The sequence below is a fragment of the Nerophis lumbriciformis genome, linkage group LG03 (assembly GCF_033978685.3).
Source record: "Nerophis lumbriciformis linkage group LG03, RoL_Nlum_v2.1, whole genome shotgun sequence".
In the NCBI taxonomy this organism is placed as follows: domain Eukaryota; kingdom Metazoa; phylum Chordata; class Actinopteri; order Syngnathiformes; family Syngnathidae; genus Nerophis; species Nerophis lumbriciformis.
In genome coordinates, this window is record NC_084550.2 from 21,022,749 (window position 1) to 21,094,837 (window position 72,089).

The 72,089-nt window shown below is 38.5% G+C and overlaps 1 protein-coding gene across 1 annotated transcript; it reads left to right on the forward strand.

Moving 5' to 3' along the window:
- Window positions 1-20,778: 20,778 nt before the first annotated feature.
- On the forward strand, window positions 20,779-46,510 carry ednrba (endothelin receptor Ba). Its single transcript, XM_061928467.1, has 8 exons — window positions 20,779-20,985; window positions 26,683-27,139; window positions 38,190-38,302; window positions 41,621-41,825; window positions 42,125-42,274; window positions 44,297-44,430; window positions 44,493-44,601; window positions 45,793-46,510. Exons 2-8 carry the CDS (start codon window positions 26,726-26,728, stop codon window positions 45,928-45,930), a joined length of 1,263 nt encoding a protein of 420 aa, XP_061784451.1. The 5' UTR covers window positions 20,779-20,985; window positions 26,683-26,725; the 3' UTR covers window positions 45,931-46,510.
- The last annotated feature ends 25,579 nt before the right edge of the window (window positions 46,511-72,089 follow it).

Sequence of the window (72,089 nt, forward strand, 5' to 3'; positions counted from 1 at the left end):
AATAATCAAGACGAGTCGAGATAAAGGCGTGGATTAATTTCTCAAGATCATGTCCTGATAGAAGCGGTTTCACTTTTGCTATTTGGCGTAATTGATAAAAGCTTTTTTGAACGACGCTGCTGATTTCTTTTTCGAATTTAAAATCTGAGTCAAACTTTACCCCCAGGTTTGTGACAGAGTCGCTGAGATACGGGGTCAGAGTGCCGAGGTCAACGTTGGGGGAGGGAGAGCGACTTGGACCGAACAACATAACTTCTGTTTTGTCTTCATTTAGGCTCAGGAAGTTAGCTGAAAGCCAGACTTTGATGTCGTGCAGGCAGTCAATAAGACGTTGAACCGTGTTATTTTGTGCCATGGGAAAATAAATCTGGCAATCATCGGCATAAAAATGAAATGCAATACTGTACTTCCTAAAAATAGAACCAAGGGGGAGAAGGTAAAGCACAAATAAAATTGGGGCAAGGATTGAGCCCTGGGGGACCCCATGTGGTAAAGGAGCTGTGGACGACATAAAACTGTCTACTTTTACACAAAAACTCCTGTCGGTTAGGTACGACCGGAACCAGTTGAGGGCGGCGCCCTTAATGCCCACACAGTTCTCAGTTCTCAGATGACAGCACCGTTTTGTCCTACTAATTTCAGCGGCTCTTGAACTCGTCGAAGTTTGTGTACATGTCCGACTTTCTCCGATGCCGCCACAGAAAGACGTGTTTTTATGCCACTTCTATCCTAAGTATCTATCCTCTACAAGAGGGGACATGCCCAGACGAGGATTGTTTCTCTCGATTGATGAGTAAGGGGGGAACATGCTGGCATCTCTTTTTTAACAGTCTCTGTGTCGTTTCCAGGAAGACAAAGCCAAGTAGAATTCTGCACACATCATTGCTCGGGTTCTTCTGGACTGTGTCTGCACCTGACTCCCAATTGAAGACAGCTGAGATTCCTTCGTGTTGAGCAACTCAAGGTGCATGTCCGTCAACATCCCTTGTTCCTAGCTTTCGCAAATCCTTAATAGCCACGACATTTCACAACAATTGGCCGTTTTAAACACAGTATTGACTTTTCACTCAGACGTATTTCTTTTGAAAAAGGAATTGCAGTATTGGGAACACAAAGAAAGGAGGTTCTAACGAGGCTCTAATGACAACTATAACATCCTAAGGACCGATCATTGGGCATCAACCTTGTCATTAGGACAAGTCAAAGCATTATTTGCCATTTCAAGAGAAGGGTGATGGTTTGTGTATCAATATGTCGGCTGACACCCGCTAACACTTCACTGAACATTCATAAATTACTCCAATTTCTCAAATAGTCCGGCTCCAAATGAGCCTTGGAAACACCTTCATCCGATTGTGTTCGGTTTTTGAAAAGTCGGACTAACACTGGATTATGCGATCAGAAACCAGATCTTACGAGGGGGTTTGTGCGGCCGCAGAGGACCTTTTCGTATCGCACCGGATACAACCCGGAAGCAGACACCATTCAATGCAAACGTAGCAATAATTGCCATGAAGAGGATACTTTTTCACTTGCTTCTGAAAAAGAACAGAACATTTTGAAATGCATTGATGGTCGCAAAAACAAGAAACTGAGATTTATTTACGAAGGTAGCTAAGGAAATGATAATGATGCTGGTATTTGAAAGGGTAATAAGAAGGCGTACACAAACCTCTTACTCCAAACGGAAGACGTGTGCTTATTATCCATCCATCTTCAACCGCTTATCCGGAATCGGGTCGCGGGGACAACAGCTCCAGCAGAGACCCCCAGACTTCCCTCTCCAGAGCCACATTAGCAACTTCCTCCTGGGGAATCCCGAAGCGTCCCCAGGCCAGAGAGGAGATGTAATCCCCCCCCATCTGGTCTTTGACGATGGGACGAGGACCTCCCTAGAGAGACGCTCGTGAGGCATCCGCACGAGACGCCCGAACCACCTGAGCTGGCTCCTTTCCAAGCGAAGGAGCAGCGGCTCTACTCCGAGTCTCTCTCGGGTGACTGAACTTCTCACCCTATCTCTAAGGGAGATGCCAGCCACCCTTCCGAGGAAACTCATTTCGACCGCTTGTATCCGTGATCTTATTCTCTCGGTCATGACCCGCACTTCATGACCATAAGTGAGAGCAGGAATGTAGATAGCTCGGTAGACCGAGAGCTTTGCCTTCTGGCTCAGCTCTCGTTTCGTCACAACAGTGCGGCAGAGAGACTGCAATACTGCCCCAGCTGCTCCGATTCTCCAGCTGATTTCCTTCTCCATCTTTCCCTCACTCGTGAACAAGAACCCGAGATACTTAAACTCCTCCACCTGGGACAGAGTCTCGTCCTCTACCTGGACTGTACAAACCATCGGTTTTCCTGCTGAGAACCATGGCCTCAGATTTGGAGACGCTGATTCTCACTCCAGCCGCTGAACACTTGTGCTTATTCTACTGTCATTTAGAGAGTGAGAATGTAGATAGCTTGGTAGACCGAGAGCTTTGCCTTCTGGCTCAGCTCTCGTTTCGTCACGACACTGCGGCAGAGAGACTGCAATACTGCCACAGCTGCTCCGATTCTCCGGCTGATTTCCTTCTCCATCTTTCCCTCACTCGTGAACAAGACCCCGAGATACTTAAACTCCTCCACCTGGGACAGAGTCTCGTTCTCTACCTGGACTGTACAAACCAACGGTTTTCCTGCTGAGAACCATGGCCTCAGATTTGGAGACGCTAATCCTCACTCCAGCCGCTGAACACTTGTGCTTATTCTATTGTCATTTAGAGAGTGGGAATGTAGATAGCTCGGTAGACCGAGAGCTTTGCCTTCTGGCTCAGCTCTCGTTTCGTCACAACAGTGCGGCGGAAAGACTGCAATACTGCCCCAGCTGCTCCGATTCTCCGGCTGATTCCCTTCTCCATCTTTCCCACACTCGTGAACAAGACCCCGAGATACTTAAACTCCTCCACCTGGGACAGAGTCTCGTCCTCTACCTGGACTGTACAAACCATCGGTTTTCCTGCTGAGAACCATGGCCTCAGATTTGGAGATGATGATCCTCATTCCAGCCGCTGAACACTTGTGCTTATTCTACTGTCATTTAGAGAGTGGGAATGTAGATAGCTTGGTAGACCGAGAGCTTTGCCTTCTGGCTCAGCTCTCGTTTCGTCACAACAGTGCGGCAGAGAGACTGCAATACTGCCCCAGCTGCTCCGATTCTCCGGCTGATTCCCTTCTCCATCTTTCCCTCACTCGTGGACAAGACTCCGAGATACTTAAACTCCTCCACCTGGGACAGAGTCTCGTCCTCTACCTGGACTGTACAAACCATCGGTTTTCCTGCTGAGAACCATGGCCTCAGATTTGGAGATGATGATCCTCATTCCAACCGCTGAACACTTGTGCTTATTCTACTGTCATTTATTAAGAATGTTAATTTATGGATATTAATCATGAAATGCTGTTACTAGACTACAGAAATACTCATAAAAAGACACAGTACAGGCCAAAAGTTTGGACACACCTTATCTCATTTCAATGCGTTTTCTTTATTTTCAGGACTATTTACATTGTAGATTGTCACTGAAGGCATCAAAACTGTGACACCTGTGAAGTGAGAACCCTTCCAGGTGACTGCCTCTTGAAGCTCATGGTGTGCAAAGCAGTAATCAGAGCAAAGGGTGGCTATTTTGAAGAAACTGGAATATAAAACATGTTTTCAATTATTTCACCTTGTTTTGTTAAGTACATAACTCCACATGTGTTCATTCGTAGTTTTGATGCCTTCAGTGACAATCTACATTGTATTTATTTTCACGACTTGTAGATTCTACAATGTAAATAGTCGTGAAAATAAAGAACATGCATTGAATGAGAAGGTGTGTCCAAGCTTTTTGGCCTGTACTGTGTATTTTACAGACAGAAAGTTACAGGAATGTATACACTCTATCCCATGCTTACATCTCATTGTGCAACATGTGAATGTTTTAAGGGGATTTAATTGAGATCTCCGAAAGGGGTACAAATTCTAGGACCCCTACCCAAACACGCTGGTACATAGCTCATGGAAAACAAAGATGTTTTTCCTTATTTTCATCGGAAGTCACTTAAATTAGAAAATAGTCTCATGAAAATGACTGCTGTCATTTGATTGTCATAACAAAAGATTGAACTTGTTATTGTCATGTCTTTTGGATCATGTTTTGTTTTGTTTCGTTATGTTTGGTTTTGGGACTCTTTAGTTTCTGTTTACACTCCATTGTTTTTGTTTCCATGACTACTCATTGGTTTCACCTGTCATGCAATTGGACTCACGCACCGGACTCATTTGGACACACGCACCTGTTGTAATCAAGACACTATTATTTAAGCTTGTAGTTGCCAGGCAGTCGGTCGGGCGACATTAACTCTGTTTACTTCTGTAACTCTGCTACCTCTGATACTCATGCCTGTTCATAGTTATGTTTCATGCCATGCCACGTAAGTTTTGTTTGTTCATGTCACAGTTAGCCAGTTTTGTTTCATGTTCATAGTTTCTGCCTTTGTGCTAGTATTTTGTATCATAGTCAAGTTTGCATTTCCGCCTTGTGCGCGCTTTTTGCTTGGTCATTTTGTTAGTGTTAAAATAAATGATGTATTTACCTCCAAGCCATGTCCACTCCAACTATTCCTGCATCTCGGGAAAACAAAACCCCCATAGTTCACGTCTTGACAGTTATTAAGTCAGGTCTGGAACAGGTGTGATGCTGGAGTCTGTTCACACGCAGACCCTTTCAACCTCCAAATATTACAATTACGTTTGACAATTTTACATCCCCCTAAAAACTGTAGGCCCCCCCTGGAATGTCCTTTTCATGTCGTGACTAGCAATGTGTGTGGAGAAAAGTACGTAGAGGTTTTCTGGAACTTCTCACCCTCTAACATCCTCGCTTGCTATTACGACGAAAGTGGTGCTTTTTTTGGAAGATAACTACTGTTGTGCGGGTTTTTACTTGCACTCACTGCATCCTGTGGTCCAGACCGACAACACCCAACATGACATTAACCGTGGATTTACACTGGATGTGTAACGGCTACCTCCGCCTTTCCGATGTGCATTGTTAGTCGTTGTTAGTAGCGCTGACTTATACGTGACAAGGGAAGTTGTAGTAAAGTGAACCACAAACTATATTTTGTCTTCCAGACGAGCAGAAGCAAATAAACTTGGACTAACGACTGCCGAACGTCTTGAGCTTTGCGGTCTATCAAAATCCACAGTCTGTGACGGCACTGACTAGACCAGACTCGTGGAAAAGACGAGGGCTTTGCCTTGCGGAAAGGACCAATCCATTTTAATATTTGTGGCAAGCAACAACACAGGGCCCCAAATAGCTGTCCAGAATATGCCTGTAATATGATTATTTGATTTTGGAGCTGCAGAATCAACACGTTCCCATTTATTGGTGTCAACGAGGTGAATTTGCGTCCGAAAACATTTGACCAGTTGACTTCAGGTCCGTCCTCGCCCATTACTAATTTTAGCGTAGCATACATTTTGCTGCACTGATAGCATTGCAAACTTCTGTTGTTTTTTTGGGGTTTAGTGTGTGTCTTGTTCACTGGAAAAACTCACAATGTCACCAAGTATATATTTATAATTTCGAGTCAAAATACGCAAACAAACTGAATACGAGTCACGTAAGAACTTATTTTTAGGCAACATACAAAACCCAAAACCAGTGAAGTTGGCACGTTGTGTGAATGGTAAATAAAAACAGAATACAATGATTTGCAAATCCTTTTCAACTTATATTCAATTGAATATAACTGAGAAACTTGTTTATTTTTTTGCATATAATCATTAATTTATGTACCTTTCAGCATTAATGGTGCCTTCACAGATGTGTAAGTTACCCATGCCTTGGGCACTAATACACCCCCATACCATCACTGATGCTGGCTTTTCAACTTTGCGCCTAGAACAATCCGGATGGTTCTTTTCCTCTTTGGTCCGGAGGACACGACGTCCACAGTTTCCAAAAACTATTTGAAATGTGGACTCGTCAGACCACAGAACACTTTTCCACTTTGCATCAGTCCGTCTTAGATGAGCTCGGGGCCCAGCGAGGCCGGCGGCGTTTCTGGGTGTTGTTGATAAATGGCTTTGGCTTTGCATAGTAGAGTTTTAACTTGCACTTACAGATGTAGCGACCAACTGTAGTTACTGACAGTGGTTTTTTGAAGTGTTCCTGAGCCCATGTGGTGATATCCTTTACACACTGATGTCGCTTTTTGATGCAGTACCGCCTGAGAGATCGAAGGTCACAGACTTGCCACTTACGTGCAGTGATTTCTCCAGATTCTCTGAACCTTTTGATGATATTACAGACCATAGATGGTGAAATCCTTAAACTCCTTGCAATATCTCGTTGAGAAATGTTGTTCTTAAACTGTTCGCAGGCATTTGTTGACAAAGTGGTGACCCTCGCCTGTCCTTGTTTGTGAATGACTGAGCATTTCATGGAAGAGCTGTTTTTATACCCAATCATGGTACCCACCTTTTCCCAATTAGCCTGTTCACCTGTGGGATGTTCCAAATAAGGGTTTGATGAGCATTCCTCAACTTTCTTAGTCTTGTTTGCCACTCAAATTCCAAATGAGCTAATATTTGCAAAAAATAACAAAGTTTTCCAGTTCGAACGTTAAATATCTTGTCTTTGCAGTCTATTTAATCGAATATAAGTTGAAAAGGATTTGCAAATCATTGTTTTTTGTTTTTATTTACCATTTACACAACGTGACAAATTCACTGGTTTTGGGTTTTTTTGAGGAAAAAAATACTACTTTTGAACATCAAAATGTGTTAAAAGACACAACACTTCACAATACTAGTAAGTACAGATAATAGTAAGTTTTAATTTGTCATTTCAAGATCATGTTTAGATTTTTAATGCTTAGTCTTATTTCAAGAAATCTTACCAAGACAATTCTGACTAATACTTAACTTAAATAAACTATTTTTAATAGGGGCGTTTTCCCAGTGTTTTCATGTTTGCTGCAGCATTTAGAAACGATACAGCATTTTCCATTCGTATGTGCTTTTTGGGGTTTGTGTGTTTTTTGGTTTTTGGATCATTTTTTGTGTTTGGACGCTGTCAGCCACCACAGTTTTGTGTTTTTATGTTCCCTTTGTGTCTCAGACTACTGTGCCAAATTCGACATATTTTCCAATGCACGATCCCGTCCAAATAAACATCAACAAGAAGTGTTTCCCAATCGAAAAAAATACCTTTCCCAGATTAGGCATTTCAGCATTTCTAACGTAAACATCACTTTTATGTGCAGTTCTTGGGTTAACAATTTTAATTCAGAATCTATTCTCAATTCAAAATCAATACTATTGTTTAGTAACAATGGGTGCCAGTTCTATGATTAACTACATTCATCCTTAAAACATATAAACAGCTCTTATCAATGTCTATATTACTTAAAAGAAAACTGGTTTTGTTTAATAAAATTCTACCCAAACATTTAATAAAGTCAATTACAAATAAGGCAACTGTCACAGCCCTCATCTTTGCCCACCAGCGCTCTCTCTCCGCCTGCAGACAATCTGCAATCACCGCATGCCCGTGATGAACGAGCTGCCTTCATAAGCCTACTCAACCTGCCACCCCGCGCCGGAATATAGTCTTCTGTACCCTAAGCCGATACCCAGCTTTATGCTCTCTTTCTCTCTCTCTCTCTTTCTCTATGTTTCTCCCTCCGTGTTTCATTGTTCTTCCTTGTCATCTTCCCCAGCAATCTGCCTTCGTCCCCGCGTGATCAAGCTGTGCGCCTCGACTTCTCTTTTGGACTTTGGACTGCCACCCTCGAGCCTTGACCCCATGGACTCGGACTCTGACGCCTCTCTCTCCCCCTGGACCATCTGCCTACCCCATGGACAGCCTCGTTTCTTCGCTCTCACCAACATTTATGGTAAAACGCTCCAGTTAAGGACTACACATAGTCTTACACCATACATACTCTTGGATTTTGTCACATTCCATTTCCTTAGATATTATATTTAGTATTGTTTGATTATTATATACATATATGCTCTAGATATATAATAAATCTCAGAGCGACATACTTCTCCTGGTGTCTGTTGCCGTCATCTCCCCTCTGTAACCATAACAGCAACAAGAGAAGTATCCAACACTTCTCTTTTCTAAAGTAAATATATACATCAGATATGAGGAAATCCAGTGGGCTGAGGATAGATAAAACTCAACCCAATGGGCGTTGAGGCCATGAATGTTGTGGTTTGGCTTTCCTGCATGGACAACCCACGGGGCAAGGTGGGCGTAGAGTCCTGCCCAAGGACACAACGACACTGACTAAGATGACTGACGCTGGAACCCTCGAGTTTCTGGACGGCCGTTCTAACCTCCGACTTGATGCCACGACCGATTTAGCCTTTTTGAGGATTTGTCCCGGTTTGTTTGTGTCCTTCACTTTCAATCCAGTTCCCCGACAAAGAAGATGGCGCTGGCCGCAAAGGACTGCTATAAATTGTTGAGCATCCAATGACCTCAGCTTTCTGAGGAAATCCAGTTGGCTGAAGCCCTTAAGATAAAACTCAACCCAATGGGCGTTGAGGCCATGAATGTTGTGGTTTGGCTTTCCTGCGTGGGCAACAAACGGGGCAATATGGGTGTAGAGTCCTGCCCAAGGACCACACGACAGTGACTGAGATGACAGAAGCTGGAATCGAGCCAAGAGCCCTTGAGTTTCTGGACGGCCGTTCTAACCTCCGACCTGATGCCATGACCGATTCAGTTTTTTTGAGGATTTTTCCCGGCTTGTTTGTGTCCTTCACTTTCACTCCAGTTCCCCGACAAAGAAGATGCCGCTGGCCGCAACGGACTGCTAGAAATTGTTGAGCATCCAATGACCTCAGCCTTCTATGGAAATCCAGTGGGCTGAGGCCATTAAGAAAAAACTCAACCAAATGGGCGTTGAGATTATTAATGTTGTGGTTTGGCTTTCCTGCGTGGGCAACCCATGGGGCAATGTGGGTGTACAGTCCTGCCCAAGGACCCAACGACAGTGACTAAGATGACAGAAGCTGGAATTGAACCAGTTTGTGTCCTTCACTTTCACTCCAGTTACCCAACAAAGAAGATGGCGCTGGCCGCAACGGACTGCTAGAAAATGTTGAGCATCCAATGACCTCAGCCTTCTGAGGAAATCCAGTCGGCTGAGGTCCTTTTTGTAAAATCCTTCAGTGTTGGTCAAGCTTGCTGTCCGAGTATGATGCCAGCGATAGAGCTTGGCATCATGGGCAGGGGTGTGGCCTTGTCACGGCTGAAGTTGACGACCAACTCCTTACTTGTTTTCCACATTCAGCTGCAGATCATTCCCACCGCACCACTTTCCAAAGTCATCCCCCAGTGTGCTGTCCTCCCCTTCCTGTCCTCTCTCGACACACCCTTCTTTGCCCGTGTCGTCCGAGTGTTTTTGTAAGAGACACAACTCGGAACCGTACTTAAGATCCGCATTGTAGGTGGTCAACAGGAAGGGAGAAAGCACCTGTTCCTCAGGGGGCCTCGATGTTGCTGAAAATACGCTCTCACACACACACACAGATCTGCAGCCTCCCAAGTAGTCGGTAACCCAAGAGTAACGATGGCCAGCCGGTGTGGCTGCACCAGGTCAAGAGTTCAGTAGGAAGGGGATGCATATAGCCTCATTTGTGTCGGTTTACTTATATAGCCCTTAGTCACATATGTCTCAAAGGGTTGCACAAGAGCTCAGAGGCAAGAAAATAATGCAGCCTAATGGGAACAACGAGAAACCTTGGAAGGGACCGCTGTAGGGACTCCCCCAGCCCCGGGTGACCGGTGCAATGGATGCCGACTGGATACGGTTAATAATGTGAGAGTCCAGTCTATAGTGGGGCTAGCAGGGGATCATCTTGAATGGAGACAAGTCAGCAGCGCAGAGACGTCACCGACTGATGCACACTGGAGTCCATCCTGGGACCCGACTTTGAGCAGCTAGTGCCTCCTTCGTGGTCACCTGATAACCTCTCCATGCAGGAGAGTGGGGCAGAGCAGAAAAGAGAGACGGCAGAACAACTGGTCTAAAAAGTGGTCTATTTAAAGGCTCGAGTATACAAATGAGTTTTAAGATTGGATTTACATGCTTCTACTGAGTTAGCATCTCTAACTGTTACCGGTAGGGCATTCCAGAGTACTGGAGCCCCAATAGAAAACACTCTATAGCCCGCAGACTTTTTTTGGTCTCTGGGAACGCAGATTTCTGGTACAATACAATCAGCAAGATAGGATAGAGCTAGACCGTTTAGTATTTTATACGTAAATAGTAAAACCTTAAAGTCACATCTTAAGTGCACAGGAAGCCAGTGCAGGTGAGCCAGTATAGGTATATATATAGGTACAGTATATATGTACATAGGTATATAAAGGTATATACAGTATAGGTGTAATATGATCAAACTTCCTTGTTCTTTTCAAAAGTCTAGCAGGGAGGTTGAGGGGTGCACCAACCACTTAAGTCATCAGACGGCAGTAGGGTGTTGAATACCCTAAAATGTGTTCTGTGGCAATTCCATCTTTGACCACAACGTCATTTACTATCTAGGGTGGCACTTTCCGGCATTTTCAGCAGACTGAAAAATTATTAACCCCCCACCTTTTGCTCACGCGAGATCCACCCAGAAATGGGGGCATACTAATTCCTTCCCCCACTGTACGTTAATGTACCTCATTCCCTTTTACCCCAGTGGTCAGCACACTGTGGTCGCTTCGCACACCAACGACCAGGGTGTGGTAAAAAGGCTCGGGGCCGAACTAGCTGGGTTAGATTGGTGCCGTGACCCGGATTAGAACGCAGAGTGCTAACCACCAGGGTTCGCGTCCCTGTGCGGGATGCGGTAAAAGGGCACGGAGCTGATCCAGCTGGGCTTAGAGAGGAGATCCACGTCACTGGGCTTAGGGGGGAGATCCACGTCCCTACTCTTCAACTTCTCCCCGAGCAGCCTTGACTGGATGGTGTTGAAGGCAGACGATAAATCAAAGACTATGCAAACAGGAGTGTTTGGTCTTTAAGGAGGAGTCGGCTCTCTAATCGTGTCGTCCATCCCCACGTGGGGCTGGTATGTGAATTGTGCTGTACTCCCCCGTGTTCCTGCCTCTCCACGGCTTTCATTGAGTGGTAGGTCAGAGCTACGAGTCTGAGGTGGGCCGGTGCCACAGGTTGTCTTTTCTTTGGCACCGGGACCAGGCACAGAACTGGAACTTTGTTGTGGTGCATGCTCATGGTGACGAAACAGTGGAGACGTCTGGCTTACACAGGCCTTCAGGACATGGGAACTCATACCGTCCGGTCTTGGGGCCTTCTCAGTGTGAAGTCGCTCTTAAGCAGGCGTGTCCAGACTACGGCCCGCGGGCCAAGTGCCACCCGACAGCGTGTTCAGTTTTATACGGAATCTTGATTTGAAATATCTGACCGTATAATTGCTCCAAGTTTTCCGCCATCTTGTGGACAATGTCAGTAATTCAGATTAATTGTTAAGGTGGGGCGGTATAGCTCGGTTGGTAGAGCAGCCGTGCCAGCAACTTGAGGGTTGCAGGTTCGATCCCCGCTTCCGCCATCCTAGTCACTGCTGTTGTGTCCTTGGGCAAGACACTTTACCCACCTGCTCCCAGTGCCACCCACACTGGTTTAAATGTACGTAACTTAGATATTGGGTTTCACTATGTAAAGCGCTTTGAGTCACTAGAGAAAAGCGCTATATAAAAATAATTAACTTCACTTCACACTAATTGACCATTGCGGAGGTTTCTTTGCTCCGGGTTCCTCGGACCACCAATCACCGACATGACAGCTCCTTTTCAGGGTTTAGAACACCGTTTTATTTTTCAATAAAGTCTTTTTGTTTGGGCTTGTCAGCAAGTGTCTCTTCCTCTGTCTCTTTCTCGTTCGCGCTCCAGCTCCACCTCCCACTCCTCTCTCCTGCTGCCTTTTAACAGTGCGACAGGTGATTAGATAATTAGGCCCAGGTGGGCCATATACGCACCTATCGCTGATCTCGAAGCCGGTCCTAGCACACCCCGTTTCGCTGCAGGTCCGCAGGCCACACCCCCCTCCACAACCATGAATTGCGTTTTGAAGTGCACACAGCTCAGCAATTTTGTATATGACCCAAACCAAACAACCTCCCACTCACAACGAACAGAAAAAAAAGTCAACAACACCCATAGTCACACATAACACAACCTGCTCACTGAACTTTGTGGATATTATTTAAAAAAATGTCCAAGCACAACATATAATTCAAAATGTACACCCATTTAAATCCCCTGCAATGCATGACTGGAAAAATGCATTTTAACTGCTTGTTATATTTCTGATTGTTTTTCTTTTTGAATTTTGCCCATCATTCACAATCATTATGAGGGACAAAAAGACAAAACGTTTTTTTGTTTTTTCGGCTCGCTGACATATACAAATCGTCTCGTTCTTGGTGGCTATCATTGCAGTTAATGGGAGCAATCCATTCTACCGCTAAATCCCTTTAATAATGTATTCATTTACGTTAAATAACCCGTATAATAACCAAGCTGTAGCGACAAGCGTGTTATTGTTTGTGCTACGGCGCCATCTTTTGGACGAGTTAGTGGTGCGGGCTGAAAATGTACTTCCAGTTTCATGCCTTGAACCGGATGCAAAACAGCCCACGGCGTTTCTACTCGTTTCACTCCGAGCAACGTTTGTAAGTTTTACAATGTAACTAAAACAATTCATACTTACTAATCCGTCCCATGTGTGATGTCTGTAGGAGTGTTTTCCATGCTTATTTGGACGGGCTATCGTGACGTAGCGTCCTTAGCATTAGCTAACATGCTAACATGTTTACAAGTCTCTGTGTTAGTATCATTAACTTACAATTCTTTCTGTATTGATTGATTTTCACCAAGAAAAAATCCAGATTTTTTGACAGAAAAAATCCCGACTTTTTGACAGAAAATATCCCGACTTTTTGACAGAAAAAAAATTCCATATTTTTTGACGGAAAAAGTACCAACTTTCTGACGAAAAAAATCCCGACTTTTTGACAGAAAAAAAACAGATTTTTTGACGAAAAAGTCCCGACTTTTTGACAGAAAATATCCCGACTTTTTGACAGAAAAAAACGTGACTTTTTGACAGAAAAAAATCCCGATTTTTGGACGGAAAAAGTCCCAACTTTTTGACAGAAAATATCCCGACTTTTTGACAGAAAAAAACTTGACTTTTTGACAGAAAAAATCCCGATTTTTGGACGGAAAAAGTCTCAAATTTTTGACAGAAAAAATCCAGATTTTTTGACAGCAAAAAACCGTGACTTTTTGACAGAAAAAATCCCAACTTTTTGACAGAAAAAACCCCGATTTTTTGACAGAAAATATTCCGACTTTTTGACAGGAAAAAAATTTGATTTTTTGACAGAAAAAAAAAATCCCGATTTTTGGACGGAAAAAGTCCCAACTTTTTGACAGAAAAAATCCCGACTTTTTGACAGAAAAAACTTGATTTTTTAACAGAAAAAAACGTGATTTCTTGACAGAAAAAAAAAAATCCAGATTTTTGGACGGAAAAAGTCCCGACGTTTTGACAGAAAAAAACGTGACTTTTTGACAGAAAAAATCGTGACTTTTTGACAGAAAAAATCCCGACTTTTTGACGGAAAAAATCCCAACTTTTTGACAGAAAAAAACGTGAGTTTTTGACAGAAAAAAAATCCAGATTTTTTGACGGAAAATATCCCGACTTTTTGACAAAAAAAGATGATATTTGATTAGTATTAGAACCGGCCTGCAGGCCACAGCCGCCTGCTGCTATTTTGCACGCACCAATACTCCATCAGTGTTGACGCTAGGAATTTTCAAAATGGGGGCCCCCGGGACCCCATCAAGTCATAAAAATGTGGTGCCCCAGTAAATTTTTTGGATCCTAATTTTTTGTAAGCGTTTTGAAAACAAATGATAAATGTATGCATTATCCTGTTATATCTCACATTCTATATTGGGTTTTGGAAAAAAGTTGTCATAAACGTTAATACAAAATAATACAAAAGAAAACACATTTGTATACATATGTTAATTTATTCAGTTATAAACATTCATTCATCTAAACTTTATCACTGCCGGTATTTAAAAAAAAAATTTTTTTATTGTAATATTTTCAGAATGTGTTTGTTCTATTTTCAACCAAAGTAAGACAAAGAAACCAATCTGAAGTTTTCTTTATGTTTTAGTTTTAATGCCGTGATTTTAATAGTCGTGTGCAGATTTTCCTCTTCTGCAGTGGTGGGTCCATCACGGCGACTTCTGTTTTGTATGAGCAGGCGTTTTACTGCCTTGTTACGGAAACCGTTTAGAAACTATAAAGATATGTAAATAAACATTTACAAAATCTTACAAAGTTGTAGAAATGATTGGAAACTCAAGACAGCCTTGACATTATGTTATTTACAAGTGTATGTCAACTTTTGACCACGACTAATGTATGTAAAATATTTTTTTCTTCTAAAATTTGGTGGGTGCGGCCTAAAATATAATTTCCCTGACTGGTAGTTGGAAAAGCGTGACCTGTTATGAGACACCTTTATTGGAAGTGAGGGGTCGGGAGAAGGTGATGGAGCACTTAAAATGGATTGATGTGGAATCTCACACAGTCCATTCTTCTTTTACGGAGGCAATAACGGGGCAGCTAATTACTCTCTATGAAGACGCCACTCAGTTCTCCGGGCTGCAGTGCAAAGGCCAGGTCCTCTCTGAAAAGGACTCGATGTGTTGCTTATTAACGCCCATGGGCATAATTCTGCTGTAAATGATGTCCCGCTGCATGTTGGAGCTCCAGGGGTGAACGCTGACTAAGGCAATAAAACCAAAACAAGACCACTCTTTGTCGGCGGAGCATCTCAAAATGTACTTTAGGAGAAAAGAAAAAACTGTTCCCGGTGTTAGAGCGGGGACTTTTCCCTTTCAACTACAATATAGACGTTATAGGAGACTCTTTTTGTTTATGTGTTTAAGGTTGGTGGGTCTCAGCATGGCTCTAAAAGTTGAATAACCCGTTAAAAAAAAAGCTTTTGAGTCCCTCAGTGTGATGGATGGTGATGACATGAAGTGCTTTTTCTTTGCCAAAGAGAGCAAAGGTCCCGAGTAATGCAGCTTTAACGGCTGCTGGTCCAGAGGACCGTGCAGCAGCTCACAAGGTTCATCAACTGATATCATCACATGGCCTTCAGCGCCTTAGAAAGCCTCCATGTTGGAGCACATGCTGAAACAGGGCGGGTGTTCACAGAGGAGAGAGATTTATTTGACTGTATCGAGTGAAACTCCCAACGGTTTAAGGAGTAATGTGAAAAAAGTCTGGATTTTTTTTCCCATCAAAAGGTCAGGGTTTTTCTGTCAAAAAATCGGGATTTTTTTCTAAGTGTCAAAAAGTCCGGATTTTTTTTCCAAGTGTCAAAAAGTCAGGATTTTTTTCTAAGTGTCAAAAAGTCAGGGTTTGTTCTATCAAAAAGTCAGGATATTTTCTAAGTGTCAAAAAGTCTGGATTTTTTCCGTCAAAAAGTCTGGATTTTTTTCCGTCAAAAAGTCTGGACTTTTTCTGTCAAATAATCAGAATTTTTTTCTGTCAAAATTTGGAGATTTTTTCCGTCAAAAATTTGGGATTTTTTCTGTCAAAAAATCGGGATTTTTTTATATTAAAAAATCTGGATTTTTTATATTAAAAAATCTGGATTTTTTATATTAAAAAATCGGGTTTTTTCTGTCAAAAAGTCAAGATTTTTTCTGTCAATCGAGATTTTTTTCAGTCAAAAAGTTGGGATGTTTTCTGTTAAAAAATTTGAATTTTTTTCTGCCAAAAAATTGGGATTTTTTTTGTCAAATTCGGGATTTTTTTGTCAAAAGGTCGGGATTTTTTCTAAATGTCAAAAATTAGGGATTTTTCTGTCAAAGAGTTGGGATTTTTTCTGTCAAAAGGTCGAGATTTCTTCTGTCAAAAGGTCTACATTTTTCTGTCAAAAAGTCGGATCTTTTTGTGTCAAAAAATCGGGATTTTTGTGTTGAAAAATCGGGATTTTTGTGTCGAAAAATCGGGATTTTTGTGTCAAAAAATCGGGATTTTTTTCGTCAAAAGGTCGGAATTTTTTCTAAATGACAAAAAGTCATGATTTTTTTCCGTCAAAAAGTAGGGTCTTTTTCTGTCAAAAAAAATCCAGATTTTTTTCTGTCGAACAGTCGGGATTTTTTCTGTCAAAATATCTGGATTTTTTCCGTCAAAAAGTCGGGACTTTTTCTGTCAAATAATCAGAATTTTTTTTCTGCCAAAATTTTGGGATTTTTTTCTGTCAAAAACTCGGGATTTTTTCTGTCAAAATCAGGATTTTTTTAAATTAAAAAAATCGGGATTTTTTTCTGTCAAAAAGTTGGGATTTTTTCTGTCAATCAAGATTTTTTCTGTCAAAAAGTTGGGATATTTTCTGTTAAAAATTTTGAATTTTTTTCTGTCAAAATATTGGGATGTTTTCTGTTCAAAAATTGGAATTTTTTTCTGTCAAAAAATTGGGATTTTTTTCTGTCAAAAAATTGGGATTTTTTTTTGTCAAAGATTCGGGATTTTTTTGTCAAAAGGTCGAGATTTTTTTCTAAATGTCAAAAATTCGGGATTTTGTCCGTCAACGTGTCGGGATTTTTTCTGTCAAAAGGTCGGGATTTTTTCTGTCAAAAAGGCGGATCTTTTTGTGCCAAAAAAATCGGGATTTTTGTGTCAAAAAATCGGGATTTTTTCGTCAAAACGTCGGAATTTTTTCTAAATGACAAAAAGTCATGATTTTTTCCGTCAAAAAGTAGGGTCTTTTCCTGTCGAACAGTTGGGATTTTTTCTGTCAAAATATCTGGATTTTTTCCGTCAAAAAGTCGGGACTTTTTCTGTCATATAATCAGAATTTTTTTTCTGCCAAAATTTTGGGATTTATTTCTGTCAAAAACTCGGGATTTTTTCCGTCAAAAAATCAGGATTTTTTTAATTAAAAAAATCGGGATTTTTTTCTGTCAAAAAGTTGGGATTTTTTCTGTCAATTGAGATTTGTTCTGTCAAAAAGTTGGGATGTTTTCTGTTAAAAATTTTGAATTTTTTTCTGTCAAATTTTTGGGATGTTTTCTGTTAAAAAATTGGAATTGTTTTCTGTCAAAAAACTTGAATTTTTTTCTGTCAAAAAATTGGGATTTTTTTCTGTCAAAAATTCGGGATTTTTTTGTCAAAAGGTCGGGATTTTTTCAAAATGTCAAAAATTCGGGATTTTGTCCGTCAACGTGTCGGGATTTTTTCTGTCAAAAGGTCGGGATTTTTTCTGTCAAAAAGGCGGATCTTTTTGTGTCAAAAAAATCTGGATTTTTTTCGTCAAAACGTCGGAATTTTTTCTAAATGACAAAAAGTCATGATTTTTTTCTGTCAAAAAGTCGGGTCTTTTACTGTCAAAAAATCAAGATTTTTTTCTGTCGAAGAGTCGGGATTTTTTCTGTTAAAATATCTGGATTTTTTCTGTCAATAGGTCGGGATTTTTTCTGTCAAAAAATCGGGACTTTTTCTGTCGAAGAATCTTCATTTTTTTCTGTCAAAAAGTTGGGATATTTTTTGTCAAAAGTTGGGATTTTTTCTGTCAAAAAGTCAGATTTTTTTCTGTCAAAAAATCTGGATTTTTTTTTGTCAAAAAAATTCGGATTTCTTTTGTCAAAAAAATCTGGATTTTTTTGGTCAAAAAATCGGGATTTTTGTCTGTCAGAAAATCGGGATTTTTTTTCTGTCAAAAAGTCAGGATTTTTTTTTGTCAAAAAGTCTGAATTTTTTCTCTCAAAAAGTCAGGATTTTTTTCTAAGTGTCAAAAAGTCTGGATTTTTTTTTGTGTCAAATTCGAGATTTTTTCTATCAAAAAATTCGGATTTTTTTCGGTCAGAAAGTCGGAATTTTTTTGATGTATTTGTTATATTTACATCATCAACCGGTGAGCTTCTGCTTCCCTTCTGAGTTGGTGAAAGTAAATTTTAGATTATAAATCATGCCTCTCACTCGGATAGTAGAAGGTTTGTGGCCATAAACCAAGGGTGTGAAACTCATTTTAGCTCAGGGGCCGCATGGAAGAAAATCTGTACACACGGGGGCCGGACTATTAAAATCATGGCATGAGAACTAAAAAATAAAGTCAACTTTGGATTGTTTTATTTGTCTTACTTTGGCCAAAATAGAACAAACACATTCACTTTTTTTTTAAAACCCTTTGCAAGACTATGATTAATTCTTCATCTAAATGGAAATATATCAACATCCCATCAGTCTGCATACCAGTGAGAGAAGACATTGTACAGTAAGTGGTTGTTTTATTATGTTCTTAGTTTGTATTTTTTGCCTAGCATTTAGCTATATTGCTACTTGCTAGATTTGCTTATCACACGCTTCTAAAACTAGATCCTCCTCCTTATATTCAGGCTCAAAAATATATCCTTAAAATGAGCAAAATAAGTAAATATTACATGTTATTATGAATATGTTATAATATTATTGTATATATATTACATGTATAATTATAGTGTGTGTATAAAACATTGTTGGAGGTTTTGGGATATTTTTAGAGCACTTTTAGGCATATTTTTTATTTTTTCGGCCAAATAGCTGACTTTGATGGCGATTATTTACAAGTTAGAATGCATGAAACATGTGCTCGTCATTATAAATGTAAAAATGTTGTATTTTAAGTTCTCCACGAGATGGTCAGAGACACTTCCGCTTTCTTACAGGAAGTTGCTCTTTGCTCAAATCATGTCTCTGCGTTGTTGTTGTCGTTATTGTCGAGTCAGGTTATTCAAGGTTATCATATCCTACACTATGAGGGCCACAAAACGTGTGCCTTAGGGCCGAGTTTTTGAGATCTCTCGTCGAAATCCTTTCGTTTTCTCAAAAATAGATGGTGCGCCTTTTGTTCGTGTTGTTTCTGGTTGTGCTTACTGACCTCGAAGCAATTGTATTAACTACATGGTGTAATGGTAAGTCTGACCAATAGATGGCAGACACACATAAGAGATGACACCAAAACTTTTGGTGTTTTTCTTTCAAAAAGTCTGGATTTTTTCTGTCAAAAAATCGGGGGTTTTTTTCTGTCAAAAACTTAGAATTTGTTTGTCATAAATATTGGGAATTTTTTCTGTCAAAAATCAGGATTTTTTTCTGTCCAAAAATCAGGATTTTTTTCTGTCCAAAAATCAGGATTTTTTTTCTGTCAAAAAATCGGGATTTTCCTCCTTAAAAAAGTCAGGATGTTTTCTGTCAAAAAGTCTGAATTTTTTCTAAATGTCAAAAAGTCGGGATTTTTTTTCATCAAAAAGTCAGGACTTTTTCTGTCAAAAAGTCTGGATTTTTCTGTCGAAGTTTTGGGAATTTTTGGTCCAAAAAATTGGGATTTTTTTCTGTCAAAACATGGGGATTTTTTTCTGTCAAAGAGTTGAGATTTTTTTTGTCAAAAGGTCTCGATTTTTCTGTCAAAAAATCAGGATTTTTTTCTGTCAAAAAGTTGGGATTTGTTTGTCAAAAAAATCGGGGGGTTTTCTGTAAAAAAATCTGGATTTTTTTTCTGTCAAAATGTCGGGATTTTTTCCTTAAAAAAGTCAGGATGTTGTCTGTCAAAAATTCAGAATTTTTTCTAAATGTCAAAAACTCTGGATTTTTTCCATCAAAAAGTCAAGACTTCTGTCAAAAAATCGGGATTTTTTCCGTCAAAATTTGGGAATTTTTTTCTGTCAAAAAAATTTGATTTTTTCTGTCAAAACATTGGGATTTGTTTGTCAAACAATTTGGATTTTTTTATCAAAGGATCAGGATTTTTTGTAAATGTAAAAAATTGTGTATTTTTTTGGTCAAAAAGTCGGGACTTTTTCTTTCAAAAAGTCGGGAGTTTTTCTTTCAAAAAGTCGGGTCTTTTTCTGTCAAAAAATCTGGATTTTTTTCTTTCGAAGAAAAAGAATATCATAATAGTGCGTCTTATGTACTGGTGCGCCTTATGGGCCGGAGTTGCATAGATTATGTATAATGAATATCCATATATTATGTCAAAAAGTCTGGATTTTTTTCTGTCAAAAAATTGGGATTTTTTTTCTGTCAAAAAGTCGGGATTTTTTCCTTAAAAAAGTCAGGATGTTTCTGTCAAAAAGTCAGGATGTTTTCTGTCGAAAAGTCAGAATTTTTTCGAAATGTCAAAAAATTTTGATTTTTTTCTGTCGAAATTTTGGGATTTTTTTTGGTCAAAAAATTGGGATTTTTTTCCGTCAAAAAATTGGGATTTTTTTCTGTCAAAACATTGGGATTTTTTTCTGTCAAGAAAATCTGGATTTTTTTCTAAATGTAAAAAATTCTGGATTTTTTTCGTCAAAAAGTCGGCACTTTTTCTGTTAAATAATCTGGATTTTTTTTTTTGTCGAAGAAAAAAAATATCATAATAGTGCGCCTTATGGTCCGGAAAAAAAAAAGGTTAGTTGCATCAATTATGTATAGTGTGACAAATTAATAAAAAAAACAAGTTGTTTTGAGCTTGAAAAAGGGTTCTGGGATGATGATAGAATTAAAAAAATAATAATCTTTATAGCTGAGTTTTTTTAAGTTGCAGTTTTATGCCAAAGTAACTTGTGAGCATCCTCCAGGCCCTTCCTCCGCCCCTCCCAGAGATAAAACAAGGAGTGGTCGAGGCAGGGATCATAGCCAGCCGACTCTTGAGGCTCCACACGGAGACTAGTCCTGGACCGGAGAGGGTGAGAGTGCTTCATGGGGCCAAGACCCGGAGCTGAACTTGGATTTTCAAGCAGGCATGGCGAGGTGGTCTGTTGGGAAATGACTGTGCTGTCACTCCAACTGCAGTCTTCCTCCACTTTGGACATCTTTTCCTGTGGCTTGGAACTACTGCAACTCAGACTTTCGGAGAGTTAGGTAAGTGTTCATTAGTCGATTATTACTCACTGTGGAGGACATGTGACTAAATAAATTACATACATTACATTAAATACATGTCCCTTGGCATGTGTTCATTCATAGTTTTGATGCCTTCAGTGACAATCTACAATGTAAATAGTCGTGAAAATAAAGAAAACACATTTCAAACTTTTGGCCTGTACTGTACATTCTGTAGGTACATATGTAATGTAGTAACATTCAGAGTAAAATGTAGTATTTGTGTATTTTGCTCATTTTAAGCAGACTTTGTGAGAGACGGCAAAGACAAAAACCTTACATTTTTGAGACTGAATATAATGAGGACGATCTGCAAGTTTTAGAAGCAGATCCAGATTTTGTTAAAGCACGGCATCAAGTAAAAGTATTGATAAGTGCTAAACAACAAATACAAATGACGAACATAAAGCAACAATCACTTACTGTACATTGTCCGCTCTCACTGGGATGTTTATATCTTCCCCTTTACATGAATAATAAATCATAATTAAACGCCGGTTTAAAGACATGTTTTTTTGTGCGTCTTTCTCGCCATCTCCAGGTCCAAGTTGACCAAGGTCTCGGTTTATGTCCAAGACTACTTCTACTAGTGACAGGCATGATTTATACTGAAGAATTAACTCTCACCAACGCACAGGCCGTGCAGTAGCTCACCGGCTCAACTTGGCAATATAGCTCTCCGTGATCACTGCTCTGCTAAAATAGTTTATCTGTGTTAGCATATGTAATAACAAAATCCCTAATACTTGGTCAATATTCTGGTCACAAGGTGTAAATGGGGTGCTGTTGGTAGTTTTTGGATGTTTTTAGAGGGCTTTATAGGCGGAATAGTCTATTCCCGTTAGCTGCATTGTTAGCCACCTCGTAGTTGCTGTATTTTACGATTTAGAATGCATTAAAAAAATAATAACAAGTGTTTTCTTGTTTTGCCCTTTAATGCCTTTCTGGGAGAACCAATCATAATTGGGTTTAATTATTAAAGGATTCAATAATTCACGGAACTTCATTGTCATAATAAGACACTTGTAATACCTGAGGTCCCACATTTAGGCAAATGAGTACCACAAGAAAGATAATTAAAAATAGAATTGTGTATATAGTACAGGTAGTATTATAACTACAATAACAATCAATGGTTGTTTTTAAAGCATAGTTTTTACTTTTAAAATGCTATACTTTTAATTTTTTTGCATTCAGCTTAACTCCAATCGCTACATTTATTTACGTCATTATTGTATTTATCTATAATCTATTGATTACTGACCTACTTTTGGCTCGTTAAACTTGGGAGACAACATTTTTTTGCAGCAAACTCCTAAAAACGTTTTATTTACACTGGTGGTGTTCCTCAAGGTTCCGTCTTAGGTCCTCTCTTTTTTCGAGTTCAGTTAAAAAAACTTGAGAGAAACTCACATTTTTTGTAGCGGGTTCTTAAAAATTTAAGAGTGCTATCATAGAGATGATCTTTGACTAGCTTCTTTTTTTTTTGTTGCAGAAAATCCTTCAAAACAGCAGACAAAAGTGATTTTTCTTTCTGTCAAAAAGTTGGGATTTGTTTGTCAAAAAAATCACGTTTTTTTCTGTCAAAAATCAGAAATTTTTTTCTGTCAAAAAACGGGATTTTTTTTTTGTCAAAATGTCGGGATTTTTTCCTTAAAAAGGTCAGGATGTTTACTGTCAAAAAGTCAGAATTTTTACTGATGTGATGTCAAAAAGTCAAGACTTTTTCTGTCAAAAAATCTGGATTTTTTTTTTCTGTCAAAATTTTGGGATTTTTTTCCTTCAAAAAATCTGGATTTTTTTTGTCAAAAGATCGGGATTTTTTCTTAATGTAAGTAATTTTGGATTTTTCTTTCAAAAAGTTGGGACTTTTTCTTTACTCTGACAAAGTAAATAGATCAAAATAAAATGTCTACTGTAGAGGACGCTGGATCTCCAGCACGTGTCAAATTCAAGACCCAGAAATTTAGATAAAATAATACTCTTATAACCCAAAAAATAGATTGCTCTTCAAACAAAACCCTCCAAAATTTAACCCATAACTCGCAACCCATAAATTGGGTCATCAAAATAACCCAATTTTAACTGGTTCAGAAAAAGACAAACCCCTTATTTATTATAATTATTATTAAGACAGTATAGTTCGATTAGTAGAGTGGCCGTGCCAGCAACTTGAGGGTTCCTGGTTCGATCCCCGCTTCTGCCGTCCTAGTCACTGCCGTTGTGTCCTACTCTACAATGTTGGGTTATTCCAAACCCAACTAAAAGTACCTTTTTAATTAAAAAAAAGCCTTTTACCCAAAAATGGTTCATAGTTTTGAAAACCCAGAAATGTAGTTGAAATAATACCCTTATAACCCCAAAAAATCTATTTTTCTTCATAAAAATAACTCCAAAATGTAACCCAAAACTCGCAACCCATAAATAGGGTTATCAAAATAGCCCAGCATTTTTTAGAGTGTGCACACTAAAAAACGTTGGGTTAAAAAAATAACCCAATTTTAACCCAACTGCTTGTTCAGAAAAGGACAAACTCCTTATTTGAGTTATTTTAACTCAACATTTTGGGTTAATTTTTTCAACCCAACTTTTGGGTTGAATTATTTAACCAAAACGTTGAGTTATGATAACTTAGTGTTGGGTTATTCCCAACCAAACTATTGGGTTGAATTACTTAACCCAAAAGTCGAGTTATGCTAACTCAATTTTGGTGGGTTTATAACCCAACTATTGGGTTGAATTTATTTAACACAAAAGCTGAGTTATGCTCACTACAATGTTGGGTTATTCCAAACCCAACTAAAAGTACCTTTTTAATATATTAAAAAAAAAAAAAAAAGCCTTTTACCCAAAAATGGTTCATTGTTTTGAAAACCCAGAAATGTAGTTAAAATAATACCCTTATAACCCAAAAAATTTTATTTTTCTTCATAAAAATAACTCCAAAATTTAACCCAGAACTCACAACCCATAAATTGGGTTATCAAAATAACCCAGCATGTTTTATAGTTTTGAAAACCCAGAAATGTAGTTAAAATAATACCCTCATAACCCCCCAAAAATTGATTGATCTTCATAAAAATAACTCCAAAATGTAACCCAAAACTTGCAACCCATAAATTGGGTTATCAAAATAGCCCAGCATTTTTTAGTGTGTGCACACTAAAAAACGTTGGGTTAAAAAATAACCCAATTTTAACCCAACTGCTTGTTCAGAAAAGGACAAACTCCTTATTTGAGTTATTTTAACTCAACATTTTGGGTTAATTTTTTCAACCCAACTTTTGGGTTGAATTATTTAAACAAAACGTTGAGTTATGATAACTTAGTGTTGGGTTATTCCCAACCAAACTATTGGGTTGAATTTATTTAACACAAAAGCTGAGTTATGCTCACTACAATATTGGGTTATTCCAAACCCAACTAAAAGTACCTTTTTAATTAATAAAAAAAAGCCTTTTACTCAAAAATGTGTTACTCATTGAAAAACAACCCAAAAATGGTTCATAGTTTTGAATACCCAGAAATGTAGTTAAAATAATACCCTTATAACCCAAAAAATGGATTGCTCTTCATAAAAATAACTCAAAGATTTAACCCAAAACTCGCAACCCATAAATTGGGTTATCAAAATAGCCCAGCATTTTTTAGTGTGTGCACACTAAAAAAGGTTGGTTTAAAGAATAACCCAATTTTAACCCAACTGCTGGTTCAGATAAGGACAAACTCAACTTTTGGGGTAAATAATTCAACCCAATAGCTTGGTTGGCAATAACCCAACATTAAGTTATCATAACTTTGGTTAAATAGTTCAACCCAAAAGTTGGGTTGAAAAAATTAACCCAATATGTTTAGTTAAAATAACTCAAACAAGGGGGTTGTCCTTTTCCAAACCAGCAGTTGGGTTAAAATTGAGTTATTTCTTAACCCTAATTTTTTTAGTGTGCACACATTAAAAAATGCTGGGTTATTTTGATAACCCAATTTATAGGTTGCGAGTTATAGGTTAAATTTTGGAGTTATTTTTATGAAGAGCAATCCATTTTTTGGGTTATAAGGGTATTATTTTAACTACATTTCTGGGTTTTCAAAACAATGAACCATTTTGGGTAAAAGGCTTTTTTTATTTATTTTTTTATTAAAAAGGTACTTTTAGTTGGGTTTGGAATAACCCAGCATAACTCAGCTTTTGTGTTAAATAAATTCAACCCAATAGTTGGGTTATGAACCCACCAAAATTGAGTTAGCATAACTCGACTTTTGGGTTAAGTAATTCAACCCAATAGTTTGGTTGGGAATAACCCAACACTAAGTTATCATAACTCAACGTGTTTGTTAAATAAATTAACCCAAAATGTTGAGTTAAAATAACTCAAAAAAGGAGTTTGTCCATTTCTGAACAAGCAGTTGGGTTAAAATTGGGTTATTTTTTAACCCAACGTTTTTTAGTGTGCACACACTAAAAAATGCTGGGCTATTTTGATAACCCTATTTATGGGTTGCGAGTTTTGGGTTACATTTTGGAGTTTTTTTTATGAAGAAAAATCTATTTTTTGGGTTAAAAGGGTATTATTTTAACTACCGTACATTTCTGGGTTTTCAAAACTATGAACCATTTTTGGGTAAAATGCTTTTTTTTAATTAAAAAGGTACTTTTAGTTGGGTTTGGAATAACCCAACATTGTAGTGAGCATAACTCAGCTTTTGTGTTAAATAAATTCAACCCAATAGTTGGGTTATGAACCCACCAAAATTGAGTTAGCATACTCAACTTTTGGGTTAAATAATTCAATCCAATAGTTTGGTCTGGAATAACCCAACATTAAGTTATCATAACTCAACTTTTTGGTTAAATAATTCAACCCCAAAATTGGGTTGAATATTTTAACCAAAAAGTTGAGTTATGCTCACAACAATGTTCGGTTATTCCAACTAAAAGTACCTTTTTAATTAAAAAAAAGCCTTTTACCCAAAAATGGTTCATAGTTTTGAAAACCCAGAAATTTAGTTAAAATAATACCCTTATAACCCAAAAAAATGGATTGCTCTTCATAAAAATAACTCCAAAATTTAACCTATAACTCGCAACCCATAAATTGGGTTATCAAAATAACCCAGCTTTTTTTAATGTGTGCACACTAAAAAAAATAGGGTTAAGAAATAACCCAATTTTAACCCAACTGCTGGTTCGAAAAAGGACAACCCCCTTGTTTGAGTTATTTTAACTAAACATTTTGGGTTAATTTTTTCAACCCAACTTTTGGGTAATAGGCTTTTTTTTCTTTATTAAAAATGTACTTTTATTTGGGTTTGGAATAACCCAACATTGTTGTGAGCATAATTTAACCAAAAAGTTGAGTTATGATAACTTAATGTTGGGTTATTCCCAACCAAACTATTGGGTTGAATTATTTAACCCAAAAGTTGAGTTTGTCCTTATTTAAACCAGCAGTTGGGTTAAAATTGGGTTATTCTTTAAACCAACCTTTTTTAGTGTGCACACACTAAAAAATGCTGGGCTATTTTGATAACCCAATTTATGGGTTGCGAGTTTTGAGTTAAATTTTTGAGTTATTTTTATGAAGTTGGGTTGAATTATTTAACCAAAAAGTTGAGTTATGATAAAATCAAAAATGAAAAATAACCACCCACCGTATTGTGCTTTCTCCGTTCCAGGTATTTTCACAGGGGATCAACACATTTCCGACAAAGGGCCAGGATGAAGACGGCGTTCTACTACATGGGCTTACTCCTTCTGGGGCTCCATTTCCTGCTCGCCCGTGGCCAGCTGGGATCCCAGAGACAGACGCCCGCCGGTCCCCCGGCCGCCACGCAAAGACCCGGGCTGGTGGAGCGGGACGTGCTGGGTCCGGTAAGGCCCAACATCACCATGCCGCGCCGCAGAATGCCGCCCATGTGCAGCGCGCCCACGGAAATCCGAGACACCTTCAAGTACATCAACACGGTGGTCTCCTGCCTGGTCTTTGTGGTGGGCATCATCGGGAACTCCACACTTCTGAGGATCATCTATAAGAACAAGTGCATGCGGAACGGACCGAACATCCTCATCGCCAGCCTGGCTCTGGGCGACCTGTTGCACATCATCATCGGCATTCCCATTAACGTCTACAAGGTAACGGTTGACCTCGTCACGTGGCAAGCACACCCGTACGCAGTTCTGAAGGGGGGAGACTCTGCACACTAAAAAATGTTGGGTTAACGACCCAAAAATGGTTCATAGTTTTGAAAACCCAGAAATTTGAGTTAAAATAATACCCTTATAACCCCCAAAATTGATTGCTCTTCATAAAAATAACTCCAAAATTTAAACCAAAACTCGCATCCCATAAATTGGGTTATCAAAATAGCCCAGATTTTTTAGTGAGTGCACATTAAAAAATGTTGGGTTAAAGAATAACCCAATTTTAACCCAACTGCTGGTTCAGAAAAGGACGAACCCCTTATTTGAGTTATTTTAAACTCAACATTTTGGGTTAATTTTTTCAACCCAACTTTTGGGTTGAATTATTTAACCAAAAAGTTGAGTTATGATAACTTAATGTTGGGTTGTTCCCAACCAAACTATTGGATTGAATTATTTAACCCAAAAATTGAGTACTCAATGTTGGTTGATTCATAACCCAACTATTGGGTTGAATTTATTTAACACAAAAGCTGAATTATGCTCACAACAATTTTGGGTTATTCCAAACCCAACTAAAAGTATCTTTTTAATAATAAAAAAAAAAAAAGCCTTTTACCCATAATGCGCTACTTATTGAAAAACAACCCAAAAATGGTTCATAGTTTTGAAAACACAAAAATGTTGTTAAAATAATACCCTTATAATCCAAAAAATGGATTGCTCTTTATAAAAATAACTCCAAAATGTAACCCAAATCTCGCAAACCATAAATTGGGTTATCAAAATAGCCCAGCATTTTTTAGTGAGTGCACACTAAAAATGTTGGGTTAAAGAATATCCCAATTTTAACCCAACTGCTGGTTCAGAAAAAGACAAACCCCTTATTTGAGTTATTTTAAACTCAACATTTTGGGTCAATTTTTTCAACCCAACTTTTGAGTTGAATTATTTAACCAAAAAGTTGAGTTATGATAACTTAATGTTGGGTTGTTCCCAACTAAAACTATTGGGTTGAATTATTTAACCCAAAAGTTGAGTTAAGATCACTCAATGTTGGTTGATTCATAACCCAACTATTGGGTTGAATTTATTTAACACAAAAGCTGAATTATGCTCACAGCAATTTTGGGTTATTCCAAATCCAACATAAAGTACCTTTTTAATAAATAAAAAAAAGCCTTTTACCCATAATGCGTTACTTACTGAAAAACAACCCAAAAATGGTTCATAGTTTTGAAAACACAAAAATGTTGTTAAAATAATACCCTTATAACCCAAAAAATGGATTGCTCTTCATAAAAATAACTCCAAAATTTAACCCAAAACTCGCAACCCATAAATTGGGTTATCAAAATAGCCCAGCATTTTTTAGTGTGTGCACACTAAAAAAGGTTGGTTTAAAGAATAACCTAATTTTAACCCAACTGCTGGTTCAGATAAGGACAAACTCAACTTTTGGGTTAAATAATTCAACCCAATAGTTTGGTTGGCAATAACCCAACATTAAGTTATCATAACTCAACTTTTTGGTTAAATAATTCAACCCAAAAGTTGGGTTGAAAAATGAACCCAAAATGTTGAGTTAAAATAACTCAAACAAGGGTGTTGTCCTTTTCTGAACCAGCAGTTGGGTTAAAATTGGGTTATTTCTTAACCCCATTGTTTTTAGTGTGCACACATTAAAAAATGCTGGGTTATGTTGATAACCCAATTTATGGGTTGCGAGTTATAGGTAAAATTTTGGAGTTGTTTTTATGAAGAGCAATCCATTTTTTGGGTTATAAGGGTATTATTTTAACTACATTTCTGGGTTTTCAAAACTATGAACCATTTTTGGGTAAAATACTTTTTTTTTAATTAAAAAGGTACTTTTAGTTGGGTTTGGAATAACCCAACATTGTTGTGAGCATAACTCAACTTTTTGGTTAAATAACCCAAATATTGGGTTGCGCAATTTAAGACTCTTTGACCCAAAAGTTGGTTAAAAATGGTACATTTTACTGCTGGTTTGTCCTACTCCTTCCCAACTAAAAACAACGCAAAAATGGTTCATAGTTTTGAAAACCCAGAAATGTAGTTAAAATAGTACCCTTATAACCCCAAAAGGGATTGCTCTTCAAAAAAAAAACTCCAAAATTTAACCCAAAACTTGCAACCCATAAATTGGGTTATCTAAATAACCTAATTTTAACCCAACTGCTGGTTCAGAAAAGGACAAACCCCTTATTTGAGTTATTTTAAAGTCAACATTTTGGGTTAATTTTTTCAACCCAACTTTTGGGTTGAATTATTTAACCAAAAAGTTGAGTTATGATAACTTAATGTTGGGTTGTTCCCAACCAAACTATTGGGTTGAGTTATTTAACCCAAAAGTTGAGTTAAGATCACTCAATGTTGGTTGATTCATAACCCAACTATTGGGTTGAATTTATTTAACACAAAAGCTGAATTATGCTCACAACAATTTTGGGTTATTCCAAACCCAACTAAAAGTACCTTTTTAATAAAAAAATTTAAAAAAAGCCTTTTATCCATAATGCGTTACTTATTGAAAAACAACTCAAAAATGGTTCATAGTTTTGAAAACACAGAAATGTTGTTAAAATAATACCCTTATAACTTAAAAAATGGATTGCTCTTCATAAAAATAACTCAAAAATTTAACCCAAAACTCACAACCCATAAATTGGGTTATCAAAATAGCCCGGCATTTTTTAGTGTGTGCACACTAAAAAAGGTTGGTTTAAAGAATAACCCAATTTTAACCCAACTGCTGGTTCAGATAAGGACAAACTCAACTTTTGGGTTAAATAATTCAACCCAAAAGTTGGGTTGAAAAAATTAACCCAAAATGTTGAGTCAAAATAACTCAAACAAGGGGGTTGTCCTTTTCCGAACCAGCAGTTGGGTTAAAATTGGGTTTTTTCTTAACCCCAATGTTTTTAGTGTGCACACATTAAAAAATGCTGGGTTATTTTGATAACCCAATTTATGGGTTGCGAGTTATAGGTAAAATTTTGGAGTTATTTCTATGAAGAGCAATCCATTTTTTTTTGGTTATTAGGGTATTATTTTAACTACATTTCTGGGTTTTCAAAACTTTGAACCATTTTTGGGTAAAAGGCTTTTTTTAAATAACAAAGGTACTTTTAGTTGGGTTTGGAATAACCCAACATTGTTGTGAGCATAACTCAACTTTTTTGTTAATAACCCAAATATTGGGTTTCGCAATTTAGGACTCCTTGACCCAAAAGTTGGTTAAAAATGATACATTTTACTGCTGGTTTGTCCTACTCCTTCCCAACTAAAAACAACCCAAAAATGGTTCATAGTTTTGAAAACCCAGAAATGTAGTTAAAATAGTACCCTTATAACCCAAAAAGGGATTGCTTTTCAAAAAAAACCCTCCAAAATTTAACCCAAAACTTACAACCCATAAATTGTGTTATCAAAATAACCTAATTTTAACCCAACTGCTGGTTCAGAAAAGGACAAACCCCTTATTTGAGTTATTTTAACTCAACATTTTGGGTTAATTTTTTCAACCCAACTTTTGGGTTGAATTATTTAACCAAAAAGTTGAGTTATGATAACTTAATGTTGGGTTGTTCCCAACCAAACTATTGGGTTGAATTATTTAACCCAAAAGTTGAGTTAAGATCAATCAATGTTGGTTGATTCGTAACTCAACTATTGGGTTGAATTTATTTAACACAAAAGCTGAATTATGCTCACAACAATTTTGGGTTATTCCAAACCCAAATAAAAGTACCTTTTTAATAAAATAAAAAAAACAACCTTTTAGCCATAATGCGTTACTTATTGAAAAACAACCTAAAAATGGTTCATAGTTTTGAAAACACAGAAATGTTGTTAAAATAATACCCTTATAACCCAAAAAATGGATTGCTCTTCATAAAAATAACTCCAAAATTGAACCCAAAACTCGCAACTCATAAATTGGGTTATCAAAATAGCCCAGCATTTTTTTAGTGTGTGCACACTAAAAAAGGTTGGTTTAAAGAATAACCTAATTTTAACCCAAATGCTGGTTCAGATAAGGACAAACTCAACTTTTGGGTTAAATAATTCAACCCAATAGTTTGGTTGGCAATAACCCAACATTAAGTTATCATAACTCAACTTTTTGGTTAAATAGTTCAACCCAAAAGTTGGGTTGAAAAAATTAACCCAAAATGTTGAGTTAAAATAACTCAAACAAGGGGGTTGTCCTTTTCTGAACCAGCAGTTGGGTTAAAATTGGGTTATTTCTTAACCCCAATTTTTTTAGTGTGCACACATTAAAAAATGCTGGGTTATTTTGATAACCAAATTTATGGGTTGCGAGTTATAGGTAAAATGTTGGAGTTATTTTTATGAAGAGCAATCCATTTCTTGGGTTATAAGGGTATTATTTTAACTACATTTCTGGGTTTTCAAAACTTTGAACCATTTTTGGGTAAAAGGCTTTTTTTTTATTAAAAAGGTACTTTTAGTTGGGTTTGGAATAACCCAACATTGTTGTGAGCATAACTCAACTTTTTGGTTAAATAACCCAAATATTGGGTTGTGCAATTTAGGACTCTTTGACCCAAAAGTTGGTTAGAAATGATACATTTTACTGCTGCTTTGTCTTACTCCTTCCCAACTAAAAACAACCCAAAAATGGTTCATAGTTTTGAAAACCCAGAAATGTAGTTAAAATAATACCCTTATAACCCAAAAATGGATTGCTCTTAAAAAAAAAAAACTCCAAAATTTACCCCAAAACTTGCAACCCATAAATTGGGTTATCAAAATAACCTAATTTTAACCCAACTGCTGGTTCAGAAAAGGACAAACCCCTTATTTGAGTTATTTTAACTCAACATTTTGGGTTATTTTTTTCAACCCAACTTTTGGGTTGAATTATTTTACCAAAAAGTTGAGTTATGATAACTTAATGTTGGGTTGTTCCCAACCAAACTATTGGGTTGAATTATTTAACCCAAAAGTTGAGTTACGATCACTCAATGTTGGTTGAATCATAACCCAACTATTGGGTTGAATTTATATAACACAAAAGTTGAATTATGCTCACAACAATTTTGGGTTATTCCAAACCCAACTAAAAGTACCTTTTTAATTAAAAAAAAAAAGCTTTTTACCCATAATGCGTTACTTATTGAAAAACAACCCAAAAATGGTTAATAGTTTTGAAAACACAGAAATGTTGTTAAAATAATACCCTTATAACCCAAAAAATGGATTGCTCTTCATAAAAATAACTCCAAAATTTAACCCAAAACTCGCAACCCATAAATTGGGTTATCAAAATAGCCCAGCATTTTTTAGTGTGTGCACACTAAAAAAGGTTGGTTTAAAGAATAACCCAATTTTAACCCAACTGCTGGTTCAGATAAGGACAAACTCAACTTTTGGGTTAAATAATTCAACCCAAGTTTGGTTGGCAATAACCCAACATTAAGTTATCATAACTCAACTTTTTGGTTAAATAGTTCAACCCAAAAGTTGGGTTGAAAAAATTAACCCAAAATGTTTAGTTAAAATAACTCAAACAAGGGGGTTGTCATTTTCCGAACCAGCAGTTGGGTTAAAATTGGGTTTAAAATATTGCCAACCAAACTATTGGGTTGAATTATTGAACCCAAAAGTTGAGTTATGCTAACTCAATGTTGGTTGATTCATAACCCAACTATTGGGTTGAATTTATTTAACACAAAAGCTGAGTAATGCTCACTACAATGTTGGGTTATTCCAAATCCAACTAAAAGTACCTTTTTAACAAATTTTATAAAAGCCTTTTACCCAAAAATGCGTTATTTATTGAGAAACAACCCAAAATTGGTTCATAGTTTTGAAAACCCAGAAATTGAGTTAAAATAATACCCTTATAACCCAAAAAATGGATTGCTCTTCATAAAAATAACTCCAAATTTTAACCCAGCAATTTTTCGTGTGTGCACACTAAAACATTTTGGGTTAAGAAAAAACCCAATTTTAACCCAACTGCTGGTTCAGAAAAGGACAAACCCCTTATTTGTGTTATTTTAACTCAACATTTTGGGTTAATTTTTTCAACCCAATGTTTGGGTTGAATTACTTAAACCAAAAGTTGAGTTATGCTCACTCAATGTTGGTTGATTCGTAACCCAACTATTGGGTTGAATTATTTAACCCAAAAGTTGAGTTATGCTCACTCAATGTTGGTTGATTTGAAACCCAATTATTGGGTTGAATGTATTTAACACAAAAGCTGAATTATGCTCACAACAATGTTGGGTTATTCCAAATCCAACTAAAAGTATCTTTTTAATTAAAAAAAAAAGCCTTTTACCCAAAATTGCGTTACTTATTGAAAAATAACCAAAATATGGTTCATAATTTTGAAAACCCAGAAATTTGAGTTAAAATAATACCCTTATAACCCAAAAAATGGATTGCTCTTCATAAAAATAACTCAAGAAATGTAACCCAGAACTCGCAACCCATAAATTGGGTTATCAAAATAACCCAGCATTTTTTAGTAATGTTGGGTTAAAAAAAAAACAATTTAAACCCAATTGGTTGTTCAGTAAAGGACAAACCCCTTATTTGAGTTATTTCAACTCAACATTTTGGGTTAATTTTTACAACCCAACTTTTGGGTTGAATTATTTAACCCAAAAGCTGAGTTATGCTCACTACAATGTTGGGTTATTCCAAACCAACTATTGGGTTGAATTATTTAACCCAAAAGTTAAAAAAATAACCCCAATTTTAACCCAACTGCTGGTTCAGAAAAGGACAAACCCCTTATTTGAGTTATTTCAACTTAACATTTTGGGTTAATTTTTTCAACCCAACTTTTGGGTTGAATTATTTAACCAAAAAGTGGAGTTATGATAACTTAGTGTTGGGTTATTCCAAACTGAACTATTGGGTTGAGTTATTTAACCCAAAAGTTGAGTTATGCTAACTCAATGTTGGGTTATTCCAAACCCAACTAGAAGAACCTTTTTAATAAATAAAAAAAACCTTTTACCCAAAAATGCATTACTCATTGAAAAACAACCCAAAAATGGCTCCTCGTTTTGAAAACCCAGAAATTGAGTTAAAATAATACCCTTATAACCCAAAAAATGGATTGCTCTTCATAAATATAGCTCCAAATTTTAACCCAAAACACACAACCCATAAATTGGGTTATCAAAATATCCCAGCATTTTTTAGTGTGTGCACACTAAAAAAATGTGGGTTAAGAAATAACCCAATTTTTACCCAACTGCTGCTTCAGAAAAGGACAAACCCCTTATTTGAGTTATTTCAACTCAACATTTTGGGTTAATTTTTTCAACCCAACTTTTGGGTTGAATTATTTAACCCAAAAGTTGAGTTATGCTCACTCAAATGTTGGTTGATTCATAACCCAACTATTGGGTTGAATTTATTCAACACAACAGCTGAGTTATGCTCACTACAATGTTGGGTTATTCCAAATCCAACTAAAAGTACCTTTTTAATAAAAAAAATTTTTTTAAAAAAAGCCTTTTACCCAAAATTCCGTTACTTATTGAAAAATAACCAAAATATGGTTCATAGTTTTGAATTCCCAGAAATTTTTGTTAAAATAATACCCTTATAACCCAAAAAATGGATTGCTCTTCATAAAAATACCTTTAAAAAAATGTAACCCAAAACTCGCAACCCATAAATTGGGTTATCAAAATAACCCAGCATTTTTTAGTAATGTTGGGTTAAAAAATAACCCAATTTTAACCCAATTGCTGGTTCAGAAAAGGACGAACCCCTTATTTGAGTTATTTCAACTCAACATTTTGGGTTCATTTTTACAACCCAACTTTTGGGTTGAAATATTTACCAAAAAGTGGAGTTATGCTAACTCAATGTTGATTGATTCATTACCCAACTATTGGGTTGAATTTATTTAACACAACAGCTGAGTTATGCTCACTACAATGTTGGGTTATTCCAAACCCAACTATTGGGTTAAATTATTTAACCTAAAAATAAAAAAATAAAAAAACCAATTTTAACCCAACTGCTGGTTCAGAAAAGGACAAACCCCTTATTTGAGTTATTTCAACTCAACATTTTGGGTTAATTTTTTCAACCCAATGTTTGGGTTGAATTATTTAACCAAAACGTTGAGTTATGATAACTCAATGTTGGGTTATTCACAACCAAACTATTGGGTTGAATTATTTAACCCAAAAGTTGAGTTACGCTCACTCAATGTCGGTTGATTCGTAACTCAACAATTGGGTTGAATTTATTTAACACAAAAAACTTAGTTATGCTCACAACAATGTTGGGTTATTCCAAACCCAACTATTGGGTTGAATTATTTAACCCAAAAGTTAAAAAATAACCCCAATTTTAACCCAACTGCTGGTTCAGAAAAGGACAAACCCCTTATTTGAGTTATTTCAACTTAACATTTTGGGTTAATTTTTTCAACCCAATGTTTGGATTGAATTATTTAACCAAAAAGTGGAGTTGTGATAACTTAGTGTTGGGTTATTCCAAACCGAACTTTTGGGTTGAGTTATTTAACCCAAAAGTTGAGTTATGCTAACTCAATGTTGGTTGATTCATAACCCAATTATTGGGTTGAATGTATTTAACACAAAAGCTGAGTTATGCTCACTACAATGTTGGGTTATTCCAAATCCAACTAAAAGTACCTTCTTAATAAAAAAAACCTTTTACCCAAAAATGCATTACTCATTGAAAAACAACCCAAAAATGGCTCCTAGTTTTGAAAACCCAGAAATTGAGTTGAAATAATACCCTTATAACCCAAAAAAAATGGATTGCTCTTCATAAATATAACTCCAAATTTTAACCCAAAACACACAACCCATAAATTGGGTTATCAAAATAACCCAGCATTTTTTAGTGTGTGCACACTAAAAAAATGTGGGTTAAGAAATAACCCAATTTTAACCCAACTGCTGCTTCAGAAAAGGACAAACCCCTTATTTCAGTTGTTTCAACTCAACATTTTGGGTTAATTTTTACAACCCAACTTTTGGGTTGAATTATTTAACCTAAAAGTTGAGTTATTCTCACTCAAATGTTGGTTGATTCATAACCCAACTATTGGGTTGAATTTATTTAACACAACAGCCGAGTTATGCTCACTACAATATTGGGTTATTCCAAATCCAACAAAAAGTACCTTTTTAATAAAAATTTACCCAAAAGTGCGTTACTTATTGAAAAAGTTTTGAAAACTCAAAAATTTTAGTTAAAATAATACCCTTATAACCAAAAAAGTGGATTGCTCTTCATAAAAATACTTCAAGAAATGTAACCCAAAGCTCGCAACCCATAAAATGGGTTATCAAAATAACCCAGCATTTTTTAGTAATGTTGGGTTAAAAAATAACCCAATTTTAACCCAACTGCTGGTTCAGTAAAGGACGAACCCCTTATCTGAGTTATTTCAACTTAACATTTTGGGTTAATTTTTAACCCAAAAGTTGAGGTATGCTAACTCAATGTTGGTTGGTTCATAACCCAATTATTGGGTTGCATTTATTTAACACAACAGCTGAGTTATGCTCACTACAATTTTGGGTTATTCCAAACCCAACTATTGGGTTCAATTATTTAACCCAAAATTGAAAAATATAACCCAATTTCAACCCAACTGCTGGTTCAGGAAAGGACAAACCCCTTATTTGAGTTATTTTAACTCAACATTTTGGGTTGAAAACCCAGAAATGGAGTTAAAATAATACCCTTATAACCAAAAAAATGGATTGTGCTTCATAAAAATACCTCAAGAAATGTAACCCAAAACTCGTAACCCATAAATTGGGTTATCAAAATAACCCAGCATTTTTTTAGTAATGTTGGGTTAAAAAATAACCCAATTTTAACCCAATTGCTGGTTCAGAAAAGGACGAACCCCTTATTTGAGTTATTTCAACTCAACATTTTGGGTTCATTTTTACAACCCAACTTTTGGGTTGAAATATTTAACCCAAAAGTTGAGTTATGCTCATTCAAATGTTGGTTGATTCATAACCCAACTATTGGGTTGAATTTATTTAACACAACAGCTGAGTTATGCTCACTACAATGTTGGGTTATTCCAAATCCAACTATTGGGTTGAATTATTTAACCCAAAAATTAAAAAAACAATTTTAACCCAACTGCTGGTTCAGAAAAGGACAAACCCCTTATTTGAGTTATTTCAACTCAACATTTTGGGTTAATTTTTACAACCCAACTTTTGGGTTGAAATATTTAACCCAAAAGTTGAGTTATGCTCATTCAAATGTTGGTTGATTCATAACCCAACTATTGGGTGAATTTATTTAACACAACAGCTGAGTTATGCTCACTACAATGTTGGGTTATTCCAAACCCAACTATTGGGTTCAATTATTTAACCCAAAATTGAAAAATATAACCCAATTTCAACCCAACTGCTGGTTCGGGAAAGGACAAACCTCTTATTTGAGTTATTTTAACTCAACATTTCGGGTTGAAAACCCAGAAATTTAGTTAAAACAATACCCTTATAACCCAAAAATTGGCTCGCTTATCATAAAAATAACTCACAACCCATAAATTGGGTTATCACAATAACCCAGCATTTTTTTTAGTGTGCATACCTTTTCCTGGTGTTATTACTTCCAGAGCCCCTTCTATCCCATTGGCATGTTATTATGAGAATATTTCGTGTGTGTGTGTGTGTGTGTGTGTGTGTGTGTGTGTGTGTGTGTGTGTGTGTGTGTGTGTGTGTGTGTGTGTGTGGGTGTGTGTGTGTGTGTGTGTGTGTGTGTGTTTTTGTGTAAAGGAGGGGAAGGTGTTTAAAATAATAGCTGGTGGGTTTGTGCAAGGAACATATGATTCACATTCCAGGCACACAGTTGTGTCCGACATCCAGAGGAGCTTTGATGTCAGACAAAAACAACAGTGGGATTTCTTCAACCCCTGACCAGAGTTAGTTCCGCATAAACCAATCAGTTGCATTCTGGAACTTTCTCCCCCCCCCCCCCCCCCCCCCCCCCCCCCCAGCTCCTGGCGGAGGACTGGCCTTTTGGTGTGGCTCTGTGCAAGGTGGTGCCGTTTGTCCAGAAAGCCTCGGTGGGGATCACGGTGCTGAGTCTGTGCGCGCTCAGTATCGACAGGCAAGTCCGCCTTTTCAGCACGTTTTTGCTCACATTTGGACTTTAAAAGTCTTATATAAGTGTTATAATGAAGGCAACACATGATGTAAGTGTCTATATTAGCTATATTAGCCTACTAGCAAAATGACTTAAAAAGTCTTATATAAGTGTTATAATGAAGGCAACACATGATGTAACTGTCTAGCCTACTATCAAAAAGTATTTTATAAGTGTCATAATGAAGGCAACACATGACGTAAGTGTCTATATTAGCTTTATTAGCCTACTATCAAAATTACTTTAAAAGTGCTATAATGTCAGCAACCCATGATGTAAGTGTCTATATTAGCGAAATTAGCCGACTGTCAAAATGACTTTAAAAGTGTTATAATGAAGGCAATACATTATGAAAGTGTCTATAATAGCTATATTAGCCTACTATCAAAATTACTTTAAGAGTGTTATTTAAGTGTTATAATGAAGGCAACACATGATATAAGTGTCTATATTAGATGTATTAGCCTACTATGAAAGTGACTTTAAAAGTCTTATATAAGTGTTATAATGAAGGCAACACATGACGTAAGTGTCTATATTAGCTTTATTAGCCTACTATCAAAATGACTTTAAAAGTCTTAGATAAGTGTTATAATGAAGGCAACACATGATGTAAGTGTCTATATTAGCTATATTAGCCTACTATCAAAATGACTTTATAAAAATGTTATAATGAAGGCAACACATGATGTAAGTGTCTATATTAACTATAATAGCCTACTATCAAAAAGTCCTTTATAAGTGTTATAATGAAGACAACACATGACGTAAGTGTCTATATTAGCTATATTAGCCTACTATCAAAATGACTTAAAAAGTCTTATATAAGTGTTATAATGGAGGCAACACATGATGTAAGTGTCTATATTAGCTATATTAGCCTACTATCAAAATGACTTTAAAAGTGTTATTATGAAGGCAACACATGATGTAAGTGTCTATACTAGCTTTATTAGCCTACTATCAAAATGACTTAAAAAGTCTTATATAAGTGTTATAATGAAGGCAACACATGATGTGTTTATATTAGCTATATTAGCCTACTATCAAAATGACTTTAAAAGTGCTATAATGAAGGCAACACATAATGTAAGTGTCTATATTAGCTATATTAGCCTACTATCAAAATGAATTTAAAAGTGTTATAATGAAGGCAACACATGATGTAAGTCTCTATATTAGCTATGTTAGCCTACTATCAAAATGACTTTAAAAGTGTTATAATGACAGCAACCCATGATGTAAGTGTCTATATTAGCGACATTAGCCGACTGTCAAAATGACTTTAAAAGTGTTATAATGAAGGCAATACATTATGAAAGTGTCTATATTAGCCTACTATCAAAATGACTTTAAGAGTGTTATAATGAAGGCAACACATGATGTAAGTGTCTATATTAGCTATGTTAGCCTACTATCAAAATGACTTTAAAAGCCCTACATAAGTGTTATAATGAAGGCATATATATATATATATATATATATATATATATATATACAGGTAAAATCCAGTAAATTAGAATATTTTGAAAAACTTGATTTATTTCAGTAATTGCATTCAAAAGGTGTAACTTGTACATTATATTTATTCATTGCACACAGACTGATGCATTCAAATGTTTATTTCATTTAATTTTGATGATTTGAAGTGGCAACAAATGAAAATCCAAAATTCCGTGTGTCACAAAATTAGAATATTACTTAAGGCTAACACAAAAAAGGGATTTTTAGAAATGTTGGCCAACTGAAAAGTATGAAAATGAAAAATATGAGCATGTACAATACTCAATACTTGGTTGGAGCTCCTTTTGCCTCAATTACTGCGTTAATGCAGCGTGGCATGGAGTCGGTGAGTTTCTGGCACTGCTCAGGTGTTATGAGAGCCCAGGTTGCTCTGATAGTGGCCTTCAACTCTTCTGCGTTTTTGGGTCTGGCATTCTGCATCTTCCTTTTCACAATACCCCACAGATTTTCTATGGGGCTATGGTCAGGGGAGTTGGCGGGCCAATTTAGAACAGAAATACCATGGTCCGTAAACCAGGCACGGGTAGATTTTGCGCTGTGTGCAGGCGCCAAGTCCTGTTGGAACTTGAAATCTCCATCTCCATAGAGCAGGTCAGCAGCAGGAAGCATGAAGTGCTCTAAAACTTGCTGGTAGACGGCTGCGTTGACCCTGGATCTCAGGAAACAGAGTGGACCGACACCAGCAGATGACATGGCACCCCAAACCATCACCCAACCATGCAAATTTTGCATTTCCTTTGGAAATCGAGGTCCCAGAGTCTGGAGGAAGACAGGAGAGGCACAGGATCCACGTTGCCTGAAGTCTAGTGTAAAGTTTCCACCATCAGTGATGGTTTGGGGTGCCATGTCATCTGCTGGTGTCGGTCCACTCTGTTTCCTGAGATCCATGGTCAACGCAGCCGTCTACCAGCAAGTTTTAGAGCACTTCATGCTTCCTGCTGCTGACCTGCTCTATGGAGATGGAGATTTCAAGTTCCAACAGGACTTGGCGCCTGCACACAGCGCAAAATCTACCCGTGCCTGGTTTACGGACCATGGTATTTCTGTTCTAAATTGGCCCGCCAACTCCCCTGACCTTAGCCCCATAGAAAATCTGTGGGGTATTGTGAAAAGGAAGATGCAGAATGCCAGACCCAAAAACGCAGAAGAGTTGAAGGCCACTATCAGAGCAACCTGGGCTCTCATAACACCTGAGCAGTGCCAGAAACTCATCGACTCCATGCCACGCCGCATTAACGCAGTAATTGAGGCAAAAGGAGCTCCAACCAAGTATTGAGTATTGCACATGCTCATATTTTTCATTTTCATACTTTTCAGTTGGCCAACATTTCTAAAACTCCCTTTTTTGTATTAGCCTTAAGTAATATTCTAATTTTGTGACACACGGAATTTTGGATTTTCATTTGTTGCCACTTCAAATCATCAAAATTAAATGAAATAAACATTTGAATGCATCAGTCTGTGTGCAATGAATAAATATAATGTACAAGTTACACCTTTTGAATGCAATTACTGAAATAAATCAAGTTTTTCAAAATATTCTAATTTACTGGCTTTTACCTGTATATATATAGCCCTGGCAAAATTTTTCTAACCCAATGCGGCCCCCGGGTCAAAATGTTTGGGGACCCCTGGTTTATTGTATACGTCAAAAGCTAAACTAGGAGCCCTTTGCAACCCAGGAGGCCGAAATATACGTCGTGATGCAGATTCCAGGCCGCCGTACCGCAAGCCTAACTCACGCGATCCACCCTTCAGGTACCGGGCCGTGACCTCCTGGAGCCGGATCAAAGGGATCGGCGTCCCAAAGTGGATGGCCATCGAAATCGCGCTCATCTGGATCCTGTCCATCACCCTGGCCGCGCCCGAGGCGGTGGCCTTCGACATGATCACCATGGACTACAAGGGGGAGCAGCTGAGGATCTGCTTGTTGCACCCCATGCAGAAAACCGACTTCATGAGGGTGAGTGAGGGAGGCGGATCTGTTGAACCGGCCAGGTCTGTTGACACAGCTGGCGAAACGCACATGCACGGGGGGGCGTGGGGGGATACGTCTCACGTGGTCCGGGAGAGGTGAAACAGAGTTTACAGAGAACGAGTCCGGGGAGCAATCATTGTCTTCGCTGGCGTGAAATACCGCACCGGTGTCTGTTATCGCTTGAAATTGGACTTTTCTACCGACTTGATAAATGAGTCGTTCAATGGACCGTGTCTGTGAGACACACCCAAGTCAGAATTTATTGCCGTTTTTATTCCCTGCAGTTTTATAAGTCGGTGAAGGACTGGTGGCTGTTCAGCGCCTATTTCTGCCTGCCGTTGGTCTGCACCGCCATTTTCTACACCCTGATGACCTGTGAGATGCTGAGGAAGAAGAACGGCGTTCAGATTGCGCTCAGCGACCACCTCAAACAGGTATGTTGATGACGGCTCACACCAGGGGGCCCCAAACTTTTTGACCCGGGGGTTAAAAAAAAGAAGATATGAGATATGTAGAAATAGATATTGCGCACAGAACGGACCCCGAACAAAGCAACCAAGAAGAGCCACTACGTCGTAGGCTGCCCACTAGCTCTCAGCCAACGTCAGGTGCGCGTGGATAAGTGAGAATGCATCAGGAGGAACAGGCGCCAATTTCATTTTTTTTTTTACCTGAGTGAGGTTTATAATACATTTTTCATCTAAACTGGGAACACAAGTCTGGTGCTGAAAGATATAAACATCCCGTCAGTGAAAGCAGACGTTGTACAGTAAGTAATTGTTACGGAGCGGCCTAGTCACAGCCGTTGTGTCCTTGGGCAAGACACTTCACCCATTTGCTCCCACACTGGTTTAAAAATGTAACTTAGATAATAGGTTTCACTATGTAAAGCGCATTGAGTCACTAGAGAAAAGCGCTATATAAATATAATTCATAACTTTTATGGAGAGAATTTCTAGGCGCAGTCAAGGTGTTGAGGGGATCCGGTTTGGTGGCTGCAGGATTAGGTCTCTGCTTTTTGCAGATGATGTGGTCCTGATGGCTTCATCTGGCCAGGATCTTCAGCTTTCACTGGATCGGTTCGCAGCCGAGTGTGAGGCGACTGGGATGGGAATCAGCACCTCCAAGTCCGAGTCCATGGTTCTCGCCCGGAAAAGGGTGGAGTGCCATCTCCGGGTTGCGGAGGAGACTCTGCCCCAAGTGGAGGAGTTCAAGTACCTCGGAGTCTTGTTCACGAGTGAGGGAAGAGTGGATCGTGAGATCGACAGGCGGATCGGTGCGGCGTCTTCAGTAATGCGGACGCTGTATCGATCGTCACCGATTCTGTTCATAACTTTTATGGACAGAATTTCTAGGCGCAGTCAAAGCGTTGAGGGGATCCGGTTTGGTGGCTGCAGAATTAGGTCTCTGCTTTTTGCAGATGATGTGGTCCTGATGGCTTCATCTGGCCAGGATCTTCAGCTCTCACTGGATCGGTTCGCAGCCGAGTGTGAGGCGACTGGGATGGGAATCAGCACCTCAAAGTCCGAGTCCATGGTTCTCGCCCGGAAAAGGGTGGAGTGCCATCTCCGGGTTGCGGAGGAGACTCTGCCCCAAGTGGTGGAGTTCAAGTACCTCGGAGTCTTGTTCACGAGTGAGGGGGGAGTGGATCGTGAGATCGACAGGCGGATCGGTGAGGCGTCTTCAGTAATGCGGATGCTGTATCGATCCGTTGTGGTGAAGAAGGAGCTGAGCCGGAAGGCAAAGCTCTCAATTTACCGGTCGATCTACGTTCCCATCCTCACCTATGGTCATGAGCTTTGGGTTATGACCGAAAGGACAAGATCACGGGTACAAGCGACCGAAATGAGTTTCCTCCGCCGGGTGGCTGGACTCTCCCTTAGAGATAGGGTGAGAAGCTCTGCCATCCGGGGGGAGCTCAAAGTAAAGCCACTGCTCCTCTACATAGAGAGGAGCCAGATGAGGTGGTTCAGGCAACTGGTCAGGATGCCACCCGAACGCCTCCCTAGGGAGGTGTTTAGGGCACGTCCGACCGGTAGGAGGCCACGGGGAAGACCCAGGACACGTTGGGAAGACTATGTCTCCCGGCTGGCCTGGGAAAGCCTAGGGATCCCCCGGGAAGAGCTGGACGAAGTGGTTGGGGAGAGGAAAGTCTTGCCTACGTTGTTATTCACCCCTTGCTAGCATTTAGAATGTTACAATGCAAAAAATAAAAAATAAAGACGTGTTTTTGTCTCACATCAGGATTGTGAATGAGAGGCAAAATTCAAAAAAAAAATGTCCTCTTTAAGTCAACCCTAACATGACACTTCCACTTTTCATCAAAAAAAAAAAAAAAAAAAAAAAAAAAAGTTCAACAGAGTTCTTTGTGAAGGAGCATTCCCCATGGGTACTCCGTGTCAAAAAGGCAGCATAATCGCTCGGTCTCGTAGTGATTCATGTGTGTTTGTGCGCAGAGACGAGAGGTGGCCAAGACCGTCTTCTGCCTGGTTCTGGTCTTCGCTCTGTGCTGGCTCCCTCTCCACCTCAGCCGGATTCTGAAACTCACCATCTATGACGAGAAGGATCCCAACCGATGCGAACTGCTCAGGTATGTCACGAACCATGGTGTTTGACCAAACTGCGGGAATAACGGCCACACCTGTTTTTTAGCTTCTTTTTGGTGTTGGACTACATCGGCATCAACATGGCGTCCGTCAACTCCTGCATCAACCCCATTGCTCTCTACATGGTCAGCAAGCGCTTCAAGAGCTGCTTCAGGGTAAGCCGCGGCTGAATGGAAAGTGTTTCTGTAGGTCTGTGAGGATTTTAAGCTACACTATGTTGCCAAAAATATTTGGCCACCCATCCCAAATGATCAGAGTATCAATGTCTTGTGCCAGCTGGGATACGGACACATGAACAGAGGTGGGTAGAGTAGCCAGAAATTGTACTCAAGTCAGAGTGCTGTTACTTTAGAGATGTATTACTCAAGTAAAAGTAAGGAGTAGTCACCCAAATATTTACTTGAGTAAAAGTAAAAAGTATGTTGTGAAAAAACTTCTCAAGTACTGAGTAACCTGTTCGTTTAATGATGACGGCAACAAATAATGCACAAAAACAAAAAAATAGCAATGAGCAAATTCAGAGCCAGGAATATCTCTTAAGCAACTAAAACAATAATATATATTAAATAATAATACATTAACATAAAAAAAATTAAGGCAAATTGAGCCACAATAACTTAACAGCACCATAGGCTCAGTAGGCAGAGATTACAAAGGAAAATAACAAGTTAGCCTTTATGCAAACCATAAACTGATAGGTGTGGGCTGCACCTGGGAACACACTGTGCACTTCTGATTGGTGTTTGTATGCATGCGCCGTACATTTGACAGGGATTCATAGCCTACGGTGACAGCCAAAATAGCTACTAACGTTACTTACCGCCATGTGCTTCCTCAAATTTGACGTTGAGTTCATGTAAGCTTAAGCTTGTTGTTGTTGTCATGTGACCGCCTGGCTCTGTTTGATTGGTGAAACGGAGTCAAACGTCACCAGCGACTGCATTTGATTGGTGAAACGGAGTCAAACGTCACCAGTGACTGCATTTGACTTGTGAAACGCAGGCATGCGATAGATCCTACTTTGAAGGTCTGTCTGACAAACCAAAACAAACAAAGCGTGCATTAACAGGTCGATAAAAATCAGTAGCGAGTAGCGAGCTGAATGTAGATAAATGGAGCGGAGTAAAAGTAGCGTTTCTTCTCTATAAATATACTCAAGTAAAAGTAAAAGTATTTTGCATTAAAACTACTCTTAGAAGTACAATTTATCCCAAAAGTTACTCAAGTAGATGTAACGGAGTAAATGTAACGCGTTACTACCCACCTCTGCACATGAGAAAGGGGCTTATCTTATTTCGATTGACATTCGCTCTCAATATTTTCTCGCTCTGTCTGACTTCCCGCAGTCCTGCCTGTGTTGCTGGTGCCTACCCGCCGAGATGCTGATGATGGACGAGAAGCAGTCCTGCATGAAGCTGAAGGTGACGGAACGGGCCTCCGACCAGAGCAACTCCCGTATGACCAACAGGTCTACCACGGCCTGAGAGGACTGAAAGCCGCCAATGACCGCAAGAAGGAAACGGGAAACCCAAAGAACGAATCGAAAGAGTACTCTGTCCTGGGCTTCTGAATCCTTCGAACCGAGAACAACGTCAGCATTGTTCGAAGAATGTGAGGAATAAAAATGCGGAAATTTGATGGAGGACTCTGGAGGTGAGTGGAGTGTCCGTGCTAAAAAACGAGGCACTGGAATTGTTCGTATTATACCCTGAATGCATGGGATCCTCTGAACATCCCTCTGAACATCCGTCCAATAAAGGCATTGGATTAAGCAAAGACCGGACTTACTTAAACGCTACACGGCTGGTGTGGTCATCACCAAGTGATACCAGAATGGTCGAAGACTTTGAAGCAACTGTTTGCGGATCATCTTGAACAGTGCTTCCCTTCTTATTATTTCTCAAACGATCGTCTCTGTGTCGGTCCGAGCATTCCGAGTTCGCATCGTCCCGTTCGCCATGGAGATTGTCCTGTGTTTTGTGTCGTCCGACGGGTATGTATCTTTTTCATGGTGTATATGAAGTATATATCAAATAAATAAGCAGCGTAGCTGGTGTGCGTTCACGGCTGTTACCGCGCCCAGTGGTTTGGCGTTGCCCCGTTGTCGCGGCCGATGTGTTTGGGTGCGATTGATTAAAGTGTGAAGGCAGGCGGCATCATGGGACGGGGTAGGCGAACACAGAACGTTATTGTGATCCCTCTCACTTCTCAGTCGGACACAAACAACACACACAGGGATGCTTTGACCTGGGAATGTTTTGCCGCGGGCTAACGCAGTGTCACGCATGTCACATTAGCAGCCGGAGAAGCAAACAAGCGCTCTGTCCTGTGATCACCCCCTGGTCCTCAGCCACAAAACCTTGTTCTCACTCCCGCTTCTTTCGGGCAGCCTGTTTTACTTATTGCATCGTTAACCTTTTCCAGGTCCTCTCCCTACTTTTACCATCTCCAGCTCTTGACATTCCTCCCTCTAATCCTCTCTAGAGACCGTTTGTCCGACGACTATGTTTTGTTTGGGAGGAGGTTGAAGAAATCTAATTTGCAACATTCTGAACTAAAGGACACCTTTTAACTTGCAGGAATGGGAAAATACTAATTTTTTTGCGCCAAAATATAATGCATTTTTTTAAAATTAAATATTGTAGCGTGTTGGTCATAGCAAAAACAGTTATCAACTGTAAAATTAACGGATTCAACATTTAACATAATGTCCTGTACATTGCAATTTTTTTCACACCTGCTGGTATTTTACTGTAAATTGTGCAATTTTTTGTTTCACCACGAGGTGTACATATTTATTTAGACCGGGGATGGGCAATTAATTTTTACCGGGGGCACTGCTGGAGGGCCACATCGACAATATTTCAATTAAATTTTGCTCAAATTATTTTTGATATACCGTAAGATAAATAATAATAATTTCATTTAACCTAACTTAACTTTATACAAAAGCAGATTGCTTTTGATGGTTTTATTTTTAACACTGTCTTACACAACACTTCCTGATGTATAATACAATGCAAAAATGTCCATTTCTGTCACTTTATCCTGCATCCTCTTTAAAAGTCCAACATTTTTCCCCGTCAGATTTGGACAACCATCTGTTGTCACACCTGCCACCTTGTCCCATTTCAGTCCTAACACGCATTTACCTATGTGAACAAGTCATTACCTGTGGTTGTCTCTTTAATTGACTGCATGGCTGCCAGCTCCTCCGTACATCGCAGCTCTCATCCAAAGCCAGTGAAAAACAGTCAAAGTCGGCCGTTCTTTTCTTCAGCTGAAGCTCCAAAGTTTCCAGCGATGGTCTCAACCCGCCTCGTTACAGTGCGTCGGGAGAGTGACACGTTCTCAAATGCAACAGAGTCCAATAAGCTCTCCTCAATAAACTCTCCGTCTCTGGCGATTTTGTGAGAAATGACGAAACTTGTCCTGATGGCTGCATCTCTGGGGGTGTGAAATTTGGCAAAAAGTCCTTGTTGGGTTTGCAGTTTTACCATCAACCAATAAGCCTCCCTTGCGCGCGCTTCATCAGACAGATTCCGGTATTTTTCCTCGTGCTTCGTCGTGTAGTGGCGATTCAAATTATATTCTTTAAACACAGCAACCTGTGTACCACAAATTAAGCACACGGCTTTACCTTTAATTTCTGTAAAGAAATACCTGGCAGTCCATGTCTTGTTGAAAACACGCCATTCGTCATCAACTTTTCTCTTTTTAGCATCTCGGGGATAACCGGGCATCACTTGTCGCTGTGCACCTTCACTCACAGGTTACACACGGACATACGCCCATAAATAACACTTTTCAAAATAAAAGCAGCACAGTTGTATTGTTGTATTTAAACAAAGTGAGCAATTAGAATGTTGACATTTTTAAGCCTGCCCACTTAACGTTAACATAACCTGAATTAACAGATAACAGCTGAGTTTTAAAGCACACGATATTGTCAAAAGTATTTGGCCACCCATCCAAATGATCAGTATCAGGTGTCCTAATCACTTGGCCCGGGTCACAGGTGTATAAAATCAAGCACTTAGGCATGGAGACTGTTTCTACAAACATTTGTGAAAGAATGGGCCGCTTTCAGTGATTTCCAGCGTGGAACTGTCATAAGATGCCACCTGTGCAACAAATCCAGTCCTCGCTCCTAAATATTCCAAAGTCAACTGTCGGCTTTATTATAAGAAAATGGAAGAGTTTGGGGAACAACAGCAACTCAGCCACCAAGTGGTAGGCCACGTAAACTGACAGAGAGGGGTCAGCGGATGCGCAGTCAGTTGCTACAGAGCTCCAAACTTCATGTGACCTTCCAATTAGCCCACGAACAGTACGCAGAGAGCTTCATGGAATGGGTTTCCATGGCCGAGCAGCTGCATCTAAGCCATACATCACCAAGTCCAATGCAAAGCGTGGGATGCAGTGATGTAAAGCACGTCGCCACTGGACTCTAGACCAGTGGAGACGCCTTCTCTGGAGTGATGAATCACGCTTTTCCATCTGGCAATCTGATGGACGAGTCTGGGTTTGGAGGTTGCCAGGAGAACGCTACATTTCGGACTGCATTGAAATTTGGTGGAGGAGGAATTATGGTGTGGGGTTGTTGTTTCAGGAGTTGGGCTTGTCCCCTTAGTTCCAGTGAAAGGAACTTTGAATGCTCCAGGATACCAAAACATTTTGGACAATTCCATGCTCCCCAACCTTGTGGGAACAGTTTGGAGCGGGGCCCCCTTCTTCTTCCAACATGACTGTGCACCAGTGCACAAAGCAAAGGTCCATAAAGACATAAATGACCGAGTCTGGTGTGGATGAACTTGACTGGCCTGCACAGAGTCCTGACCTCAAACCCGATTGAACACTTTTGTTCTCGACCAACATCAGTGTGTGACCTCACAAATGTGCTTTTGGAAGAACGGTGGAAAATTCCTATAAACACGCTCGGCAACCTTGTGGACAGCCTTTCCCAGAAGAGTTGAAGCTGTAATAGCTGCAAAAGGTGGACCGACATCATATTGAACACCTATGGGTTAGGAATGGGATGGCACTTCAAGTTCATATGTGAGTCAAGGCAGGCGGCCAAATACTTTTGGCAATATAGTGTACATGCATGTGGAGGCCGTCCTCCAGGGGGTTCCTTGGACCACCAAGCACTGACATTACAGCCCGGTTCAGAGTTACAAAACTGTTTTATTTTCGTGATAAAGTCTCTTGCTTTTCAGCAATTGTTCAGTGTCTGTCTCTGGCTCGCTCTCGCTCTCGCTCCAACTCCAACACCCCTCTCTCCTCCCCGGCTGCTGCCTTTTTAACAGAGCGACAGGTGATTAGATAACCAGGCCCAGGTGGGCCCTCTACGCACCTGTCGCTGATCTCGACGCCGGTCCTGGCACACCCCGTTTGGCTGCAGGTCCGCAGGGCCACGCCCCCCTCCACAATGCATAAATATACGCATGCATGTCCCCAAAAAGCAGTTTGAGGTCAGAACAAAGTGTGAAAAGGAAGTGATAAATACTACTGAGAAACCAAAAAAAAATCCCATCCTGTTTTGGAAAAATAGAAATGCATCGGAAGCAAATTTTCCAGATTAAAATGATTAACTATCTTTTCATCTTTTTCCAGTTAGAACCTTATGTTTGCACCCTTCCCGAAGCTAGGGATCCAACCCTGACATTACCCTAACTGTGGATGGGTTGGTATTCTCTCATTGGTGAGTCAATGGTGACAGAGCATGAAAATTTTTTTTTATGTGGATCTTAATTCCCTTGACGTTTGACTTTTTTTTTTTAAATTTCTGTCGTACAAACCCCGTTTCCATATGAGTTGGGAAATTGAGTTAGATGTAAATGCACTACAAAGACAACATATTTGATGTTCAAACTCATAAACTCTATTTTTTTTGTGCAAATAATAATTAACCTAGAATTTCATGGCTGCAACACGTGCCAAAGTAGTTGGGAAAGGGCATGTTCACCACTGTGTTACATGGCCTTTCCTTTTAACAACACTCAGTAAACGTTTGGGAACTGAGGAGACACATTTTTGAAGCTTCTCAGGTGGAATTCTTTCCCATTCTTGCTTGATGGACAGCTTAAGTTGTTCAACAGTCGGGGGGTCTCCGTTGTGCTATTTTAGGCTTCATAATGCGCCACACATTTTCAATGGGAGACAGGTCTGGACTACAGGCAGGCCAGCCTAGTACCCGCACTCTTTTACTATGACGCCACGTTGATGTAACACGTGGCTTGGCATTGTCTTGCTGAAATAAGCAGGGGCGTCAATGGTAACGTTGCTTGGATGGCAACATATGTTGCTCCAAAACCTGTATGTACCTTTCAGCATTAATGGCACCTTCACAGATGTGTAAGTTACCCATGTCTTGGGCATTAATACACCCCCATACCATCACAGATGCTGGCTTTCCAACTTTGCGCCTAGAACAATCCGGATGGTTCTTTTCCTCTTTGGTCCGGAGGACACGACGTCCACAGTTTCCAAAAACAATTTGAAATGTGGACTCGTCAGACCACAGAACACTTTTATACTTTGTATCAGTCCATCTTAGATGAGCTCGGGCCCAGCGAAGCCCACGGCGTTTCTGGGTGTTGTTGATAAACGGTTTTCGCCTTGCATAGGAGAGTTTTAACTTGCACTTACAGATGTAGCGACCGACTGTAGTTACTGACAGTGGGTTTCTGAAGTGTTCCTGAGCCCATGTGGTGATATCCTTTACACACTGATGTCGCTTGTTGATGCAGTACAGCCTGAGGGATGGAAGGTCACAGGCTTAGCTGCTTACGTGCAGTGATTTCTCCAGATTCTCGGAAACCTTTGATGATATTACGGACCGTAGATGGTGAAATCCCTAAATTCCTTGCAATAGCTGGTTGAGAAAGGTTTTTCTTAAACTGTTCAACAATTTGCTCACGCATTTGTTGACAAAGTGGTGACCCTCGCCCCATCCCTGTTTGTGAATGACTGAGCATTTCATGGAATCTACTTTTATACCCAATCATGGTACCCACCTGTTCCCAATTCGCCTGTTCACCTGTGGGATGTTCCAAATAAGTGTTTGATGAGCATTCCTCAACTTTATCAGTATTTATTGCCACCTTTCCCAACTTCTTTGTCACGTGTTGCTGGCATCAAATTTTAAAGTTAATGATTATTTGCACAAAAAAAAAAGTTTATCAGTTTGAACATCAAATATGTTGTCTTTGTAGCATATTCAACTGAATATGGGTTGAAAAGGATTTGCAAATCATTGTATTCCGTTTATATTTACATCTAACACAATTTCCCAACTCATATGGAAACAGGGTTTGTAATACGGGACAAAGCGCGGTCCCATTTCAGGCTCATTATGGGATGCGTGCTGTTGTTTCTAAATGCGGGATGTTGGCAAGCCTTCTCACTAGTCACGTTGTATCTTTTTCCGGATGCAACTTTTCAAAGACACAATTTAGTCTCAGTCTGAGACGGAAAAAATAATGGCCACAGTCTGGACCTCATTCAACACAAGACTCCAGCCAGAGGGGCTATAATAATAATAATAATAATAATAATACATTTTATTTATAAGGCGCCTTTCTGGGCACTCAAGGACACCGTACAAAATCAAAACAATAAAATCAAATTGGATATGGGTGGAATGGGTGGGAGGGGGAGCGAAGAAGTCAGAGAGGATTAAAAAACATTTTTATTTAGTGAAAAAACGTCCGACCGGAACTCTCTGATAACTAAAGTTCCTTGGGTGGATAATGTAAACTCACTACACCGGTATGTTTTAGCGCTTTCATGGCGAGTTTACTGACAGATATAAGTAAGAACTTTACACTACTTTATATTAGAAATGGAAACAGCTAAGGATGAATGTCCCATAACAAGAAGATAGAGAAAAAGAAAAAGGTGTTGGCACGGACTACAAAGGCGCACATTTTCAGGACTTATGCAGATCCAAAATACAGATCAGCAGGTACCAGCAGGTAAGAAAAGTTGCTTTTGCATAACATTGCGAAACAAAATGCCAGATAATATGTCTTACCTTATACACACACCATAATAATACTTGTATTATTTACTAACTTACTTTGGTAAGCTTCGTAGCTTACCAAAGTCGTACTAAAACATTTTGTTAGATTTTTAAGTGCTGTGTGTAATGTTCTATATTTTCAATGGAACGTATAAAATGCAGGTGTTGTTCACTTGAGTCATATTGCCATCCTAGTGCAGTCTACACGTATGTATATACAGTATATATATATATATATATATGTATATATATATATATATATATATATATATATATATTTAAAAAAAAAATATATATATATATATATACTGTATGTATATGTTTATATATGTATGTATATATGTACAGTATATGTATGTATATACAGAATGTATAATTTTGGTGTTGTTTACTTGAGTCATATTGCAGTCTACACGTATCTCTTATGTGTGACTGCCATCATATTGCAATCTACACATATCTCTTATGTTTGACTGCCATCTACTGGTCACACTTATCATCACACCGTGTACCAAATAAAATAGCTTCGAGGTGGGTAAGCAAAACCAGAATTAATCCATACATTAGGCGCACCGGGTAATAAGGCGCACTGTCGAGTTTTGAAGGGGGAAAAATAATTTTAAGTCCGCCTAATAGTCTGGAAAATATGGTTTATATACTGTATGCATAAGTGTATATATGTATGTATATGTGTATATATGTATGTATATGTGTATATACTGTATGTATAAGTATATGTGTATATACTGTATGTATAAGTATATGTATGCATATGTGTATATATGTACAGTATATGTATGTATCTACGGTATGTATAATTTTGGGGTTGTAGGCGCACCGGGTTATAAGGCGCACTGTCGAGTTTTGAGGGAAAACAAATTATTTTAAGTCCGCCTCATAGTCCGGAAAATATGGTATATATACTGTATGTATATATGTATGTATATATGTATATATGTATGTATATCTGTATGTACAGTATATGTATGTCTATACAGTATGTATAATTTTGGTAATGTTTACCTGAGTCATATTGCAGTCTACACGTATCTCTTATGTGTGACTGCCATCTACTGGTCACACTTATCATCACACCATGTACCAAATAAAATAGCTTCAAGGTCGGTAAGCACAACCAAAATTATTCGGTACATTAGGCGCACCGGGTTATAAGGCGCACTGTCGAGTTTTGAGGGGAAAAAAATGATTTTAGGTTTGCCTTATAGTCCAAAAAATATGGTATATATACAGTATGTATATGTGTATATATGTATGTATATGTGTATATATGTATAAGTGTTTGTATGTATACGTGTATTTATATCTATATATATATATATATATGTATATATGTATGTATATGTGTGTATATTTGTATGTATATGTGTATATATCTATAAATATATCTATGTAAATATGTATGTACAGTATACGTATGTATCTACAGTATGTATAATTTTGGGGTTGTTTACCTGAGTCATATTGCAGTCTACACGTATCTCTTATGTGTGACTGCCATCTACTGGTCACACTTATCATCACACCATGTACCAAATAACATAGCTTCGACGTCGGTAAGCACAACCAAAATTATTCTGTACATTAGGCGCACCGGGTTATAAGGCGCACTGTCGAGTTTTGAGGGGGAACAAATGATTTTAAGTTTGCCTTATAGTCCCTGAAAATACGGTAAATAAATGGATTAGCGATTATTGATGTTTACTAATCATTTTTATAATCGTCCATGTCTGAATTGCGATGCATCTAAAAAATCTATTATTTCCCCCCTCCTCTAGTTCCTGCCACCCTCCTCAAAGTTGCTAAGTGCCAGTGGGAGCGATACAGACCAACTAGTTGTAAGTCCGTGTATCGTCCCAAAAGTTATGACAATATTTTATGACGGTTGAAAAGTGACTTATAGGGGCATTTTTTTTCCAGTGTTTCGGCATTTTTTAAGCTTCTCAGGTGGAATTCTTTCCCATTCTTGCTTGATGTACAGCTTAAGTTGTTCAACAGTCCGGGGGTCTCCGTTGTGCTATTTTAGGCTTCGTAATGCGCCACACATTTCCAATGGGAGACAGGTCTGGACTACAGGCAGGCCAGTCTAGTACCCACACTCTTTTACTACGATGGCTTGGCATCGTCTTGCTGAAATAAGCAGGGGCGTCCATGATAACGTCGCTTGGATGGCACCATATGTTGCTCCAAAAACCTGTATGTACCTTTCAGCATTAATGGTGCCTTCACAGATGTGTAAGTTACCCATGTCTTGGGCACTAATACACCCCCATACCATCACAGATGCTGGCTTTTCAACTTTGCGCCTAGAACAATCCGGATGGTTCCTTTCCTCTTTGGTCCGGAGGACACAACGTCCACAGTTTCCAAAAACAATTTGAAATGTGGACTCGTCAGACCACAGAACACTTTTCCACTTTGCATCAGTCCATCTTAGATGAGCTCGGGCGGCATTTCTGGGTGTTGTTGATAAATGGCTTTGGCTTTGCATAGTAGAGTTTTAACGGCAGGGCGGCATAGCTCAGTTGGTAGAGAGGCCGTGCCGGCTACGTGACGGTTCCAGGTTCGATTCCCGCTTCCGCCATCCTAGTCACTGCCGTTGTGTCCTTGGGCAAGACACTTTATACACCTGCTCCCAGTGCCATCCACACTGGTTCAAATGTAACTTAGATATTGGGTTTCACTATGTAAAGCGCTTTGAGTCACTAGAGAAAAGCGCTATATAAATATATATATAGATATATATAGAACTTGCACTTACAGATGTAGCGACCAACTGTAGTTACTGACAGTGGTTTTCTGAAGTGTCCCTGAGCCCATGTGGTGATATCCTTTACACACTGATGTCGTTTTTTTGATGTAATACCGCCTGAGGGATCAAAGGTCCAGAATATCATCGCTTACGTGCAGTGATTTCTCCAGATTCTCTGAACCTTTTGATGGTATTAGGACCGTAGAAGGTGATATCCCTAAATTCCTTGCAATAGCTGGTTGAGAAATGTTGTTCTTAAACGACAAAGTGGTGGCCCTCGCCCCGTCCTTGTTTGTGAACGACCGAGCATTTCACGGAAGCTGCTTTTTATACCCAATCATGGCACCCACCTGTTCCCAATCTGCCTGCTCACCCGTGGGATGTTCCAAATAAGTGTTTGATGACTTTCTCAGTCTTTTTTGCCACTTGTGCCAGCTTTTTTGAAACGTGTCACAGGCATCAAATTCCAAATGGGCTAATATTTGCAAAAAATAACAACGTTTACCAGTTCGAACGTTAAATATCTTGTCCTTGCAGTCTATTTAATTGAATATAAGTTGAAAAGGATTAACAAATCATTGTATTCTGTTTTTATTTACCATTTACACAACGTGCCAACTTCACTTGTTTTGGGTTTTGTATTTACCTAACTTGATCTAATGAAAACCCAATATTTCACTTTATTTGACTAGCAGGAACATGTCCTTTTCCTAACCTATAGCTGAATGATGATTTATTCCGCGTCGGCGTTTAAAAGACTGCAACTTTGAAGGAGCTATCGACATAAGGTATACAGGTGTCTTGGGAAAAAAAAGCTTTTACCTTCCCCCGGCTGTGGGAATGTGTTGCTTGATGTTACCTGAGTACAGCATGTCTGACAGCAATGCGATGATTTAAAAGCCCATTTTACGACAACACTCCGGGCAGCTTCATTGCTTCAGATATGCACTCTGGCAAAAGGGGGGAAAAGTCCTGGCAACAATAGTTTGAGTGAAACAAAAACATTGTGTTTGGATTTACAGTGTGGGATGAAAAAGGTTCACAAAATCCACCGTTTTCAGTTCGGCTTCTGTGTTCTTTTTAAGCGTACAGTCGTGGTCCAAATTTACATACACTTGTAATAAATAATGATAATAGATTTTATTTGTAAAAAAACACTTTATATTGAGTAAACAATCTCAAAGTGCTACAGTGTATTAAAAAATAATAATAATAAATAAATAAATAAATAAAAATAAAAACTAAGTGCATGTCCAAAGACATGCACCTGGGGATAAGTTGATTGGCAACACTAAATTGGCCCTTGTGTGTGGATGTGAGTGTGAATGTTGTCTGTCTATCTGTGTTGGCCCTGCGATGAGGTGGCGACTTGTCCAGGGTGTACCCCGCCTTCCGCCCGATTGTAGCTGAGATAGGCTCCAGCGCCCCCTGCGACCCCAAAAGGGAATAAGCGGTAGAAAATGGATGGATGGATAAATAAATAAAAATAAAAACTAGAACAGCCAAATAGCTGTAACTAGTATGCATATATCTAAGAAAAAAAAGGCTTTTTTAAAAAGAAGGGCTTTTAAGCCTTTTTTAAAAGCATGCACAGTCTGAGGTGCCCTCAGGTGGTCAGGGAGAGCGTTCCACAGACTGGGAGCGGCGGCGCAGAAAACCCGGTCTTCTGGGTTCTTTTTAAGCGTACAGTCGTGGTCCAAATTTACATACACTTGTAATAAATAATAATAATAGATTTTATTTGTAAAAAGCACTTTATATTGAGTAAACAATCTCAAAGTGCTACAGTGTATTACATTTTTTTTTTTTAAATAAATAAATAAAGATAAAAACTAGAACAGCCAAATAGCTATAACTAGTATGCATATATCTAAAACAAAAACAAAAAAAAGGCTTTTTTAAAAAGAAGGGCTTTTAAGCCTTTTTTAAAAGCATGCACAGTCTGTGGTGCCCTCAGGTGGTCAGGGAGAGCGTTCCACAGACTGTGAGCGGCGGCGCAGAAAGCCCGGTCTTCTGTGTTCTTTTTAAGCGTACAGTCGTGGTCCAAATTTACATACACTTGTAATAAATAATAATAATAGATTTTATTTGTAAAAAGCACTTTATATTGAGTAAATAATCTCAAAGTGCTACAGTGTATTAAAAAATAAATAAATAAATAAAAATAAAAACTAGAACAGCCAAATAGCTATAACTAGTATGCATATATCTAAAAAAAAAAAAAAAGGCTTTTTTAAAAAGAAGGGCTTTTAAGCCTTTTTTAAAAGCATCCACAGTCTGTGGTGCCCTCAGGTGGTCAGGGAGCGGCGGCGCAGAAAGCCCGGTCTCGTAAAGAACATAATGTCGTGGCTGTCTTGAGTTTTCAATCATTTCTACAACTCTTATTTTGTTGTGATAAGAGTGATTGGAGCACAAAAAACATTCATGAAGTTTGGTTTACAGTATTACAGTATGTTTCTATATACATATTTATTTAATTTTTTTAAATAAATTTTGGCCAAAGGGGGCAAATCTCAATACCTTACACACACTTGTTATTTCATATGTTGGCCAGAGGGGGAGCACTTCAAATTTTTACACACACTTGTTACAAGAAAAGCTTAAAATATTGCCTATTTTATGAAAAGAGTCGTAATATTACTCGACAAAAGTCACAATTGTAGAAGAAATCTTTAAAACGTTGGCAATATTATAATAATAATCCGAATTTTACTCGGCAAAATGATGACAAAAGTCATAATTTTACTCAAAAAATGTCACTATTTTACAAGAACAACAAAAAAATTGGCAATATTGTGATAAAAGTCAGAATTTTATATGACAAAAGTCGCCATTTTGCATTAAAAAGGTAATAATTTTATATTAAAATGTTATAACTGTACGAGAAAATATTGCAATATTACATAAACAGAAAGAATATGAGAAATTGTTCCCACTTTTATAAGAAAAAAGTCGACACATTTTGAGAAAAAGACTGCTTTTAGTAAAAAATGTTGTTTGTATTTGGTTTTTAATCTTTAATATTTACTTCAAGTTGTTACAGTATGTTTCTATATACATATTTATTTAATTTTTTTAACTAATTTTGGCCAAAGGGGGCAAATTTCAATATCTTACACACACTTGTTATTTCATATGTTGGCCAGAGGGGGAGCACATCAAATTTTTACACACACTTGTTACAAGAAAAGCTTAAAATATTGCTTATTTTATGAAAAGAGTCGTAATTTTACTCGACAAAAGTCACAATTGTACAAGAAAACTTCAAAATTTTGGCAATATATAATAATATTTTTAATTTTACTCAGCAAAATGATGACAATAGTCATCATTTTACTCCAAAAACGTCACTATTTTACAAGAACAACAAAAAATGTGCGATATTGTGATAAAAGTCAGAATTTCATATGACAAATGTCACTATTTTGCATTAAAAAGAAATAATTTTACATTAAGAAAGTCATAATTTTTTCCGAGAAAATATTGCAATATTACAGAAACAAAAAGAATATGAGAAATTGTTCCTATTTTTATAAGAAAAAAGTCGACACATTTTGAGAAAAAGACTGCTTTTAGTAAAATGTTTTGTTTGTAATTGGTTTTTAATCTTTATTATTTACTTCAAGTTATTACAGTATGTCTCTATATACATTTTTATTTTATTTTATTTTTTTAATAAATTTGGGCCAAAGGGGGCGAATTTCAATTTCTTACACACACTTGTTATTTCATATGTTGGCCAGAGGGGGAGCACTTCAAATTTTTACACACACTTGTTACAAGAAAAGCTTAAAATATTGCCAATTTTATGAAAAGAGTAATAATTTTACTCGACAAAAGTCACAATTGTAGAAGAAAACTTTAAAATGTTGGCAATATTATAGTAATAATCGGAATTTTATTCGGCAAAATGATGACAAAAGTCATAATTTTTCTCAAAAAATGTCACTGTTTTACAAGAACAACAAAAAAATTGGCGATATTGTGATAAAAGTCAGAATTTTATATGAAAAATGTCGCCATTTTGGATTAAAAAGTAATAATTTTACATAAAAAAGTCATAATTTTACAAGAAAATATTGCAATATTACAGAAAACAGAAAGAATATGAGAATTTGTTCCTAATTTTATAAGGAAAAGTCGACACATTTTGAGAAAAAGACTGATTTTATTTTATTTTTTTTTATTTTTTTTTTGTTGGTAATTGGTTTTTAATCTTCATTATTTACTTCGTTATTACAGCATGTCTCTATATGCATATGTGAGCGTCTATGCTTGTGGAGGGTTCTCCTGAGTCCGATAGATCTGTCTTTGAGCCCGGTGTACCGGGTTTGAGCAAGTTTTTTTATTGTCATACACACAAGTATGGATTGCTTTCCGGCAATATACTTTGGACTTTCCAGTCCTGCGTGTCTTTGCTCTTCCTCGTTCTGTGTCTCGGCCCGGCTGCTGCTAATGAAGGCGACAGGTGTCATGATCCGTGGTCCGGATCATGTTTTTGTTATGTTTTGTTAGTTTTGGACTCTTTTAGTTCCTGTTTGACACCTGTTTTAGTTACCATGGCAACTTATAATCTTCACCTGCCGATTGTGTTTGGGATGCTCACCTGGCTCTAATCAAGAGACGATTACTTAAGCCTGCCTTTGCCAGTCAGTCGGCCTGGTGTTATTGTTTGTTTCATGCTATACCATAGTTCATGCTGTTTGTTTACTTCAAGCCTTGCAAAGTAAGTCTTAGTTTTGTCGTGCCACAGTTTTATGAGGTTCATGTCTATAATTTCATGTCCTAAGTTTTTGCCTTAGCCTCCGCATGCCTTCGGGTTGTTTTCCGTTTTGTACCTCGTTGAGTGTTAGTTGGAATTAAATCAAGTTTTTACCTGCACGCCTTGTCCAGGGTAGTCAGTTTGCATCCCGGGGAAACAAACCTCGCAGCAAGCTGCGACCCCCCCGTCAGGACAACAGGTGATTAGATAACCAGCCCCAGCTGGGCAATCTACTCACCTGCCGCTGGCTTTCGAGGCCGGTCCTTACACACCCCGCTCCGCGGCAGTCCCGCAGGCCACGTCCCCCTCCACAACATATTTTTTTAAATTAATTTTGGCCAAAGGGGGGCGAATTTCAATATCTTACAAACACTTGTTATTACATATGTTGGCCAGAAGGGGAGCACTTTTAGAACTAATTTTGATAGATTTCCCCACCAGGGGGTGCAAATCAGTCTGTGAGTTTGGACACCGCCGGCGCTGTTTGTTCACCGCTTCTCCACTCGCGGTTTATATTTTTTTCTGCGCTACTTTTTCATGCTCATTCAAACAGCGCTAACTTTTTACTTTTCTGACCTCACGATCAGCCACTTTTTATATCCGGACAGGCTGACCTCCTCCAACCTCCGAGGACAAAGCTACGAACAATGGGAGACCGGGCTTTCTGCTCCCAGTCTGTGGAACGCTCTCCCTGACCACCTGAGGGCACCACAGACTGTGGATGCTTTAAAAAAAGGCTTAAAAACCCTTCTTTTTAAAAAATCATTTTTTTTTTTTAGATATATGCATACTAGTTTTAGCTATTTGGCTGTTCTAGTTTTTATTTTATTTATTTTTTATATTATCTTTTCTTTTTTTTTAATACACTGTAGCACTTTGAGGTTGTTTACTCAATGTAAAGTGCTATTTAAAAATAAAATATATTATTATTATTATTATTATTATTATTAAATGAGACATTCTTTATTAGATGCAATGGTTTTTCCGTATAGGAACCATGATTTCAGTCCTAACTTGTTCACCGGTATCAAGAAGGGTAGAAATACAAGAACACACACACACCAGTACAGCGGGGCATCAATAAAAGATGCAAAATGAGTTCATCTGGCTGACATTCCGTGGACTCCGGAGCATTTCCTCCCTTGATCTCTTCCTCGTTTCTACATCAGGAGACTCTCCAACTGTTTAAGCTCTCTGAGCAGAAGAAGACTCGGGGAGCAGGTAGAGCACTTTCAAAGGGAGCTCGCTATAAGAGCCAGTAATGACAGGAAATGAGGAGAAGAGCGGGTCAAAGGGGTGAAGAGCAGGCCAGGAAAAGAGGTGAGATGTAACTTTGGGATTGTTTTGGACACAGTAAGCCTGCATTAGGGATTTGTGCAGTACAGACTAATTAAGAGCCAATATGTTACTAATTTGCATGTTAATAAGCAACTAATTAAAGGCCTACTGAAATGCGATTTTCTTATTTAAACAGGGATAGCAGGTCCATTCCAGTGACGTGCGGTGAGGTTCATGACTGGTGAGGCACTGACTTCATCACAGTCAGATTTACAATTATATGAACCCTAAAGAGTATCTTATTCACCATTTGATTGGCAGCAGTTAACGGGTTATGTTTAAAAGCTCATACCAGCATTCTTCCCTGCTTGGCACTCAGCATCAAGGGTTGGAATTGGGGGTTAAATCACCAACAATTATTCCCGGGCGCGGCGCCGCTGCTGCCCACTGCTCCCCTCACATCCCAGGGGGTGATCAAGGGGATGGGCTCAAGCCCCCCTAAAATATTCTTAAGCCCCCCTAAATAATTTGGTGTTTTTTTGTTTGTTTTTTTACAAATAAATGCCGACATATTCATTATAAAGTGGCCCAAATATGAGTTTAAATAAATAATCATATAACCTGTTATTATTCACTCAGTTTCCCCTCACTTCGTAGCGTAAGGTAAAGAGCCCCTTTAGTGCGTCGGTATCCAATCAATTCCACTTGTTCATATAGAAAATGCCCACATCACTCAAATTCCAGCCCGCATTTTCTCTGCGACCTTGCTTGCGGTCCTGCAGGTGTACGAAGCACATTATCTTCCTTTACAATGAGTGAAGCTGCACAAAACCTTGTGTGTGCAATTGTAAATCATTTATTTTTTAAGTTTTGTGTTTCTTGTAGAATCTATATAAAGTAATATACATAAGCCTATTGTTAAAATAATGAAAAAACATCATTAAATATATTTGTTTTATTGTATTGTTACATTAATAGCTGTTTTATTATTATAGGATGGCTTGTTAAACATTTAATAGGATTTTCAGAGGGAGGAAAAACCAAAACATTTAATATAAAATGTAAAATGAATAAATACATAAAAAGAAAAAGAAAATATATGGTTAAAAGCCATCGTCCCGGGGAGCATTTCATTTCGTCCCGTGCATTTTTTAAAAATAATAATAATAACAATGAATAATTTCTAAGTCTTTGTTAGCCGTTTGTGAAATTTTGTGCTCGTGCGTTACATTCGCTCGCATCCTGTGCATCTCCTGGGGGCAAAGCCCCCCTTGTCCTTAAAAGCTAGTGACGCCCCTGCTTTAACTTAACTTTAACTTTACACATACAAACTGTAGCACACAAAAAAGCACATTTAATAAAAAAAAACGTTATTATGGTCTTACCTTTACTTATAAGTGCGGGAACAGTGGTGTTCGTGTTGGAGGAGTTGTGAATGAATGAAATATGAAATCCGTGCTGCAGTCTGCAGGTGTACCTAATGTAGTGTCCTTGCAGTCGTTCACGGCTCCTCCGGCGCGAGCAATGTTGTTTTTGCACTTTTTGGCTTCTTGTTAAGTGACTTTTTTTGGGTGGATTCGGTCTTGCACGTGGAGGGTTTGGGTGTAGGCTTTGGTTGGTGTGGCGCTCTCGTCGGTGGGTGCAGTCTGCTGCGAAGGTGCCTTAAGCACCAGGAGGCGTGGTTACGCGTGCCTCAGCCAGTGCGTCTTTGCAGCAGTTTTATGATCGCTCAGCACAAGAAATACTTTACACACATACAGTTGTTGACAAAATACACTGTACATTATATACCTCAGCTAACTAAACTATGGAAATGTATAATATAGTTCATATAGCAATACAGTCTCACTGCACAGCAGACCAGCAGTTAGCCGAGTCCGTCCATGTTGAGGCACTGAGTGACGTGCCTCGACTGGCTGCTGTTCACCGCACAGTCTCTTCTCAGTATTTGAACGGCAAATGTGAAAATTCAGAGATTTTGAATAAAAATAATCTAAAACTGGTGAAGTTAAATGGAAAATAACTTTATAGTATAATCACTGGATACATATAACAATTTAATTTTTTTTTTTTTCTTTTTACATTTTTTTCTTTCCATGATGGCAGGTGAGGCCCTGCCTCACCTGCCTCTAGTGACCGCACGTCACTGGTCCATTCTATGTGTCCTACTTGATCATTTCGCGATATTGCCATATTTTTGCTGAAAGTATTTAGAAGAGAACATCGACGATAAAGTTCACAACTTTTGGTCGCTGATAAAAAAGCCTTGCCTGTACCGGAAGTAGCAGACGAGTAGCGTGACGTCACAGGTTGTGGAGCTCCTCACATCTGCACATTGTTTACAATCATGGCCACCAGCAGCGAGAACGATTCGGACCGAGAAAGCGACGATTTACCCATTAATTTGAGCGAGGATGAAAAATTTGTGGATGAGGAAAGTGAGAGTGAAGGACTAGAGGGCAGTGGGAGCGATTCAGATAGGGAAGATGCTGTGAGAGGCGGGTGGGACCTGACTAAAACAGTAAATAAACACAAGACATATGTATACTCTATTAGCCACAACACAACCAGGCTCATATTTAATATGCCACAAATTAATCCCGCATAATAAACACCTCCCCCCTCCCGTCCATATAACCCGCCAATACAACTCAAACACCTGCACAACACACTCAATCCCACAGCCCAAAGTACCGTTCACCTCCCCAAAGTTCATACAGCACATATATTTCCCCAAAGTCCCCAAAGTTATGTACGTGACATGCACATAGCAGCACGCACGTACGGGCAAGCGATCAAATGTTTGGAAGCCGCAGCTGCATGAGTACTCACGGTACCGCGTCTGCGTATCCAACTCAAAGTCCTCCTGGTAAGAGTCTCTGTTGTCCCAGTTCTCCACAGGCCAATAGTAAAGCTTGACTGTCATCTTTCGGGAATGTAAACAATGAAACACCGGCTGTGTTTGTGTTGCTGCAGTCGGCCGCAATACACCGCTTTCCACCTACAGCTTTCTTCTTTGCTGTCTCCATTGTTCATTGAACAAATTGCGAAAGATTCACCAACACAGATGTCCAGAATACTGTGGAATTTTGCGATGAAAACAGACGACTTAATAGCTGGCCACCACGCTGTCCCAAAATGTCCTCTACAATGCGTGACGTCATGCGCAGGCGTCATCATACCGAGACGTTTTCAGCAGGATATTCCGCGCGAAATTTAAAATTGCACTTTAGTAAGCTAACCCGGCCGTATTGGCATGTGTTGCAATGTTAAGATTTCATCATTGATATATAAACTATCAGACTGCGTGGTCGGTAGTAGTGGGTTTCAGTAGACCAGGGGTCCTCAAGTACAAATCTTGAAGGTCCACAAATGTTTTTTTGAAACAGGCTGGGTCCGTTTATTATCGGTCAAGCTTATATAATAGCAGGAGGTAGGTAGTTTAACATTTTCTTAAAATTAACAAAAATAAAATAAATATCCAATAAAATACATGAAATATTTTCTTTGAAACAAAAATAAATAAGAACTTTGAAAAAATGTGTCCTCTGCATTTGACCCATCCCTTGATCACCCCCTGGGAGGTGAGGGGAGCAGTGGGCAGCAGCGGCGCTGCGCCCGGGAATCATTTTTGGTGATTTAACCCCCAATTCCAACCCTTGATGCTGAGTGCCAAGCAGGGAAGAATGCTGGTATGAGCTTTTAAACATAACCCGTTAACTGCTGCCAATCAAATGGTGAACAAGATACTCTTTAGGGTTCATATGTTTGTAAATCTGACTGTGATGAAGTCAGTGCCTCACCAGCCATCAACCTCACCGCATGTTACTGCTCTGTTGCTATTTGTTGTTGTGTTATAGATTTAACAAAAATCTTGCTTGATGTTTCATATGGCTTTTTCAGCCTCGTGATTTATTTTTTCCTTAGCTCTGAATCATGAGGAAATGTCTCTTCAAATTCGCGGTGCTCTTTCAGATAGTGACGTTTCAGATTTTCACTTTTCACCAGAGCAACAGTAATAAATAAATGATAAATGGGTTGTACTTGTATAGCGCTTTTCTACCTTCAAGGTACTCAAAGCGCTTTGACACTACTTCCACATTTACCCATTCACACACACATTCACACACTGATGGAGGGAGCTGCCATGCAAGGCGCTAACCAGCACCCATCAGGAGCAAGGGTGAAGTGTCTTGCTCAGGACACAACGGACATGACGAGGTTGGTACTAGGTGGGGATTGAACCAGGGACCCTCGGGTCGCGCACGGCCACTCTTCCACTGCGCCACGCCGTCCCAAGTAGTGTTGCATAGTAGACACATTGGTCTGGTACTTGCAGTAGGTAGGATGAAAATATATTGCTCTGTCCATTCTTCCTTGAAACGTCGGTTTTCCCTGTCCACCTTTCTTTTACCAGCCTGAGCCAACTTGGAGCATGCCATTGTGATTTGATTCACATTCAGTGACTGACAAGTGAACAGTTAGCGAAGTAGCGATACGAGACAACTGTGTGCCTGCAGCGAAAGGTTCCATGCACTGTGCACATGACCCAGGTGGTAACAGCCTATCAGCGCGTCGTTGTGAAAGAGATGACAACCCATACCCCGGAATTAGCCAATCAGAGTGGCGTTCTCTCGCTCTCACGCTCTCTCTTTCTCTCTCTGAGAGAGAGAGAGAGAGAGAGAGAGAGAGAGAGAGAGAGAGAGAGAGAGAGAGAGAGACGGAGTGAGTGAGACACGAGAAGTGTAAACGAAACGTGGAGATATTTGACTAAAAACAACAAAGAACGTTGACTTGCGCTAGCGATAACTCACAGATAAATACAATTATTATATTTTTTTATAATAATTATAATTATAATAATAAAAAAAAACTTTTTTTTTTTTTTTTTTTTTTTTTTTTTTTTTTACTATAATTCGTGCTGGGTCCGGACGGACACGTCGCTGGGTCCGGACATGGACCGCGGTCCGCCTGTTGAGGATCACTGCAGTAGACCTTTAATGGTGAATATGTTCCCCATACTAAAGTGTTAACTCATTTTTGTATCTTGATAGATTGAAAATGAACACCAATGAGTTGACTGAAGAACATTATCACATCATTTATTCCGAGAATATAAATAACGACAAATAAAATAGAGTATATATACTATTAACCGCAACATGTAAGTGTAAAAAAAAACCAACAACAATATTATGATTTGTACATTTTCAGAATGTGCTTGTTCTAATTTTAAACAAAGAAAACAATCCGAAGTTGTCTTTATTTTTAAGTTATCGTGCTGTGATAATTCTGAGGTTAATGAGGGAAGACTCTTAGTTAATGGCTTACTGGTTGTATAATAAGGCCGTGCAGAAGAAGTCATTAATAAGTACTTAATAACGACTAATTAAGAGCCAATATGTTAGTAATTTGCATGTTAATAAGCAACTAATGAATGGTGGATATGTTCCACATACTAAAGTGTTAACTAATTTGTTTATCTTGATAGTTGTCTGATGAACATTATCACATAATTTATTTAGAAAATATAAATAACGACAAATAAAGTATGTATGCTATTAACCGCAACAGGTAATTGTAAAAAACAAAACAAAAAAAACCCAACAACATTATGATTTGTACATTTTCTGAATACATTTTTAAACAAAACAAAAATAAAGTAAAATTAAATTAAAAAAATAAAAATTAAAAATTAAAAAAAAACTAAGAAAACAATCAGAAGTTCTCTTTATTTTTAAGTTATCGTGCTGTGATAATTCTGAGGTTAATGAGGGAAGACTCTTAGTTGATGGCTTACTGGTTGTATAATAAGGCAGTGCAGAAGAAGTCATTAATAAGTACTTAATGATGACTAATTAAGAGCCAATATGTTAGTAATTTGCATGTTAATAAGCAACTAATGAATGGTGGATATGTTCCCCATACTAAAGTGTTAACTAATTTGTTTATCTTGATAGTTGTCTGATGAACATTATCACATAATTTATTTAGAAAATATAAATAACGACAAATAAAGTATGTGTACTATTAACCGCAACAGGTAATTGTAAAAAAAAACAAACAAAAAAAACAACAACATTATGATTTGTACATTTTCTGAATACATTTTTAAACAAACAAAAAAATAAAGTAAAATAAAATAAAAAAATAAAAAATAAAAAATAAAAAAAACAAAGAAAACAATCAGAAGTTGTCTTTATTTTTAAGTTATCGTGCCGTTATTCTACCAGTCCGACCCACTTGGGAGTAGATTTTTCTCCATGTGGCCCCCCCATCTAAAATGATCTGGTATTAAACTGTTGGCTTTCTAACAATTAGGAAGGTTTGTGTCTCCTTCAGAAATCATATTACTACCAAAAAAAAAAAATTCCATTTCCTCAAGAGCCGCATGTGGCTCTCGAGCCGCGGGTTGCGGACCCCCGGTCTAGACTAACGAGGGCAAAAAATAACCCCCAAAAATTGAATGTTCACTTACTCTTGATAACCAATTATAATATAACTATTAATTATATTTTCAATATATTATTATGATAATATGTACTCATTTCTATGTATAGGCTTTATATATATATATATATATATATATATATACACACACACAGATACATATATATATATGTATATATATATACAGATACATATATATATATATATATATATATATATATATATATATATATATATATATATATATATATATATATATATATATATATATATATATATATATATATATACACATTCTGTATATGTATATACATATATGTTTCTCCTACAAAGGAAATCATTTCGAATGTGTTGTGTGTTTTTTTTTTTTATAAAACGTGTTTAAAAAATTTCAGAATGAATATTTTTTGCACATTTAAAAATACCGCGATAAAAATGACAACCGTGATAATTTTGGTCACAATAACCGTGATAAGAAATGTTTTGTATACCGTGACATCCCTAATATACACAAACTATCGGATCGGTATTGCCGATACCAACCTAAAATTTACTTGGTATCGGATCGGAAAGAAAATCAGCGGTTTCGCACATCGCTTCTACAAAACCCCAAAACCAGTGAAGTTTTCACGTTGTGTAAATGGTAAATAAAAACAGAATACAATGATTTGCAAATCCTTTTCAACTTATATTCAATTGAATAGACTGCAAAGACAAGATATTTAACGTTCGAACTGGAAAACTTTATCTTTTGCAAATATTAGCTCATTTGGAATTTGATGCCTGCAACATGTTTCAAAAAAGCTGGCACAAGTGGCAAAAAAGACTTAGAAAATTGAGGAATGCTCATCAAACACTTATTTGGAACATCCCACATGTGAACAGGCTGATTGGGAACAGGTGGGTGGCATGATTGGGTATAAAAGCAGCTTCCATCAAATGCTCAGTCATTCACAAACAAAGATGGGGCGAGGGTCACCACTTTGTCAACAAATGCCTGAGAAATTTGTTTAAGAGCAACATTTCTCAACGAGCTATTGCAAGGAATTTAGGGATTTCACCATCTAATGTCTGTAATGTCATCAAAAGGTTCAGAGAATCTGGAGAAGTCACTGCACGTAACATTGAATGCCCGTGACCTTGGACCCCTCAGGCGGTACTGCATCAAAAACCGACATCAGTGTGTAAAGGATATCACCACATGGGCTCAGGAGCACTTCAGAAAACCACTGTCAGTAACTACAGTTGGTCGCTACATCTGTAAGTGCAAGTTAAAACTCTACTATGCAAAGCCAAAGCCATTTATCAACAACACCCAGAAACGCCGCCTGAGCTCATCTAAGATGGACTGATGCAAAGTGGAAAAGTGTTTGTGGTCTGACGAGTCCACATTTCAAATAGTTTTTGGAAACTGTGGACGTCGTGTCCTCTGGAACAAAGGGGGAAAGAACCATCCGGATTGTTCTAGGCGCAAAATTGAAAAGCCAGCATCTGTGATGGTATGGGGGTGCATTAGTGCCCAAGGCATGGGCAACTTACACATCTGTGAAGGCACCATTAATGCTGAAAGGAACATAACAGGTTTTGGGAGCAACATATGTTGCCATCCAAGCAACGTTATCACGGACGCCCCTGCTTATTTCAGCAAGACGATGCCAAGCCACGTGTTACAACAGTTAAAGGACAGATTTCTCTGAAGTGTTTCATAAAGTTGTGTTGTTGACTGTTTTAAGTCGTCGTGCTTGTGTATATTTACACCAAACAGATCAAAGTTGATCTATCAGAACATGAAATGATCATTTGCGTCTCCCCAAATGTAGGTAGATTTAAATTAGCATATTATTTGGGTTCTGTGCAGCCCTACATATTTTTCTGGAACCCGGGTTGGTGTGTAAGAGTTCACAGAAAGGGTAGTTACGCAACCGGAGCGCTGATGGGAAAATGGCAGGTTTTGGCTGGGTGCGGTTGATGATATCCAGGAAGAAGGGAATCACAGGACTCGTGTATGTTTCAGCCAATTGTAGCATATCCAATAATCTTGTTCGTTTGCTCGATACAACACAGAGAAGAAGGTGGAGGCGAGGACATGAGGGATGGTGCAGACATAACAAGGACGCTCGTGCAGAGTTCGGCCACTAGGGAGTGTCAGGGACTGTTTGTACATTTATTTCATTTTGTATGCATGATGGGAGTTAACATATGCTTCAAATGCTACATATAGTACCAGTCAATCATAATAAACCTGGTGGTAATTGAAAAAGCTGACCATGTTTATTATAGTGCAGTACAGTAGAGCCAATACACACACACGCATGATCCAATTATCGAGTACCGTATTTTTCGGACTATAAGGATAGGATAGGATAAGTCTTTATTGTCATTGCACAAGTACAAACCCCGTTTCCATATGAGTTGGGAAATTGCGTTAGATGTAAATATAAACGGAATACAATGATTTGCAAATCCTTTTCAACCCATATTCAATTGAATGCACTACAAAGACAACATATTTGATGTTCAAACTCATAAACTTTATTTTTTTTTTGCAAATAATAATTAACTTAGAATTTCATGGCTGCAACACGTGCCAAAGTAGTTGGGAAAGGGCATGTTCACCACTGTGTTACATCACCTTTTCTTTTAACAACACTCAATAAACGATTGGGAACTGAGGAAACTAATTGTTGAAGCTTTGAAAGTGGAATTCTTTCCCATTCTTGTTTTATGTAGAGCTTCAGTCGTTCAACAGTCCGGGGGTCTCCGCTGTCATATTTTACGCTTCACACATTTTCGATGGGAGACAGGTCTGGACTGCAGGCGGACCAGGAAAGTACCCGCACTCTTTTTTTACGAAGCCACGCTGTTGTAACACGTGCTGAATGTGGCTTGGCATTGTCTTGCTAAAATAAGCAGGGGCGTCCATGAAAAAGACGGCGCTTAGATGGCAGCATATGTTGTTCCAAAACCTGTATGTACCTTTCAGCATTAATGGTGCCTTCACAGATGTGTAAGTTACCCATGCCTTGGGCACTAATGCACCCCCATACCATCACAGATGCTGGCTTTTCAACTTTGCGCCTATAACAGTCTGGATGGTTCTTTTCCTCTTTGGTCCGGATGACACGATGTCGAATATTTCCAAAAACAATTTGAAATGTGGACTCGTCAGACCACAGAACAGTTTTCCACTTTGCATCAGTCCATCTTAGATGATCTCGGGCCAAGAGAAGCCGACGGCGTTTCTGGGTGTTGTTGATAAATGGCTTTTGCTTTGCATAGTAGAGCTTTAACTTGCACTTAGAGATGTAGCGACAAACTGTATTTAGTGACAGTGGTTTTCTGAAGTGTTCCTGAGCCCATGTGGTGATATCCTTTAGAGATTGTTGTTGGTTTTTGATACAGTGCCATCTGATGGATCAAAGGTCATGGTCATTCAATGTTGGTTTCCGGCCATGCCGCTTACGTGGAGTGATTTCTCCAGATTCTCTGAACCTTTTGATGATATTATGGACCGTAGATGTTGAAATCCCTACATTTCTTGCAATTGCACTTTGAGAAACGTTGTTCTTAAACTGTTTGACTATTTGCTCACGCAGTTGTGGACAAAGGGGTGTACCTCGCCCCGTCCTTTCTTGTGAAAGACTGAGCATTTTTTGGAAAGCTGTTTTTATACCCAATCATGGCGCCCACCTGTTCCCAATTAGCCTGCACACCTGTGGGATATTCCAAATAAGTGTTTGATGAGCATTCCTCAACTTTATCAGTATTTATTGCCACCTTTCCCAACTTCTTTGTCACGTGTTGCTGGCATCAAATTCTAAAGTTAATGATTATTTGCAAAAAAAAAAAAAATGTTTATCAGTTTGAACATCAAATATGTTGTCTTTGTAGCATATTCAACTGAATATGGGTTGAAAATTATTTGCAAATCATTGTATTCCGTTTATATTTGCATCTAACACAATTTCCCAACTCATATGGAAACGGGGTTTGTACAACAAAACTATGTTTTCAGCACAAACCCGTTCAAGATTAGACAAAACAAACAGTGTACAGGGTTACAGAGGCGCCCCGTAAAAAGTGGGAAAAAGGTCAAACGTAAGGAAGAAGATGAGTAAAAAAATACAACCTAGACTGGGCTCCTGAGGGGGTCTAGTCTGGAGTGGGAAAAAAACCTCCATGCCATGCACACATAGACATGTTTCATTTGATCACGACAACTCGCAACACAGGGGCGGGGAGTTGGGACCCTGGAGGTCAACTGCTGCTATGAAGCGCTGCCAGCCGTCCATCACCCCGAAAGGGAATCAAGCGGTGGTGAAGGCGTGGGGTAGGGGAGGGGGGTATGTCTGTATAT

What these genes read in the sequence shown, in the direction of transcription:
- ednrba (XM_061928467.1), top strand. Translation starts at nt 26,726, where the DNA reads ATGAAGACGGCGTTCTACTACATGGGCTTACTCCTTCTGGGGCTCCAT. An exon ending in TGCGCGCTCAGTATCGACAG is followed by an intron (nt 38,303 to 41,620) that starts GCAAGTCCGCCT and finishes TCCACCCTTCAG; the next exon opens with GTACCGGGCCGTGACCTCCT. An exon ending in GCTTCAAGAGCTGCTTCAGG is followed by an intron (nt 44,602 to 45,792) that starts GTAAGCCGCGGC and finishes GACTTCCCGCAG; the next exon opens with TCCTGCCTGTGTTGCTGGTG.